Below are 72,089 nucleotides of genomic sequence, written 5' to 3' on the forward strand. Positions count from 1 at the left end.
GACTCGACGCCAGACACCTTATATCCGTTTCACTACAGTCATACGTTCAACACAACTGTACATGTACACAACAATGGATTCAACAAGTGGTCCTGAAGTCAATCTCGGTTGAATTCAAAGCAGAAAGCGCACGCTAGAAAATAAATGAGTTGAACGCTTACATAAACATTATTGGCATTTCTCTGTGGCGCTGCTTAACGATCACAGCTTACTCCGGATAATGTTTTGCTCAAGTGAAAGACAAATAGATTTCAACTTCAAATACCTCCATTACCTTCAACAGGAAATTAGAACACAATGTGTTACTAAAATAAAAATGTCGAAGCACTGACACTGTTGTCAGATATTGAACAATTATGGTTTAATTACAAATATTGATCTCTTGACTATTTATTTAAATGTAAAAAACATGTTGCAACTTGCATGATCAGAAGAATCAGTAAATATGACTTTATAAATCTCAATCGAATTAACATAAAGCCCATGGGACGATCAGTTTGACAATTGTTATCCTGCAGTGAATAAACCGATTCTGCTCTAAACACTCATTTCCCGGATACGAAATTATAAGTACGTAGGTCAAGGCAACTTTGGAAGGAAAAAAACATGCTAAACCAATAATCCTTCAGGATTGGGAAATATTGCACTAAAATGAAACATATTTATCTTTTCCGACTAGACAAATGTGAATGTGATTAAGTTACTCTTTCATTTTGGATGGGTTGGGAAACATCAGGTCCAAATGTTCTCCTACAAATCTGAGTTTACAATATGCTTGAAATGGTACACAATGTTATTTATTTGTTACTGTTTTTGTTCTTGCTTAATCTGTTAATAGGAAATGGAAAATGTGATAAAAGAGTTGGCTAATCTAAGTCAAACACATGTTTCAACTTAGGGCACGAAGCATGAAAACATCTGTACTGATGTTTTCATTTTATAATTTATAAGAATATATTTGTTATAACGTAGTGTTTTGGTACAACTGTTTCAACCATAAGTGGAACAGAGAATGGAAAATGTTAGAATCGTTTAAATCAAGAACCGCATTTCCAGTTTGCACCAGGTGCTCCTTAAGTCTTTAAGGGTTGTCTTACCTAATAATGATCATCTCTATGTCAAGTTGAATCTTGCTGAAGATGTATCATTAGAGATCACTGGTGAGGCTTGACTTTCAACTGGGATACCTGTATTTGGATAGTTACACAATCGTCGGCCCAGGTATCTGTGTAATACATCACGCTGTCAATAAAAGTTAAACATATCGTAACATTTAGGCTTTTAGCTGATGTTTTAGAAGTATAATTGTTTTTGTGCTCTGTGATAGGCAATCAGTGGGCATTGCTTTTGAATCTGAAGTCAAATAAACATTGGAAAATATTACAGAAACCTTTAAACGTGACAGACCACCAACAAGTGTTTAGATTACTGGAGGTTTACTACATGTATCAAACACTCAAGTGTGCGTTCATTCATAATATCGAAAAAGGTCTTTGTGCATAGCAAAGAAGTTTGAAATTCTAAATTAAATATCCGTACCTTGAATGTCGATGTCATTGTTTCACTGACAGGATTTGATGAATTGATAGCATTCGTAGTACAATCATGCATTTTATCTCAGGTTCAACCTGTTTGACGTTACAACCGAGATCCGGCTTTGGTTTCATCGAAATCAGAAACCAGGCTGCCATGTGCACATCTTCTAAGGACGGAATGTTCAAGATTCATCTTCGTCAAATTTATTATTATCTTTCGGACCTATCTACTGGCCTGTCGGAAGTCAATCAAACGACTACAGTCTGATGCTTGAGGTGTTTGGCAATAAAAGTGAAATTTGAACACTACGTCAGACACGCACATCTCAATCCATGGTGGATTGCAGATGACCTTTGCTACAAATGAGAATACGATCGTTAAGGTTGGATGAAACAGGATGTGGCTCTCCCCACCACATGTGATGATACAGACCGCCAGTGGTGAAAAACAGTCAACAAAAAAAGAACTATAAATGTCACTTATTGTTTATTCATGGTTTGCACTTTCACTATCGACGAGTTACATTTTTGTAGCATAGGATGGAATCTCAAAGACATGCTCCTAGAGTCTCGCTGGATAACAATGGTCAATTCTGTGATTTCTTAACTCTCTGAAAATAAGAGCAAGTAAAAACACTCAAACTCGTGCTTTATCAACCTTCCATATGTGCAAAGTATGCTGCGATGTAAATACACACATACGGTGTCACTACCATTTACTGCTGACAATAACTGTGAAGTCAGTGTCTTTCCCTGGCTTTAATACGAAAACAGTGTGTGAGGACACTATTGCGGTAATTATTGCTACCCCACGAGATAAGCCTAGGATATATCAGTTTCGATTATGTTGACTCACTTGAAAACTTGAAAACTAATGTAGGGATCAGTCTGCCAGGTGTCTACAAAAGATGTAGGTATTGTGTTTCAGATTAATACCACTATTTTGTAAGGACCCAATCGTGGATGCCGAGACAATTGTCGTTGTCTCATCAAGAACTAGTGTCGGTTTCAGGTAATGACATTGAAAAAGGTCAACAGAAGAGGACATATAAATGTTGCCACCTAAAAAGAGACGTTTCACCGGCATGATAGGCACATGACTACTTCAGGAACGGTTCCATCACAATAGTGTCTCTCAGGATTTCTGTCTCTGTACAGAGAGTATTGTTCGGTTTAAAGACTAGACTAGAAATGATGCTGTGAGTCGCTGACGGCTATCACATCCCATCTACCACGAAGCTGTTCTTTATGTCCTGTTGAGTGAGTTTTAGTTTTACGCCGCTTTTAGCAACATTCCAGCAATAACACGAATTTTCTGGGGACACCCGAAAATGGGCTTTACACATTGTACCCATGTGGGGAATCGAACCCGGCTCTTCTGCGTGACGAGCGAACGCTTTACCACTAGGCTACCCCTCCGCCCCTATTTCCTGGTGACGTATTTAAATGTGTTATTGTCTTTCCACAACATCAATTCTGTTGGAACGACCTTGTCTGTGAGAAAGTGTTATTATGCTGGGTGTTACTCTATACAGAAGACGTAAAACAAATTCAAGTTAGCGCTAGATCCAGAGGGTCTTAGCGCGTGTGTTTCATGTGTATATATTTCTGTGCATGAAATCAGCAGGCATTCTTGATCACTGCTTCATTTAGCGATCATTTCGACTTCAGCAAGTGTAGTGATAATTTCACTCAGGTAATTCGTTGTGACGTCGCCTTTTAAGACATCCTGATCACAATTTGATGACGTCAGAGCATCTACGACATGCGTGCGTCTCTAACATGACACCATATCTTACGCTCGAACACGACAGTAGTATTGCACGTTGTACTTCCAGCACGTGATACCGATAACTTTCCTATCATTATGACTCAATCATTATATGGATGTACCCCTGAACATGACCCTACAGTGCAAATTCCGAATTCCTGATCAAACTATTATTATCACTCATCTCTAGTTGTGCCAAAACACATAACGTTGTACACAACAAATATTTTTGCTTCATTGTACAAGATCTTTGTACAAAACATGCACTAATTTTGCAGGCATCATATTCATCCTCTTGAATATATATATGAACATTTGAATTTAAATACATCGGCATAAATGTAATGGTTTGTTGTGTGAGATGAAATACTTCTGCAAGTCAATGTTCCCGCCAAGTGTTTCAATAATGAAAGCAATCGAGTGTTATCGACATGATATGGTACGAGGTGTTACCTACTGTATCAGTCACTAGATGACTATACCGGCTCCGGTGCCGGGATGAAGCATGTGCTTGCACTGGTATATGGGCAGATGAATCAGGTTAAGTACGCCTCTCTAGTGAGAGGCCGCCATCTAATCTCATTTCATTTACACTGAGAGTGTTCGCAGGAACCTCGACAAAGATGCAATAGCACATCCTTTCTCTCTATGGAGACACTTGATATTAATTTCCCAGTGGCTATGTCTGACGGCCACTGTCGTTTGGTCATGATCCCCATATACAGACATATCTTCTGTCTGGAATAATTCATTGGTGTGTAAGAAGAGGTCTCTGCGTTCATGACACTTCAAGCCTAAGTGGCTGAAATTAATCGACCCAAGAGGACAATTCATTGCTGTCAAGCAAGTTGTTCACAAGGGGGAATTTAAGTTTTGATGTATTTCCAATAATACAATCGAACTGCACATTTACGTTATGCATAGGTTTATTGTGGAAATTATGATCATTTGTCCATATCAAAACTTTGCTTCAGAAATCATTTCAAAAGAATACAATTCATGGGAAGACGCTTTCACAATGAAATAAAAAAAATCAACACTACATTCCATGACAATTTACTTTAGGTACTTTTGTATAAAATGTCATTTGCCCTGATATACAAATAGTTTACATACATAGTACTTGTGCATTCCATGACAATATACTTTAGGTACTTTTGTATAAAATGTCATTTGCCCTGATATACAAATAGTTTACATACATGGTACTTGTGCATTCCATGACAATGTACTTTAGGTACTTTTGTATAAAATGTCATTTGCCCTGATATACAAATAGTTTACATACATGGTACTTGTGCATTCCATGACAGTGTACGTTAGGTACTTTTGTATAAAATGTCATTTGCCCTGATATACAAATAGTTTACATACATAGTACTTGTGCATTCCATGACAATATACTTTAGGTACTTTTGTATAAAATGTCATTTGCCCTGATATACAAATAGTTTACATACATAGTACTTGTGCATTCCATGACAATATACTTTAGGTACTTTTGTATAAAATGTCATTTGCCCTGATATACAAATAGTTTACATACATAGTACTTGTATGTAATCACGTTCATGTTAGTATCCATGTTTCTTTCCAGCTTTCGTCATTTCATCTGAGGTTCTGTTATGCCGAATGTAATTCTATCCTTTCTGAGTGACATTGACGAGATTGAGTGAGCGCTTGAGTTTGGGTTGACACCACTTGCAGCAATTTTCCAGGTATATCTCGGCGTGGACACCAGAAATGAGCGTCATACATTGTGCCCATGTGGAGAATTGAATCCAGGTCTTAGGCATGACGAGCGTACGATTTAACTTGTGGGCTACCTCATTGCCCCACATTGAAGAGAAGTCTACTTCAAACATACAGATGGTATAGACACATCTGTTTCAGACTCTTACAGACATACTTTCGGCTTCAACCCTCGATTACCTCCTGTCTAACAGTAATATGCATACACCTGAAGGATGCCTCAGAATTCCTTCAATGTTCACGCCAATCCCCTGATGCCACGCCAATCCCCTTATGCCACGCCAATCCCCTGATGCAGTTGCCAGCTTCACCTTCTCGTTGATGTAGCAAGCGCTATCGTTCGACTTTTGTTGATGACAAAAATAGCATGGTGAGCTCAGTGTAGGCTGAGTATTGTCACACTCAATCAAGATATCCAAATCGTATGCATCTCTTTCATATGGTGTTTGTGGATCATTGATAATTATGTCCTGGACTACTTTCAGATACCCGCGCCAAGCAGAAAACAGTAGTTCCTGTGTGTGAGGTTATATTTGATCAAATATTCTCCCTCATATTCTTCTTGGGGAAGTGTGGTAGACCAGTGGTTAAAGCTTTCGCTCGTCACGCCGAAGGTCAGGGTTCGTTTCCTTACATGGGTAGAATATAACAAGGGACTTGTCATCTGGATAAAATGACAAGTAGGACAGTATTTCAATGTATTAGTGATGTTATTTGAATACTTTCTTAGAAAAGATTTGTTTCTTCATGTCTTTACACTGTACATTCATGTGGCGTACGTGGCTGTGAATTAATTGGGTAAGCTGTCACGTTTTGTCACAGACTTTCATCTAGTTGAAATAGGCCTGATCTATGCGAAAGTGCAACGAGGAAATATGAACCAATCACAAAACATATCAGTTTATCTTCGAGCAAATGACTTCAAACGGAATGATATACTGAATGTATGTTTTTGCGATTTCAAATGGCCTACGGTCTAGATTTCAATCGTTCTCCTGGATTTTGTCTCTGGAAAAGACTACAATAGACTAATTCGTTTGATTAAGCCTGTCTATAGATGCATTGTACTGTGACTCTGGGCATGGATTTTCTAAGCCCTCTTAGCACTATGTCAGTCGTAAGTTAATGTTAATGTATGGCAGTTACGACTATCTTAGCACTAAGAGGGCTTCCAAAATCAAGGCCCTGGGTCGTATGGATGCTAGAACGGCGGGCTAGCGTCCGCTAGTCATGTTGTAAACCCGGGAACCGATTCCCCACATGTGTACAATGTTTGAAGCCCATTTCTTACTGGCGTCCACCGGCGTGTTAGAATATTGCGTAAAGCCATACATATGGATGCTAACACAATAAGCCCTCATAGCAACAACAAACCTGAGGTTATGACAAAGACCACTGATTTGATATGTAACTTTAATTCTAAACATCTGTCATATGTCAACAGTAAAATTATTACTCTCACAAAACTGGGCAATCGTATCTTCCTGAGTTGGACCTCTCATAGCGTCTTAACGTCTTTCGAAATCGTATCATGTCAACACTTGACATCCCTGCGGGCACATGCCAAAGCTACAATAATTAAATTTACCTTTCACAAAAATGTCCAAAGACATAATTCGCGGATGTTCAGCAAAAACAGATAGTTGGAAACTATTTTTAAATATTTTTCTTTCTAACTTGGGCGCAGGAGGAGGTACATGAAGAACACTCATACATAATATCATTATGATACATGCATCATTGAGTGGACTAAGTCTCCAAGAATCCTAGCTGTATCATCAAACGCTATGCCATGAAGACAAATGATGAGTTTCTTTTCCGAGTGTTTTAAGACAGACTAAAGTAACGAGTGAGTGAGTGAGTATGTTTTTACGCCGCCTTTAGCACTGAGGGGGCACCTGAAATGGGCTTCACACATTATACCCGTGTGGATAATTTAACTGGCGAACGCTTTAACTGCTAGGCTACACCATCGCCCCCATAAAGTAACGACGATGTTATCTTTTCGCTTAAACTATGTTGAGCGTGCGTGAGTGAGTTTAGATTCACGTATAAGTAACCAAAATTACAATTTCGTCTACAATTTGTCAGCCATTGTATTTCAGAGTAAATTGTAAATACCTGATTATCCGTCCGATGAAGTATTCAATAAGAATGTTGGTTGTTCAGACAGTTCTCATTTCCTGCTTTCTACTCCTCGTCTATAATTTATCAGCCATTGTATTTCTGAGTAAATTGTAAAAACTTGATTATTCGTCCGATAAAGTAACCAATAAGAATGCTGGTTGTTCAGACAGTTCTCATTTCCTGCTTTCCGCATCCTGTCATCATGACCTACTGGTAATCATTAAATTGCTATGTTACTTAATACTAAACTGGCAATGCGACACATAATGATGAATTTGGCAAATGCAAGGTTCCTCCTAAGGTTGAAAGAACACGTATATATGCTCATTTTGGAGCAGATGAAGCTGATAAATAACTTTCGTCTTCAGCAAATTCTCACCTCTCATTTACCAATATGTGGCAAATAAAGTTACATCTGCAAAAGAACCTTTTCCCTTATGTCCTTTGTCTAGTAGGTGCGATTAGGGATAAAACCATCGTAGAATACTTATTCCACATTTGGAATGTAGTTTACTGCTATGTACTATAAAGTACAACTAACGAATCTGGGAAAACTTTGCCAGTTGAAGCAATATCCTTGACATTATACTGGTCCAGCGGATCCAGATTCTGGACTTACTTGCTCACAGCAAGTTATGTTCAAAACAGATAATGTCTCTTTGAGACCCTTCGTCCTTGGAGAAATCCCCAGCAATGTTCGACAACAGCTTAAGGAAACAGCACTCGACATTCCTTCGAGAAAAACTGTACTGACATATACAGTCCACTATCTCATAGATCCAGGTCACAACTAGAGCAGGAAATAGAGATACGGTTTTTTTCAGCCAAGATATATCCAGATTTCAAACTTTTAGTTTTGATGCCAACAATGTGGAGTGTCCTGCCTGCTAAATGCAGAAAAGAAATACATTTTGCAGGACGGATAGCATGCAATAACGAAACAGTTGATCATTGTTATTTCAGGTGTTAAACCGTTTGATATGAATTTAATCGCAGCGGGATTGTAATAAATACACTATGTCAAACGTTTGTATGAGACATAATGATTATAAATTAATAATACGAAACTGGTCTTGACGAAGATGTATTTGCGACTCAATTATTTACTCCATTTGATATTCCCAGCTCCCTCACATGACTCGCCAAGCTATAGGTGAACCATTTGTCATAAATAAATTGAATAAAACCACCAGAGGGATAATTGAATAACACGTAATGAATCTAGATTGATTTCCGCTTAACCCCAAGAGACACATTTTGACCTGGGTAATCGCATTAAGATTCCGCACCAAGCGCTCATTCTCGACCCTGATTTCAGAGAAACTCGGCACAGGTCATGGAGACATACCATCATGTGAACAACACTCTGAGCACAATCAGCATTTCAATGTGTGTGACCCGTGAAGGTCCCGGGGTAAAATAAGAACCCATGCTTGCCATAAAAGGCTACTATGCTTGTAAGAGGCGACTAACGGGATCGGGTGGTCAAGCTCGCTGACTTGGCTGACACATGTCATCGGTTCCTAATTGAGCAGATCGATGCTCATGTTGTTGATCAACATGGTCCAGACTCGATTATTTACAGACCGCCGCCTTATAGCTGGAATATTGCTGAGGGCGCCGTAAAAATAAACTCACTCACTCACTTCATTGTATGTACTGATGGGAAACGATAGCAAAATTACAACAGCTAAACAGATAAAACGTAAGAACTAAACCAGCACAAACTCACCCTAGATTCATGATCGGTTCTGTTAGATAGGATTTTAATTCAAAACTAAATCCTTTCTTCTATAACGATTTATGTTTTCTGTTGTTCGGAACTACGATGTGTCCTTGTAGTTATTCCTCGTTATTTGTATCTGCTATTAGAGCTAACCAGCAAAGAGGAATTAGGTTAGGAACGTGGCACCACCAGTGAGTCCATTCGGACCAGGTGCATGATACCTCTGTAAGAGCCTTTTGGTCGTTCCTTCCATCAATCATCGTCTCAGAACTCTCTGTATCGGTGTATCCTTTACAGCAACGCGTGTCTTCTTCGCGTCAAGATTTCTTAGGTCACAATAGAAAAGTTTAAGAGACACTGTCGACAAGGATTCAGTACTGAAGTGTATAGTTAATGCGTTTAGTACAAGATGGGGCTGAGAAACTGCATGCACTAAGTCTGACATGGACATGTACACGGTGCCCGTTTATTGCAATTGTGTGATCTTCAATCTCTCTATGATGAACTTCCCAAACCATGTGTACTCATGGGCGATCTGAATGGCCACAACCCGCTCTGGGGGAGTGCGACCACAAACACTAAAGGTAAAATTATTGAAGATTTTATTTCAAATAATAATTTATGTATATACAATGATGGTGCAGATACATATTTACATCCTGGAACAGGAACATATTTAGCCCTTGACCTGTCAATAACTGAGTCCAGCTAACTTAATGAATTTGAATGGTCAGTCCACGATGACCTTTGTGGAAGTGACCATTTTCCTACTATACTTAAACGTGTGACCCCATCTTGTCCCGCCTCTAGGACACAGAATTAAACCCTTTCTTTCTTCGATCGGCATTGAGCTGGAAAACATTGCTCCCTCCCGTCTTCTTTCTTCTCCTCCTTGGCAGTTGGTCAGGCCCCAAGTGGACCTAACATTGACCACATATAAAAAATCAGAAACAAATGAATTACAAAATAAACAAGAATATCATCAATTAAACATAAATATAGCAATTATAAATCGTTATTTACAGACGGGCCCAAGGACGGTGGCGCAGTGGCTTGTGCCACTGTCATTGGATCCAGAACAATATCTTCTAGATTACCAGACAACAGTTCTATTTTTTACAGCTGAAGCTAACGCAATACTAACTGCTCTTAAATATATTCAAAGACACCCTCAACATAAACAGTATATAATCTATTCCGACTCTCTTTCTTGCCTTCAGGCTATTAAAAATCTTTCTTGTAAACATCCACTTTTAATTGAAATTATTGAATTGTATAATAATCTTGCTACTGGCCAATACGACGTCGTCTTCTGTTGGTTACCAAGCCATGTAGGAATCTCTGGTAACACATTGGCTGACCCTCCTGCTAAAGCAGCACTCAACAAATCTGTGACACCACTTCTTATTCCTTACAGTGATTACAAAGCCACCATTAGATCTTATACCCGTGGTCTGATGCAAAAGAAGTGGGACACCCAGGTGGGTATCAATAAATTACATGAGATAAAACCCTACATTGGTTATACCCACTTGGGTTGTCAGTCCAGGTTTGAAGAGGTCATATTACGACGATGTCGTATTGGTCATACGAGGTATACACATGCATACCTGTTGAAAGGTGAAGATCCTCCGTTTTGCATCCCTTGTGATGAGAGAACCACGGTCAAGCATATCCTGCTTGACTGTGTTGAATTCTCCATCATAAGGGATAAATATTTTAATGTAAAAACTCTTACGGATCTATTTAACACAGTAAATGCTCATTTAATTATTGGATTTTTAAAGGAAATTGATTTCCTTGTTGAATTATAATTGATATGTTCTGTAGATAGTTGTATTTTAAGGGACGGTAGTATAGCTTAGGAACATTGATCATTGGTGGCTGTACTCTCAAAGGGGGTTGAAGTGTTGTAAAATTATTGTTCTCCTGAGAGGGTACGTAAGTCGAAAACTTTTCAAAGTAAATTCATACTTTCTAGGATTTTTAAGCATAGTATTTGTGTTCTTTTAATTTTGGCTAAAATTTCTTACTCTCGCCAGCAGCTGAAGGGATGGTGTAAATCCAGCTTGGGTCCATGCAGGTAGCAAAGGTACTGTAAGTCCCTATGGTCCCTAGTATGGTGATCTACCTTCAGTTGCTGGCGATCTATAGCCCGTATTTTATATTGTATTGTCCAAATAGTGATGTTTGTTTTAACTCTCCACACTATTTTAATTATAACTGTGATGGTCTAGTTGTTTTACTGTCCTTTGACGATAGGTGTTTATAATGTATGCATGTTTCATTTTAGTATCAAAATGTTCTCGTCACGATATGGCTGAAATATTGCCGATGTGACGTTAAATATTAACTCATTCACTCACTTATTGCAATTGTGTTGACAGAGCACACTTTGGCTATTTGAATACGTATTTGAATAATTTTTATGTCTTCTGGTCCTTTTTGATGGTGGACATAAGAGGTAACCAAATGAATCCCTTTGGCCGTCTGTGTGACAAGCTAGGTTTGTTGGTTTTAAATATCAATTAAATTTCTTCGATCCTGAATATTTACATACCCAAGGTGATATGCCGAATGAAGGTGATTGCGTCATAGTTATGTGTAAATGAACGTTAAGAATTAGTGCGTAATTTTATTATGATCTATCATAATTCTTTGATCTTTAACCTTGTCAGTGACCAATGTCGAAATGGACACCGAACATGCAGCCCTGAAAGAAGATGTGCTTATCATTGTACTGAACTTTGATCGTATGAATAAAACAAGAGACATGAAAACCTGTAGGAGATAAAAAAATCAGTTGATTTGTTTATGATTGTTGCGTTCGAAGGACTAACGTTTTACTAAATTACTTAAAGGGTAAACGTGTTAATCTGATTGGTGGCTTTTTGAGGAACTGTCTGACAGGAACGTCATATATTCGGGGCAACCTTCAACTGCTGAAACAATGGATGGAACACGTTTACACAAGAACAATGACAAGTGTTTGACATTTTTCCTCAAGTTGATTGATACGAAAAGTGTCATTTACATCTGCTTTCAGGAACATATGTGATTTTACGAGCGCTACTAGTAACTGACGAACCATGACAATGAACGTACAAGCGATAGATTTGCGTCTGTAGTCCAACAAAAAGAGTCCATTTGCAAGAGTTCAATACAGAGTCCAGTGTGTAAGGAAGCGCCGTTTATTATCATTCTTTTGATAGGTAGGTCAAAAGTGTGGATGGATTTCACTTATTGTCATTTGCATGGCACTTTCCATGTTATTGTTCGTCTTCATGTGTACAATGTTCATGTTCCAATGCATTGAACATAGAGTTGTAAAACAATATATGTTTATATAGGTGCTTGCAGAATGTCAGGAGTGTCATCTTGAGATGCACTATGCATGTGTTGCGTTAAGATCAGGGGCCCATATGGACTATTTGCTGATCATGGGAAGTTGGGGAATTCAATCCCTTTCCTCGACAAGATCATCAAAGATTAACCTCAATTGTGCTTTTTCAGGTTTCTGTACACTATGTCACATACCTGAAAGCACATGTTCACTGTAGCACATGCCACAACGCGTCATTACAATCACGTCCATTTCTCAAAACTGAGGCCAATATTTGACAAATTTGAAAAAAAGTCACATTGAACACTTTCTGTTTTGACACAGCCTATAACGCCCTATCAACAACGTCTTAAATGGCAGATCAAATGTATCATAAAAATATGAGGACATGTTCGTTTGAGATCCATCACGAACACAAACAATATTGTAAAATATCAATATTGATTAGCCTAATCCATGATGCTCTTCAAGCTTCAAGGGTATTGCCAACACACTATCTCGTCTGGACGGTAAATGGCTTTAAGACCAAAGTTCTTCCTAATCTCAAAGATACAGAGCGCAATGTACTGTATAGAGGTACAAGCATGTGCAGTGATAGAGAGGCTTTATTGTTATCGTGTGGGTTAGGTTTAGCTTATCAGAAGCGTAAATCAACCTCCCTTATCTACGGAAGCCTTTTCATGCCAAAAGATTGTCGGCCTATCACAAAAAGTAACGCGTCATGTGAAATTTTTCTTATCTACGACATGGCTATCTAACCGGATCCTGACATGGCTGAGACGCCTGTCTCAACACTTGGGGTTGCCGATGTCTGGGTATGTCCAGAAATATACGAGATTGCAAATAATGAGAGACTGTGTAATAAACAGGGAGGTTCACTATCTTCCCAATGATTCTCAGCTCCATTTAGGTCATGTGTGGGTCTTCCAGCCATCTAGCTCGTGATGATTAACTGTGCAGAGTTGCGACCCTTAGGCATGTAGGGAACCTACTATTTTCCTAGTGAGTTCTCACTCCCCCTTTAGGGTTGCTCGTTCGATTCAGAAAACTGTCCATGGGCCATTACTAACAATGAACTCACACACACTCTCTCTCACACACAGTCACTCGCTCAATCACTTACTGCTCCAAACGTATGGTATATAATATATACGATACCGAAATTCAGTCGGTGAATATTCTCCAATGATGTCCCCATAGGGTATTCGTACATTTAGACAATGCAGCTCGTATGAAAGGCCTTTAAAGTACCAACCACAACCAGCGTGTTGCTGTGTACGACAACGCTTTAAGCAAACATACCTGACACTAAGGAAATTTACTGTTTCAATTTAAGTTAGACACTATTTTAAATAAATACTGAAAGGTAACGCTGCACGAGTTAGAATAAAAATCCAACTGCTCTAGATCGTCATGGCCGACAAATTCATAGACGATTTAAAGAAAGCCAACTTGGATTTCACAAACATAGTATTCGAAGGAGGCGGGGCCAAAGGAGTGGCTTATTGTGGTGTCGCGCAGGTCTGTATACGTCTAGAAACACACATGTTTATTTAAACAATTATCTGTGTGAGCTGGTTTTAGATTAGTTTCTATTTGCCATTTATTGATAAATCGGTGACTCAGTCGGTGGCTAAAGCGATGGTTGATACTTCAGGGACTATTTTTAACCAAGTCTTTGAGTTGCTTAGGTAGATACATAGGGAGCGCGGTGGGCGAGCTGTCCAAGGCGCCAGGCTACATGCAATGATCGAGGGAAAAACAAAGGCCCCTTGAGCAGTTGAACCAACTGGACATCGAAGCTATACAAATATCTAGTGGTATAGTAAAGTATAGTATACATAATCTGCACATTGGCTGGCATAATCAACTGAGTGTCACATATGTTACATCTAAAGATCCTTTAAGTTCAGTTCTGGAAAAATTATAGCATTTATTAAACTCCTCTATGTGCACGAAACATCTTCAGATGTAAAAAAAAACAAAGAGTGCATGTTTGCGAAAACAGCTTCCTTTCTTGTCCAAATCAATGTATTAACACCTTTAACCTGAGGTCCCCCCACCCCCGTATAGACACATTTGACTGAGTCATGCCATCGTATAGACAAATTTGGCTCAGACTTACCACCCGTGTAGACACATTAGGCCCAGAAATACCACATTTTGCTGAGACATGCCACACATATAGACACAAATGACTGAGACATGCTACCGTATGAACACACATCGTTGAGACATGCCACCTTGTAGACACATTTGACTGAGACACGCCACCGTATAAGCACATTTGGCTGAGACATGCCACCATACAGACACATTTGGCTGAGATATTCCACCGTATAGACACATTTGGCTGAGGCATGACACAGTATGTACACATTAGCCTGAGACATGCCACCAAATGTAGTCATTAACCTGAGACATGCCACCAGATAGACACACTTGGCTAATAAATATCACTCGTATAGATGGATTTGCAACGTACAAAGTCTTTGATATGTATGCTTAAAGTCATGTAAGCTGTATACACCCTACTCCTATATTTAATGATTCAGAACACACACCTTTTAACACCACGCCCTGTTTGCCTATAATTCACCGTGGTGTACTGATCAGAATAATGAATGCGCTTGGCAGAATTTGTGATTATTCGGCAAAATGGCGATGGATGCAGGTGATCTGTGGATACTGAAACAAGCTTCTTTCGATTTTGATAATATAGTTTTCGAAGGAGGGGGAGCCAAAGGGATAGCGTATATGGGAACGCTTGAGGTATTTGTATATCTGTCTGTCTGTCTGTACATTATCTCTATGTGTGTTTTGTTCAACGCGGCACTCGGCACCATTCCATCTATTTGACCGCGGTCTGTAAATATCCGTGTCTAGACCAGACAATTGAGTAATTAACATCATGAGCATCGATCTACGCAACTGGGAAACGATCACACGTGCCAACCAAGTCAGCGGGCCATTCCACTCTATAGCTTTTAGTCACCTCTTACGACAAGCATGACGTACTGAAGACCAATTAATTCCAGGTATTCATAACTAGATTATAAAGTGAGTGTGCCAGGTTTATTTGATACTATGTAATTACAGTGTCGCGACTTGCACAAGCAAATCAGTTTTATATCGATCATCCGAGAGTAGAAATCCATTACGAATCAGTTCAAAGCTTTGACAAGCAAGATAAAAGAATAAGGAGATGTTTCAGTCCAATAAGTTGATTACCTGCATGTTCAATAAAAGTTACATTAAGAGTCAGATTCGTACATGTATACAACAGTGGACTAAAGCACTAAATATCAGTTTTGGGAAAAGAGTATTTACACTCCTTCTGGATCCTTCATGCGCATCAATGACCTTGACATTCCGACATCAAGGACATCTTTTGACGTTATTAGCCCATAAGACGTCATTCAAATCCACAGCATGATTGTTCACTGTTTACAGGTTCTCCACGAAGTCGGGATCTATGATAAGCTTCATCGCTTCGCTGGGGTCAGTATGGGAGCAGTGTTCGCCACCCTGATGGCTTTGGGCTTCACCCCGCGGGAAGTAAAGGAATTTTCTCGGACGTTAGATGCTTCAGCTTTCCTTGGCAAGTATATCATAGCTGCTTAAATGTGATTGCCAATGAGGCGTCAAAAGCCTAGTTATGAAAGAGTGAATGGGGATGATTTTACGCCGCGCTTAGCACTATTTTAATAATGATCATGGGGAAATCATAAATTGGTACATTGATGGTCACTTTGACTAAAGTGCAATCTTATTTATCCTTTATTCAGACGCGACATGTGGCTACCTTGCCTTCCTGCCGAACCTGGCTTGGAGCTACGGATGGCATCCTGCCAAAAAATTCTACAACGCCGTGTCCGAAAAGATCCGCGAAAAGCATGGCGACAGCCTGTTGACGTTTGGAAAGGTGAGCTTCAGAACATTATTACATCACCATCAAAACAACGTCTTTAACTGAGTGATTTTCATTTTTGCGCAGCTTTTAGCACTATCCCAGTAATATCAAGTCAGGACACACCAGAAATGGGCTTCACATATTTCACCATATGCGATACTCCACCGCCCCATGGGTAAACAAGTCGAGTCAATATAACATATCAAGATTAGTTAGTCGAACAGTGATAGCAGGTAAAATATCCCAGCTGAAATTTGTTAAAGGAATGTAGAATCTTTGACTTCGAACATATGGTATGACTGAAAAATATGGATATTACTGCTTGAAACTTTTGAAGCATTTTCCTGGGTATTACGACTTAAGGCGTTGTCAATGATTTTTTAAAAAATACATCAGGGTATATAGATGTCTGATGAAGTTCTGATTTTATTAAAGCAGTTTTAAGTGGGATTGGGTGGGGATGTTTGGGGTTTTTTGTTGTTGTTGTTGTTGTTGTTGTTGATGATGATGGTGTTGTTTTGTTTTGTGTTTGTTTGGGGGGCGGTGGGCCTTTTCGGTATTTGCCTTGCATATGTAAAAGGATCTTTCATCAGGACCAGTTATGACCCGTTTATAAATGCAATACCTGAAATAGGTACCTTAATCACTATTTTCGACCACACCCAGTGGCCACATGTTGGAATATTCACACAGTAATAAAACGGAGTCATTATAACCTAAAAATAACCCCGACATTTTGTACAGAAGTTCATTTTAGATTCGCTGAATCAGCTTTTTAATGCTGCGACATCTGGGTCACGTCCGACGTGATGTGTGAGCGTGGTGCGTGTGCGTTGCATACGGACGATTCATTACAGTTATCCACACGTACAACTGGTATCTTTGTCTGTCACTTTATTACAGGGTACATACAATTAAGAATAAGTATGAAGGATCAATCTGACTTGATTAGTGCCCATGTTTATTGTTTCACGTTAACAGCGTACGTGGGGTATCAATGTTAAAACTGAATGAGTATGATTTTATGCCGTCTTTTGCAATACTCCATCAAGATCGGGGACAACAGAAATATGGGAATCGAACCTGGGTCTTTAATGTAACAAATGGACGCTCTAGACTTTATCACTTCCCGTGCGATCGTAACTTCGTGTGAGTAAGAAAATATTATGGAACATAATACTATAAATCTAATCATAATGTCGTCACTGATGTATGATGAAATAAAATTCATATTGTTGTCATAGTCCGTGTACGTCGAACTGTCTCGGAGATAGATTGTCGGCTACATGCATTATAGCCGGTACAATTCCCAGAGAAATCTGCTTTGATAAAGTTCTGCATTAAGTTTGGCTGCGGAAATAGTGAGTACCATCAGCCAGGGCAACAATAAATACCACCTTTAACGTGTTTTGGAATGAGGGGCCGGCCATCGGACCTCCACAGCAGGGCACCTCATAAACTGTGACCACGTCATGAGCAAATACGGACAATGAGTCAGTGAAATAAAACTAAGGTATTTATTATATGCCCAGTCCAAGTCCCTTATCGCGAAGTACACACGGCGTGTATTGGTCGTCTTATCTACGGTTGTATTTCAATACCGTGATGACAGGGGAATCGAGAATGTCATCCCACTTTACATGATCAAGGTTCAAGTTGTAAAATATAAGACATCAATTCTTGTTAAGTTCTGGTGAGTGAATGAGTTTAGGTTTACGCCCCTGTCAGTAATATTACAGCAATATCATGCGGGAGACACCAGAAAGTGGCTTCATGCAATGTACCTATCTGGATAATCGAACCCGGGCCTTCGGCGTTACCAGCGAACACTTTAACCACTAGGCTACCCTGTCGTCCTAGGTCAGGTGAAAAAAACGGATATTTTACGGTACAGGTGGTGCAGGGGGACACGTTTAGGTTAATATTTCTGATGATTTTTTTACTACAATGTTGCTCTCCCGGGTGCGGGGCAATGGTACGGAATGATTAGTACATACAGAGTTTTGTCCCTTGGCTTTAGTCTATTAATGTACACTGACACCCACGACTCATAAGTATCATGTTACATAGCTTCGTTATCCGATGCCGTATCCATTATGACCCAGCTATATGAGGGAGGTCAGTAAGCAATCAGACGTTTGCCAGACAATCCAGTGATTGATATGCATCAATCAGGTCAGGGAGCATAGGTTAGTGAAGATCAACCGTGACGTCACGGGTCAGTACATTATGCATTATAAAAATAGTGTATATTTAAATTATCATAATATTGTACAGTATATATTCATTCGGTTGAATTCGTTTCAACTAGATCATTGCATGATATGTTTGAATAGTTACAATTAAATCGTATTAAGTTAAATCTAAATATTCCAAGAATTTTAATGATCTGTTTTACGAATACGGTGATTCAATGAGTGACAGGGCACATACGTCTTACCTGTAATCCTCTAACCCTTTTCACTTTTCTTAACATTATTACATGTGACTTTGCACAGCTTCTCTTACACAATTGTAAATGGCTAACTGCAGTAATCTACATTTATAACGCACACCCATATATGACGAACTGTTTAGTTGAATTCTGACCCTAACTTGAAATGCATATCACGGACTGTAGTTGCAAGGAACTAAAATGATTGTTCCCGTTGAGTTCGTTAAACCGCTGTTTACTGTTTAAATGTTTAGTTTACATTCTGCTGCTTCATTATGTAATTACTCGGTAGTTCCTCGTTATTTCCGTTCGTTAGTAGAAGGTGATGAGTTCTACCTGTTAAAGGCGGTGGGGTAGTTCAGAGGTGAGAGCGTTCTCTCCTTACTATATTCCAAACATATTTCGTGTGTTCGCTGGTATGATACTGCTGGTATAATGCTTGAAGCAGTGTAAAACTTCATTCATTCATCCATTCATTCATTCGTTCGATCTTTCTTTTTCTTTCATTCATTCATTCATTCATTGCAGCTGTACCATGACCACGGGAAGGAGCTCTGTATTGTAGCTTCCAACATGTCCACCTCCAGCGTTGAATACTTCCATCCCAAGACAACACCCGACTTCCCCATCATGGAAGCGCTCGCCATGTCCATCAGCATCCCAGGTGAATGACTGCCTCCTCGTCTCTCCCATCCTGAGAAGTGTTTTGGATGTGGTCTAACGCCACCCACAGCAATATTCCTGCCATATGGCGGCGGTTAAAAATCGAATCTGGGCCAGACATTCACATGACCGACAGCATTTGGGATACGAATACATGTGTCAGTCAGTTATTATGTGTCAAGGATGACCATCCATTCCCTTTAACTCCTCTTACCACAAGCATTGCTTGATAAAGACCAATTCTATCCCCGAGGTCAGAGACTACTGAGAAGTGAGTGAGAACTTGAATGAGTGGCTGAGTGATTAGGTTGATGGATGGATGCACGCGTCGATGGGTAAGTGACCGTTACAATTTTCATTTAAATATGCAAAACCAGAAATATATCTTAAACAACATATCATTAAAACAAGCTATGTCACTTTCCATGAACGCTCGTTATTCATAAATACATGCTTAAATACATGGCCGGAATGTAACAAAGTCTAGTTATGAAACATGTTGTGGGATAAATTCAACATTAAGCTATTACATGTACCTTAATTTTCCTGTATGCGATAAAAACGTCCTTGCTGTCAGTAGAACTTCACGAGCCGGCCACCCGGTGTGAGTGAAAAGTGCAAAAAAAATGCAGATATAAATGTCCACTAGACTATTCGTCAGCTGCGACACCTTAACATTTTACCTCCAGATGGCGTATAAAGAATAAATAAGTGATAATTATAGTAAGCTATAATTCAAATATGCCTGGACTTTCTTCAGTGTAAGTGTTAATATACTCTGTTTTTCATTACAAGTTGTTCACTGGTCACGGATAGAACGTGGATTCATGGTGTTTGGTATTTATCTTACCAAACACCTCAATGTTAATGTTGAACTGTCTGCAGCACGAGGCATCGGATAAGGAGTGCCAGAGTTAGGCAAATACCCAAACACTCCTAACAGAATCTACCAAACGAATTCCCACAGTTCGGCATTTACAGAGGGAAACATTAAAAATGTCACTGGCTTGTAAGTTGTTCAATGGTCACGAGGGGTATATAGCGTAATGTACCCTCTATAGCCCCGAATGGGCTCAGAGAACATAAACAAACATAAAGGGTGCATCAACCTATTTATCCTACCGAACATTCCAAAGTCAATTTTGAACTGTTTGGATATAAATTGTATTTGATCACAATAAGGAGTACCGGAGTTAGGCAAAACAGCCCAAACACAGCTAACACGAAGTAACAAAGGAATTCGGCATTTTGAGTGGCTAAAATTGAAAATGGTACTCGCTTTTATGTCGGGTTCATTGATTCGCTCAGTCAATCAGAACACTACCTCTATGTGAGAGGTATGATAAATAACAATGTCTGATTTCAGTGGTGATGAAGCCCAAGTATTCGTTTGTGAATGGAAGAGGGGAATACTTCGTTGATGGTGGAGTCCTGAACAACTACCCCATCAACACTTTTGACGGTACGGAGTTAGACATTGTTTCCTCGTTAATTAAATGACGTTTAAATAACATTGGAATGAAGAAGAGGAATACTTTTTCACCTATTGCGATAAAGGCGTTGTCCATCCACAAACATTGTTATTCTTCAAAGATACCGTTCTAGATGGTCATCGTATTGCTGTGATCAAATATCATCTAAGGATGATTCAACTAAAGCATCGGGCACATATTTGACACCACAGTAATGACACCTTTGAAAAAGGTTTAGTACTATGAATATCATACACTTTAAATCAAATTAACATTTCTCTCGACAAAAATGACTGTTAGGTTAAGCCAGATATGTCACTTCCCTGGATTGGCCTGTATCTTGCTGAGGTGGCGTATACTATGTTGTTCACTGGTCACAAGGGGGCCATGAGCTGATGTACCCTCGAGGTTTGTTTATGTTCCCCGCACCCACAGGGCGAGGTGAACATGAACAAACTTCGAGGGTACATGAGCCCATGGACCACGAGGGACCAGTGAACAACGTATCTATCTTACCGAGCACCTGAATTTTAACTTTGAACTGTTTGAAGCACTTCTGTTGAATGCGAGGCGAATCGCCATTTTGCAGACGACACAATGTAAACAGATTTAGAGTTATCTCCCTTCCATCGATTTTCAATCGCAAAACATCCGTAATTTCCGTTCTTCGTGCGTGATTCAATGGTATTCGAGACACCACGTACTACCACGAAGCACCAGAAGAGTTCGGAATTCATAATAATACATCGCCTGTGAGCGTGGCACATTCAAAATAATAGAATAGCGCTCAGCCAATCATGAAGCGACATTCATGTGTGAGATAAGATAAGTATTTTTGTAGGATGGTATCTTTCCATGGACCCCAAGCATTCCTTCTTACACCATGCCAACGTCGAGGAGGAACAGAGCAGCTGGTTCGATGGCTTCAGTGAGAAGACGCTGGGAGCTATGGTGGTGAGCAGCTGTTCAGTGCATAAAGACAAACGCGTTTTCACGTTCTCTTTCGCTGATCTATACTGTATATAAAATCAAAGAAAATCACATGGACTAACAGTTTACTTTTCTTGTTTTAGTTTTCGACAGACGAAAGGGAGGTTTTCAAACGGGAATTTGGTGAACGTATGAAGGATTATCCTCCAGACAGACCAAACACGTCATTGATGAGGTAGATGTGCGTGAGTGAGTGAGATTCACACAAAAATGGGTGTTACATTTGCTCCATGAATTCGTGAATTCGCGATGCGTGTCCGATTCAGCATGTGAATTGTACTATATCGACCAGCTGGTAACCCCATCAGCAGAAACAGCCATATGAGTACTCACAGTATCTGTCCTTCGCGGTGTGGTCTTAGACGGCTTTAAATACCGACAACAAAAGGCAAAAGATAGAACGCAATTACTCCGCAATTCGCGACGTATTCGCGTCCGATTATCTGGCTTTTATTTTATCGCAAAGTGGAAACGGCAATGTAAGTGCTCTAAGCACCTGTCCTTTGTTTCCCCTTCCAGGAAACGCCTTCCTCACATGACAAAGATAGACGAGGATAACAGGAAGCAGGATACGGTAAAGGCGATAGCCCACAAACTCATGGCGTGTCTGCGGGAGAGGAACCTCGACCAGAGCATGCACATCACGAAGATAGAGCTCACTGACGCGCTTAAGGTGTTTACTAAAGGGGACTGAGCATACACTTCTTGACAGTGTGCGAAATACTTTCCACATTTTGCTCGCTAGTCAGGACAAGATATGCCTGAAAGTTCACAAAATAATTTGCTCACCTGAAATCTGAATATAGATACAGTTTCATCATTAAGTCACTAAAACGGTGAGCATCGTCATCAGTACATAATCTTGGATGATTTAAAAGCGTCTTTTATTTTAACACGTGAGAGGGTGATATATTTAAAAAAATGACCCCATGTGAATTCACTAGCCAGTTAGGCAAGAGTGTGTGAAGATTTACGTTCACAACTGGATTTTTACTGGCCTGTGGCTATTTCGTACACTGCTTCTCAACGCCGTCCGTCTGAGCGGGTTATGCGGTTGACTTTGTATGCTGACGTGCCTGAATCTGAGAATGTGGGGTCGAATCCCGGACGAGACACAACCCAACGAAAGTACTAGTTTTGTACTATGGAAGTGTAATCAAAATACAATGTATTGCATATGTTCCATCGTGTTTGATCTGAATATCAACAACATCGTATTTGTGTTCTAGAATTCACCCATGAATAAATTCGTTAATGTAACTTCAACACTGTTCAAAATAGCAAATATTGTGAATATGAGAAATATAACCCTATACGTCACTAGCTCGAGGTTTGGTGACTTTAATGCACACAACAATTCATTAAACCGTCGGTGTTGTGAGTATAAAAAATATCATTATTAATCCTGTTTATGTCCCCTTGCAGAGCAGCAACATAAGCCCAGAGGAATACAAACTTCTTTTCGGAAACACGAAACCGGATAAAGTCTTCGATGAGATTGATAGATATGATGACGATTTTGTGAGTGTTAGCTTTCTCGTTACTTTTCAATGTACCGAACGTGTTTCAAGAGTTTATGGAATTGTAGGAACGATTTCTTTGATATTTAATCTTGGAAATAACCCGAGGTTTTCTACACTACCTGTGCACTGATTTCAAGACACCAAGAAACTTGAACTTAAAATTGTGCAGTTTCATTTTCATTTTTGTAAGCGCAATAAGTTAATATAATTAGGTTGTTCAGTTTCATTTGTGGAGTAATATCTGAGTTCTTATTTTTATTTACTTGGATTAATTACCGACGTCATCTCTTTGCACAATATTGAAGTTCATCGAATAAATACGGGTTCCTCGGTTTGCACATGTCAAGTATTTTTCTATTTCTGCATGAACTTATAGCGAAATACATTCCTCACTTGTCATGCCCGAATGAGTTTAATTTTGCGCCGCTTTTAACAATATTCCAGCAATATGAAGACTGGGGACACCAGACATGTGCTTCCCATGTTGTACCAATGAGGGAAATCGAACCCTGGCTTTCAGTGTGATGAGCTAACGCTTTAACCAATAGGCTAGCCCTCGCTCCTATAATGTCCAAGGATGAATGATGACCTGTCATGGGCCTGTTTCATTATTGTAACTTTTCATCTTCTTGTTATTTGTATATTGATGAACATTCAAAGATATATTTCCACGAGATGTCAATGCAGGTTCTGAGGTAATTGTGTGTGTGTATATATATCCACGAGATGTCCATGCAGGTTCTGAGGTAATTGTGTGTGTGTATGGTGATGGTTTCATTATTCGTGATTGTCAAAGGTGAAATATACCATTCCACTTATGTACCACAGACCAATTCACCGATATAATCATGAGGGATACACACACACACACACACACACACACACACACACACACACACACACACACACACACACACACACACACACACACACACACACACAATTACCTCAGAACCTGCATGGGCATCTCGTGGAAATATATCTTTATATATATATATATATATATATATATATATATATATATATATATATATATATATATATATATATATATATATATATATATATATATATATATATATATATATATATATCCTCATGATTATATCGGTGAATTGGTCTGTGGTACATAAGTGGAATGGTATATTTCACCTTTGACAATCACGTATAATGAAACCATCTCTTTTCAACTGCTACAGGTGTCTGTACACGCTCTGGTGTCATATTTTGCCAAGAGAGGTGTCCCAATCCATCACGGCGCCCACAGTCGCCCATCGCATGTGATAGACAGTCTGACGACGTATATGATAGCTATAATTGACTCCATCACAGCAAGGCACAAAGAGGTGGTCGTCAAGGTAATAACCTGCAGGAGTTCCTTTTTTTAAAAAAAAAAAAAAGAAAAGAAAAACGCCATTTGCCACAGGGCAAGAGACTTTAAGAAAGTAACTTGCCCTGACTAATTTTCTACTTTGCTCTGATCGTTAATCATGATGTTGTAATTATTAAAAAAAATCATCATGGTACTCGATGTTCATGTTTAGTGGGCTATGTGTTCAGAAGTGATAAACAGCAAAGAAAGAAACCTCTAATTTATTATCATTGTGAAATTTAATATCTACATTTTGAGCAGATATGAAATGAAATCCATGTTTATTTGCAGTTTTAAACCGTAAGCAGAAATTGCCTAGTAACCCACGGACAAGTAAAATGCCGTTATTTGATTGCCCGAAAAGAAAACTGACTTGTCCCGGGGGTTGGATGATGAGACTTTTGAACCCCTACTACGGTTTCTTCAACCATATCGTATTTTTTTTAAAATACTTTAAATTAAAGATTCAGTGAAAGTATATTAGTTTACACTATTACAAAACGAGACGTTTCTGATAATTCCACATACATATATATAGATCTGTTTTTAACAGCGACGTGACCTTGACCGTTCTATCGGCATTGACTGTGACTACGTCACCACGATGGACGACTTGGAGGAAGAGGACATTGAATTTCTCATCACGGTGCAGATCAGAAACACATTAAAACATTAATAATTTTTTCCGTGCATTTAAAGAAATTGTCGAAATCATGTTTAATAAAGACACAAGAAATGTACCACTTTTTTCATATACTGCCCATCAAAGGTTTAGCCTCACGTAAAGCAATTTATATGTAATACGTGAAATTCTCCACTAACTTTGGGGAACGACTGCAAAATTTATGAAGGTGAATTGCACGTATCATGCATCAAATTGCTGAGAGCCAAGTTGAAATAGTGTGCATGTGAACAGCTGCGTTTCAGTGTAAAGTTTTGTTAAGAATTCGCCAGTTTTCACTGAATTTCATCAATTATTGAACTCATGACAGTAATCTTTTCAAAGCTACGAATTCGTTTTCAAATACACCAGTTCATGTGTAAACAGTACCTTAAAGCAGAATGGAATATTTTGCAAATTTAGTTCAGAACAGTTGACTGGAGTAAGTGGGTCTGAACTTTCGATTGGTAATATGACATGTTAGATGTTGTTATGTCGTATACACGTGTGTAGTACTGGCGTTTCTTTAGTGTGCTCAATCACATGTCCGAAACACTTCTTAAACCTGCTAAACACGTATATCTGTATTTGCAGCAAGGGCGCAACGCAGCTATAGCGTTCCTCAAGATCTACGTGGAGAAGAAGGGAAAGAGCTCTAAATCACAGACTGATTGATACTCCAAATGTCAATCACATTTAGGAACGTACTGGGTCCGTACACCTTCTACCGTGTTCACCTGATGTAATAGCGACATGGCTGCATTATATTTCAAAATTTGGAATGAACGTATTTTCCGGATTTGAAATATAGACGATGTAAATTGTGAAGAAATTGTAACTTTATCAGATTCAACCTTTTCTTGTGTATTATGAATGTTGATTTCCTGGTGATGATGTTTGTGGTGGGTCTTTGCGCGGGAGTGGGGTTGGGGATCATATAGCAAGGACACTGAGTTTTCAAAAATGTGGAAACTTGAAAAAGGAAATTCATGCTGGATCATAGACCTGTGGTGGGATGCAAACGGACGTCTCTCGAATTTGAAAATAAGTATCAGGTTTTGTTTACATGTCTACAGTTTTTAAGCCTTAATACAAACAAGAAGAAATGCAATATGGTGAAAAAAGACTTATTGTTATTAGAACATACGTTTCATCATAAGAAGGCCAAGTGGTTAAAGCACTGGCTCGTCACACGGAATACCCGGGTTCGATTCGCCATGGGTGGTATTTGTGGAGCCCACTTCGGGATTCCCCCGCAATCATGTTGTTGGAATATTACTAAAAGCGACTTAAAACTACACTCAATTACTAGTACCTGTTCCGTAGCGTTCAAATCTGTCATATTCCCAGTGAATCCAACGGACAATTATCATCCATGGAATTAGTCGTTTGAGAAAAGCCCCATTTGATTTATGAATTGTCATTGTAGTCCATCTACTCATAGGCTGTTATATTTAAAGAGGACGTGATTGGTAGCAGAAGGGGTTAGCTATCCCTCATCCTTACGACTTCAAGGATTCCTCGCATGGAAGAAATGTCAATTTATCGTGTCTCCAGGCGTGGCATTGGCCAGTACAGTAGATATAACTGTCACTGTCTTTTGACCTGTGTGGCGAGCATTACCACATGCTGCAGAAATTAATGTTGATAATACTATCTTGACTAAAGCATATCCGATATCGTCTACACGTTCTGCTGTCTTGTGTTATTTTCTCAATAAAGACATCTGACAACATTCCTCTGATTTGAGGACTGATTATAAGAGTTAGTAGGGTACAACATCATTTTTAAAAGCTAAAAATAGGTGCTCTGAAAGAGGCGCTTGGATCCAGTTATTTTGAGGTTCGGGTGAGAATATTGACCTTCAGTAGCCCATGCTCGCCGTAAGAGGCGACTAACGGGATCGAGTGGTCAGGCTCGTAGGCTTTGTTGACACATGTCATCGGTTTCCAAGTGCGCGGATCGATGCTCATGCTGTTGATCACCGGACTGTCTGGTCCAGAGCCGATTATTTACAGACCGCAGCCATATAGCTGGAATATTGCTGAGTAAATTTAAACTCACTCATTATTGAGGCGCCTCACTGAACGTCTGAACACTGTCACCTGTTTCATTGATTATGACAGATGATTCATTATATGCCACTATACAGTTAACACACTACGGGTGATTATTGCGACAGCTCTCGTATACCCTTTAGGGGTGACTATTGAGATAACGACTGTCTATTACAAATTACTATAGCGACCAACTATTGCAGTACTATGTCAATAGTTATTTTTTTCTACTTGAACCTATATCCCAAATGGATGTATACTTCATTTGCGATAAAAACAAACTGAAGTTTCAGTCTCGTTTGATAACAGTTACTGACAAGAAACCTGAAACACAAATCAAGCTAACACTTAAAACATTCTCTCAATGAAGCTGCAAGTCTGCACCCAAACATCTCGTATATTGCGCTGCCCATTTAACAACGGAAGTCATTTACTAAACCATCGATAGTCACACACACTACTATCGATGCATCGATAGTTTCTGCCAATTGCTGTCGGAGACTCAACAATTGCAATCCCTCGATAGTCCGATGCATCATTACATTCCCATAACGTACTGTGAGAGATATACCCAGTGCACAAAAGCAGACGTAAAGGACTAAAGGATAACTACACTCTTGCCGCATGATATCTGATGACAATGTTGTTTCTTTGTTTGGCATTCTAGAAGTTGTGGAGATGACAAATGACTACAACTGTTATGGACATACAACTTCGGTATCCAGTAAATGTCATCAAGCAAGTGTCATCGTGGAAAAGACGTGTTATCAAATTTCACGAGGTCATATACATCTAAATGGACGTCAAGTGCAAAGTTTGGATGACGTCAAGTTGAGAGTGAATCTCAATTACTAAAATATCACTTTGCATGCACATAATATAGACAATGCAATGTTCAAAACCACATAAGTCATCCAGATCAGGACGTGTTGTTCAAAGACATTTAATGAACCATTTAACATTTTCAAAAAAGAAACAGCGTCGTCGAGGGCACGGTCTGTTACAACATAACAATGGTTCCGCTGTTATGACTTGGTTACAGTGTCTGCCGTTGGACCCTGCGTAATCGGAGGAATTGTCTGACCCTTAGTCGTTTTTCCGGTACTTGTCTGCCCCTGAGTGGCCGTGGTGGTCTTTGACGGATATTCAAGTTCATACAAGTTGTTCCCAACACAGCTTGATGTAGCGGCGGCATCATTGTAAGTTATGTCAGTTTGCACAAGGCTTGTCTTTACTATGTGACGGTTGTCTTGAATGAATCCAATCAGTTCATCCTGAAAAATGCAGGGTCATGTAATAAAACGATTCTATTTTCATTGTCTATTGTCGCCGCACATAGTAATATCCGTGATGCAGGAAGACGGTTTGTACATGATCATATCTGGACGGGCATCTCGGTAAACGTTGAACCGTACTGCGTCCAAATCTCATTCCAATGAAATCATGATGTTATGAGTGTTGCCTAGCTGTCTAAGTGTTTGCTAGACACGTCGAAGACACTACTCGGTTCGACATTTCTGGTATCTCTTTCAGTGATGTTGCTGAAACCCAACTCACTCAGTCATTAATATCAGTCATATCCTGTGGGACACAACGAACCATCTATTTTTTATCTACAAAAACACTGCACAGAGGCCCCGTTGCTTGAGAAAAGCGATACATTCTCCATTGTTGCAACAATGGGCCCCAAAATCCTACGCGTTTCAATCGAAAAGGTTGTTTTACAGTGCTTTACTGCATCGGGCAAATGTGAGACAATCTAAGCACATGTCCCAATAGAAACATTAAAGCAAATCTATTTTAAATTATTGCTCGTAACTCGTTCAAACATTTCTTTTTCAGTTTGATCTTCTGCTTTTATTGAAAGAGCACCATATTGTATGTGTTTTTTATTTGTTAATATTTTTCCAAAACAAACAATGTTGACTGATGTTTTAATACATATTAGCAGAAGATCCTGTTATTTCATCAAAATATTTACTTGGTGAATGCATGGTAGATATAACCATTTACAGTATGTCTACTTATATTTATTATCGTTCATGTCAATTAACGTGCTGCAAATAGACCTTACTTCGGGTCCAAGTTACATCACCACCACCACCACCATCCCGTTTCAAATGTCAAGATTACCTGTAGTTTTGTTCTGAGATTTTTATCTCGGATCCTGGTCCTGAGGCTCTCGTCCGTTCCCACAAAGTAACAGCTGAAGATGTTCTTTACCATCAAGAGTTTCTGAAAGAAATGTGTATGCTTACATAAGTCAGATAGATGGATAATGGCCACACTAGTGTCTTCGCCACTTAGAGGAGCAAATTTAACTCCCGACAATGTAGAACAAACATGTTCTCTTGCCTGTTGCAAACGTACGACACTGTCAGTGTGGCTACACTACTTCAAGATCGATATGAGTACTCCGTAATACTGCGACAGTATGATGCTTTCCACAGTATTAATATCCTCGTCCTCAAATACATGCTCCCTGTACTCGCATCTGGTATTAAAAAGCAAAATACAACATTCTGGCTCTTTTAAAACAGTAAATTAAACTAAACATCAAATATAACTGTACAGTACTGAGCGATAGAAAAGATTATATTGAGGCCGATATCATCTACACGAAAGTACACATAAAGCTATCTGACATATTTGAGGCGACAATAATTTGCACTAATTTTAGATAAAAACTCAGACATCCCTGAACCCACCCGACAATCAAGTCTTACCTTTCTGAATCAGGGTAATATTTAGTGATGTATTGAAACTGTCAAATCACAGTGTTGCCCGTGGCAATACACCAATAAAAACTTGAACTAGCTGATATTAGATTTCTTTAAAATTCCAATTGTATCATTAAACGAAAAACGGACATTAGTACGAAAGCAAAGCATTGCATTTTCTATTTGTGGTTGCCACAAAGTATAGTACAGTGCGCACATAATCACTTCTCGCACTGTCACGAAAGACGAATCAAATCTGGACCAGAAAATCCATTGCTTGACATCGTGGACATTGATCTACGCTATTGCAATAAGATGGCATACACCAAGTCAACTCATATCATTCGGGTTCTCACTTCTTTGACTCGGTTTAAATCGTTCAAAACACAATGAATTTATCAAACGTCCAGAACGTTTTTTTCCATGATACACACTGTTCGTCTTCTGATTACTTACCGTGTCCGGATGGTACTCAAACAGATACCCATTCCGATGGGAAATTTCAGCATTGGAAGTAAACAGGAACTGCCCCTGCAATACAAAGTCAGAAATGCGTGAGTTATACACTGCTTTGGACCTTTCACTTCATAGGTCTTGTATACACTGTGTTCATGCATCTTTACATAAAAATAACAGCAGCAGTATCATGTCAATAAACACGGAGTACCGACGATGTGCGTTGTGAAAGTAAAGAATTTACTATTAACGCCCATCATCCAATCCCAGTATAATTTTGAACAGCGCACCGCTCCATGCATGCATAGCTGTAAATACACATGGATGTAAAGGCGAGATTCTATGGATGTTAACTTACGTTAACGTGATGTTTGAGACTAAATCGTTACTCCTTTCCCGATGTCAACGTCTTTGGTTTGATGGACACGACGTTTTGGGGTATGTTATCATACTTATAAATGTCAACGACACATGCTATTTGCATGGCAGGTGTAGGAAATTATCTGGAAATAATGAAGTTTCATTGTAGTTAGATTTATTTCCCTTCCAAAGAACAATGGGGTATCAGGGTCTTTCAAGCCCTCACAATTCGTTCAAGCCCTCACAAGGTTAGTGTTCTTCATGCACATCAGAACCCGCAATCGGTTCAAATCACAGATCTGCCTTATCATGTTTCTGAGTTTGTCAGCGCCAAACCCTAGGTTGTAGGGTCACCCAATTGATAAAGGTCATCGATAGTCCCTCCCACATCCAGGTGACACAACAGACTCAGATAACTGTTGTCAAAGAAAGATGGAGACACTGACCAGGAACAATTCTAAATAACATTATAAAGAATGTCACCCAATGGAAAACTATCCTTGTTTCACGAGGCCTTAGCTACCTTAAAAGTACCTTTCATATGTGGCTCGATTCACTTTAAACCTTTTTTCTGGTTTTGTCTCATTGTCTCATTGTAACTATTCAAAAATATGTCCGTACAAAACGGTATCCTCTTCGTATACCCTTACACTCAGTTTCTTTCATGGGGATCCTGGATAGGAATTATTAACCAGCAATGTAACGGTCTTTGGTCATTGCCACAAGCAAGCTATGGATTTTTGGTCGAAGTCACTAGCAATCTAATGATATTTGGTTGAAGTCACCAGGAATCTAATGATATTTGGTCGAAGTCACCAGGAATCTAATGATATTTGGTCGAAGTCACCAGTAATCTGATGATATTTGGTCGAGGTCACCAGCAACCTTATTATTTTGGGTCGAAGTCACCATCAGTCTAATGATCGTTGGTCGTAATCTCAAGCAATCTAATCCCCTTGGGTCGTAGTCACCATCAGCCAGATGATCTTTGAGCGTACTCACCAACAACCAGGATATCCATTTCGTGGGAATGCTGGATAGAACGTAGCTAAAGTAATGATCTTTGCTCGTTATCACAAGCAGCCTAATAATCGTTGGTCGTATTCACCAGCAACTTAATGATCTTTGGTCGTACTCACAAGCTCAGGGAACATAAACAAACATCGAGGGTAGATGATCCCATGCCACCACTCGTGGTCTGTGAACAACTTATAGACTTTAGACAGGGAGAGCGAGCGAATAAGGTATTCTCCGCTCTATCAATATCCGTGCAATATTAAGGTGAGGAAGAACAGAATCGCGTATCAGCGTATCACGCATAGCAGACCTTTATCATGACATCGATTACAAACACTTCACAAACAGCATTTGGATAAGGTAGTGTTTGTTGTAAAAGACGTTCACAGATGCTTGTGTCAGCCCTCAAATTTAACACAACGGACAAGGGTTGTTTTATCAAGCCCCATGATCCAATATAACGGACTCTTACAATATCTTAATATGATCTCTTTGGCTTGAGTCTGTGCACTTTGCATTCAAAGGGATTCAAACTGCCAAGCAGAAAACCTTATCGATCGGCTGGCATCTCATAAAGCTTACAAGACATGTTTGAATATTTTACCGTAAATATAAATTTGCGTAAGCAACTGCTTGTTTGTAAGCATGTTGCATAAATAATATTGTTACAGCCCATGTTTAATTGTAAATAATATGGTAATGTTAAAATATGCATATAGAAGTTTGTTTTCAGATGTGTATGTAATGGACTGCACATCGAACGTGTTTTCGTCGATAAATGGTTGGAAAAGGACAATACTACATTAACGTGTTAGTCACTCAGTCTAGTATAGTCATAACAATAGGTGTTTTTAAAAAAATAGTTAAACTTACCAGTGCCAGGGAAACACTAGAGAGAAGAATCGGCAGCAACATGGAGATTATGGTTGTTTGTACTGAGGCTTAAATGACGACCTGAAACTGTGAACTCTTTGATCGCTGATAAACGGAAATAGTTGTGGACGTGGGAATTAACATGTGCCAAGATTCCAGAAGAATTCTTGTCAACAACACAACTACACCTAGCTGTATGGTGGAAATACAGTCATGACAGGAGTATTTCTCAGAGTTAGTTATTTTCTGGGTAACCGTATTCTTTGTTACTGATTACAAAATGGGTCTGTAAAGCAAACAAAAGCAGCTACTAGATACATGTACATATATGTATATACTTCTTACGAGTGTGCATTTTCTGAAATTTGTCTTATAACTGATTAAGTGATCGTTATTTTTGGTTACAATGCTTGGAGTTTTGAGCGATGAGTAGTATGCTTCACATTTCGTAACAAGATAATAGTGTTTTAGTGGCACGCCTTTGAGTTACTGCTTTAGTGTTGCCTCCGTTTGGTGTGTATTGACGTGGTAAATACGAGTCGATCGCGAAGGTTCAGTGCTTTGCTTTAATGCTCAAGAATCAGTGACTGTGTATATATAAGTCCGTTTGTTGTGTTGACGACACACACACGGAGTTACACACAGAGTTTTCCTGGAGTCGTGCCATCATTGGCCTACATCCAACACAGTGGTGCAACATTCGGTGCAACTGTTTCTTACTCTCAAACCATGACGTTGGTGTGTTGATTTTATATTTGTGACCCATTGCTTTAGGTTTGACTTAGCTGCATTGTACTAGAAATCTCTGTTGTGAATCTTTGTATGTTGCTCTTTGGTCAGTACATAATATTGGATATTTTAGATTTGTTTGTGTTATATTTTGCTGGTTCTGAGGTGATTTCTTACACCTTTTGTCACGGCAGATTATCAACCGTAGCATACTGCATATGAATTGTTGACTGATGTTTGTACAGCTTATTATTTATTATTATTCAGCTTATACAAAACAACTTTTTAAAAGAAGGGCTGACTGTACTTTGTTATGTTCATTGATGTATTGCCGAGACAACAAAAACACAGCAAGTTAGGATGAAAGCTGACTGGTCACTCTCACTCTACACCTCCTCAGTTCAACACGACTAGTAGTTACAATGGTCTAATCGGGACAACTTGAACTGTATGTCATAATTATGTCCATTCATAACAGGTATGAATGAAAAACAACGCATTCATTGCTCTTCATTATCCTTAAAAAGCAATAAGACAACGAAAAGGTTTTGTCACCAATTGTAAATTGATCATATGAATGTCAGCAGAGAAAACGACGAGAAGCGCAATGGAATGGCATGATTGGAATCAGGTGACTGGTTCATAATAGGTACCACAATCCACCCACAAGGTCAGGTGCTACTCCACGAAGTTAAAATGACGCAGACCACGCCAGTGAAGACAAGATGGGGAGAAGGGCCACTGACACGTTCCAGAAAATATGTCAGGGAGGAGTTCGAATTTTCACAGGACATGGCCTGCATCCTCCAGGTGCTAAAATCAGTTCAATGAGAAACGGAATTAATAGACAGACAGTTTATTTCGGTTCTTTCGGAAGCCAGTAACGGAGAAACGGAAACCACGTTTGAAAACACGCGAGTTTGACAATAATGCAACCTGAACACATCGCAACTTGGGAATCCAGACATGTACATCATGTTTCTGGGTTCATTCCTTTTCTGCCATCCGTGATAAAGAAAAGAAAGTTTCGGTAACTTAAATATCAGTTTTTAAGTTTTGGGTTTGGTTGTTCCGCCGAAACAGTATTCCAGCTTTATGGCGGCGGTCTGTAAATAATCGAGTCTGGAGCCGACATGCCAGCATGATGATTGATCGACGCAGTTGAGATAGCATGTAGCATCAGCGAACCGGATCAGCCGATCCCGTTTGTCGCCTCTCACGACAAGTATTGGTTGCTGAAGACCAATTCTAGTCCGCATCTTCAAGAGGAAGTGAATGGAGCCTTCAGAATGCAGGAATTGCGCATGCATAATTGTTTATATTTGACCTCTTGATAAATATGTGCCATTAATTTCACTACACATGAACCACATCAGCAACAAAAGACATAGAGTACCTACCTACATAAAATGTGAAGACGTTTGCAGTGAACTGGCGTCAACGTCAGGTAGTCTAATCATGATGGCCCGGTAGATTACTTTGATAAGAACAGCTACTGTAGGTGCTCCATAAGTACAGGACTGTCCAGTATTTGGCACATGCCTTTTTCTGTGAACCAGTCAAAGATTTTGCGCCTCTGTTTTGCCTGTTACGTCCTGGGGAGTCTATATAATTGAGACTTGTTGCTCTGTGGCATTGATGTGTCATATCTTATTTGACGTTTTCTACAATTCTTACGTTACATTGTGATGTCTCTAATAATTAGCCCTTATTTCTCACGGTGTCAGCTTGTTAACCATTGCTACAGCTACCGCATCAGAAAAAAAGAAATTGCAACGCGCAGTTCTACGAAGTGAATGAAATTCCTGTTTAAAATTGCCGAACAGGATGTTAGATAAAAGACTTCCAAATATATTTTCTTCGGCGACAATGCCGTTTCCATACGTCATATCAGTCAGGCTGAAGCGAGTGAGTGAGTGAGTGCAGATTTACTCCACTTTAGCAATATATCAGGAATGACAAGGGCTAGGGACACCTGTCATAGGCTTCACAAATTATACCCATGTGGAGATTACACACGGCTTGATGAGAGAACACTTTAGGCCCATCAGGCTAATTCTTAATTATCATGGTACAACACATGCGTTAACAATGAACATCGTACTGTCATACTGTCTTTAATCAGTACCAAACATTATCGTTCTGGCATATACATAGGACTTTGTTCATACATTCGTTATTATGTCCACTGAGATTTGGTTGCAGTTTCAGCAGTTGTCTGCCCCTGCGTGTAGGCAGCGCCATTTGCTGGGTATTTCATCTCGTAGAAGTCTCTGCCGACGCAGGCAGAGGTGGCAGCGATGTCTCGGTGTGTGATATCTGCCTGCACGAAACTGATCCGTGTTAAATGTACGTCACTGCGGATGAAACCCAAGAGCTCGATCTGAAAATACGCGATAGAGATGAATCGACGAACCATGCATCACAAAGGGGCGTTTGTGGATGAAAACATTCTGAACCTACCACTAAATCCCACAGGCTCAATCAGAAAATAACTGAGTTCCATCGATTACTCATACGTCATAACGGGACCACCGTGGATCACATATCTCTAAAATAACCGGGGTCAGTTGAATCCAAAAAGGAGAAAAATGGCTTCAGTGTTACGCTACTTTTTGCAAAATTCCAGCAATACCAAGGCGGGGGACACCAGGATTAGGCTTGAATCATTGTACCCATCTAGGGGATCGAACTCTGATCTTCGGTGTGACGAGTGAACGCTTCAACCAAAAAAATAACTTCAAGGTCAGCTAGAGAACTGCTAACAAGTATACCTCTAACGTCTTCAAATGCGCTCAAAGAAGATTCAACATTGATATTCTGGTTTGATTCTTGCATGTAAATTCACCTTCTCATATCCATAATTCCAGTTCCAAATTTCAAGTCCATACCGTACTGTCATCAGGGTATTTGATATGAAGATATGAAGATAGCCATCAACCGGGGGTTTAATGATGTGATTTACTGTTACAAAGGCTACCCTTAACTGAGACATTAGAATAATCGGTGACTGTCATATCAGGATAATCATTAATTGATATTGGGGTAATCTTCAAGTGTGATATTATAAACTGTGATAATAGGAAAATCATGACCCCAGCCGTTACGATCATTAACTATGCTATTATGATCACTACTATAGCATTACTATGCTATTAAAGTTATCAGTAACTGTTCTACTACGATATTCATTAATTGTGGTACCGCTAGCTGTACTAATCATAGACTGCCGTAAAGCGTTGAGACATCATAATGTACGACAACGCAGAAGACTGTTAGACGGTACTTTTGGACCCCGGCGTTCGGAAAGCTTCATTTAGATGAAATCAAGAAATTGTGTATGGCATATGGTGCTGTCGAAACCATTAGCACAGCCGGGCGAATCTGGCTTCGAACCCACGAACAACACAGCGACATAGGCGCATCTCACGGCCAGAGTATACACGATACGGAAACAGCAAATGGATTTCAGTTTCCAGACGAACTTTTGACAATTACAGTCAACATATTTTGGTCGGAATGTATGTGCTGCACAACTATGCAATGCAACGCTGTACATGAACCTGCAGTTTGCTGCGTCTCTGCTTGTCAGTGATGATCTTCGAGAGGGTGTCGTCAGTTGTCATGAAGTAACAACATTGAAGATCTTTCACGATAAGGAGATCCTGAAACAAAGAAATAGATAAACGTATCCTCTTTACAAATAGTTCAGCCAATATCCGCGTAGTTTGAAAAACATAAACACACCGCATCAACCTTTCGCCTTTATGGTTAGACCTGTGACATTCCGGGTTATAATTTGACATCAGTAATCTCTGCTTGTCATAAGAGGCGACTGAAGGGGTCGAGTGGTCAGACTGACCGACTTGGCTGACACACGTCATCATATTCCAGTTACGTGCATGCTGTTGACTGGATTGTCCGATCCAGATTTATTACTTCCATATCGCCGCTAATGGTGCACCGTGCCGTTTATTAACACGCCACCCAACCAGGTGTTGAAAGCACGACAAGAAGAAATATTGCCAGTCAAGTTGGCTTTGACTACATGGTTGCGGCTTTTCGTCCAAAACATGTTACGACAAGGATTAACTCACCAGCACTGACCATTGTTGTGTCCAGCCACCGGATCAACGCAGCTTAGATCGGACATTGCGAGTATGCGCTCTCGCCCTACATCCAGTCAAAGCGAGTAATTTTCCTGCAACGTCAACTATACCTTTCCAGGCTTGGGTAATCTTTAGCTTAATGCGGTCGCTTGTTATGCCCAAGTCCAGGGTTCTATACCCAACATGAATACAATGTGCGAAGCTCATTTCTGGGGTCCGCCGCCGTGCTTTTGAAGGAACATTGCTGAAAGCGGCGAAAAACCATACTCCCTCCCTGCCTTTTCAGACCACATTACTGGACTTACAACACACTGCATTTTGAAAATTTGGACCCTGTCTGGTTAGTACATACATGCTCAGAGGGTCATTTGGCCTGTCTATCTATCTCTGTGTGTGTCTGTGTGTGTGTGTCTGTGTATCTGTGTGTCTGTGTGTCTGTCTCTGTGTGTGTGTGTGTGTGTGTGTGTGTGTGTGTGTGTGTTGGAGGGGGGGACGATTGTTCTGTTTTATTCTGGATATGTATTGCACTCACACTGTAGCTGTGATACTCAAACGTGTAGCCTCCGTAGGTGGAGACATCAGCGTTGTTACCCATCAGGAACTGACCCTGAAACATCAAATGCCATATTTGCAATACATTACCTTACAAGTGTAATCGCAAACTTCAGAATGGTTGCTGAAGCGTTTAAACGTCACGATGGAAGTCCGGCTTCACTTCCCCACATGGGTACAATATGTGAAGCCCATTTCTGTTGTCCATTGCTCGAATATTACTAAAAACAAGTAAAACTCACTCAATCACTCACGCAACAAAGCGTTAGCGTTCCATCATTTTGGTTAGCTTGGGAGGGAACATTACATAACAAGAGTATCCTGTCTTAAAATCCTATTTATGAATGGTATCAATGATTAGATCTGAGATCAATATCATCATATACTAACCAGTCCTAAACAACAAAATGAGAATAGTGTAGTTACAGACAGCGTAAAACAACTTTAGGAATCACAGGAGCGGAGTAACAGATGCATTATGAGTTCAAACTGATACATTTGCAGCGATATCAAAATAGCATTATGCGCACAAAAATAACAAACGATGTTTTTATTAAGGATATTATAATGAACGCATCATTTCAAACAAGCAATTGGAACATGTGATATGGACTATATACAGGCGTGAGTACCTATATCAACCAAATACGAGCATTCCAGACTTCACTTATAACATTATATCATTTTAGATATTCATACTTAACACCATTACACGAGGGTGGTGGGTGCATCATATTGTCACTACGGGCAAAGGTTGGTCTTCAGACATGGCTTCCTTCATGAAAGAAGTCAGACAGAGTCTTCGAGAAGCTTGAGAAGGTACTAAGTGAGACCTACACACGAGTAAGTACCCCGCTTAAAAATAAGACTTTGTGATAAGGAAAAGGCGGTAGAATTAGTTGGGTAAATGGGAGCAGAATGAGACTTCAACCTTGTGAAACGGATTTGATTTAGATTATTGACAGGGACGGGATAGACACTTCTGTGAGGTACCTGCAATGTATCAAGTGAGGGAAAGTTAATAGAATTAGATGCACAATGTTTGGGATTAGCGCAAATGGCCATACGAACACCTCGAGATTGTGAAGGAACCGACAAGTGTTTTCCAAATACCTGAACCAAAATGGACATTCGTCGTTTAGGTGGGTGCATTACATCAGAAGCCCAGATCAGGCTGGCAGTGGAGGATGGATATCAGGAATCTACTTTGACATTGTGAGTAACAGAAACCGACATGCGTAAAGCCCAGCCTCTAGACATCGTTGACGGCTTAGAACAGCATGACTGGCCATGTACCTTGCCCAACATGGCTGACATAAATGGCGCCGACGCGTATCTCTTGTAATACTAAAGTTTGCAAAATATTTAAAATCTGACAATCCCAACTTACAGAGGCTAAACAGAGGCAATAGAGAAGACAGATCTTCTGCATGGCGGTGACAGGAGGTGGCAGGTAATGTCTTCAGCTCAAACACGTTTGGACATCGGTGCGCTGGGGAGACCAGGAATGGACTTCAAACATTGTACACACATGGTGAATCCATCCCTGGTCTTCGAGCGGGCGATTAATCAACAGGCTAACCCATGGCCCCCAAGCTTATTTGAAGGTCGGTCCGTATGCTTCATGGTACGGAATTTTACAGTGCTATTCATAGCCTCTTTTAAAATGCTACAAGACAGTGCTGAATGTTCCGCACATGTTCGATGAAATCTCTCTATACGGACTTCTTCAAATGGCGATTAGATGAAAGTGGTCTTTCAATATCATAGCATTTGTAAAGCGATGACCACATAAACGCGTGTGTGTTATACTGACAGACTACGACGATACCCAGCATGCGGTCGAGATCAATCCTATTTATGATATTAATACCTATTATCAGGTGTGCACACTTAGTACATGTTCTTGACGTGTTTTGACAACACGGAGGCACCCAACCGAGGATGCGTTGTTTACGGCTAGTACGGTACCGTTCATAAGTTATGGCTTGGCTGTGTGATGTTGAATTTTGTGGAGAAAAGTATACATTGTGCACCACCTCCCCCTCACAAAGGAAGTGACCAGCTTGCATATCATGTAAAGGCTCACAGACCCCCTTACCACCACCTTATCATAACCCCTCTAACACACACACACAAACTTTAAGCGCAATCTTTATCAATATACATTGATTTCGCACCCAACAACATACTATAACAAGCACAGCAATATTTTGAGATATATGGTCTGTATATAATCATGTCGGCACGAGTACGCCTTAACAGGTTATAAGCGACCTATTTATGAAAACACGCACTGTGTCTGACCACACGAGTGAGTCTAGCAGTATCAGGTCGGGGAACACCAGGAATGGGCTTCATTCATTGTATCCATGTGGGGAGTCGAACCTGGATCAGTTGCGTGACGAGCTTTAACCACTAGGCTACCTCACCGCACCTCAACTCTAGGAGTGACACCAGGCTGTTTTATTACCTATGAGTTGGACAGGCAATAGCTGGACCTGCTAAACAGGCATATATAAACATGTAATATGAGCTACTGTTCCAACCTCATGGCCCACAATCATTATCAGATAAAGGAGGGCAACATGCACGATGTTGGGTCCACTGGCCTATAAGTCACTAAGTTCTACACGGCCTCAAGTCATTGCCGCATATTGTGCGGGACTTATACAATAGCTGCACCTAAATGAGGTATATCTTCACAGGTGAAACAGAGACGTAGAATCTACCAAATCGTTGGGAACATCCAAATTGTGTTTGGTACGAACAAGTGAGTTGTATGCCGCGAACTCACATTCGAATCCTGACCAGGAATTTCACAGGGATATACCAACAACAACGTGCAACGCTGCCGTGGTACGACGCTGATGCAAACGGATCGAATGCCACTCCCTTCCAACACAGCTGAACAAACATATCCATGACGGTATTACATCAAAAACAATTCTTTACTTACAGGTATGTTAAGACGAACTGTTTCGGTGTAGATGGAGGGATAGAAGTACTACTTGAGAAATGACCATACGTCAACGCCAGTTAAAACTGACCCGTGAAGGTTCGGGTTAGAAATGGTCTTCACTAACCCATGTTTGCCGTAAGAGGCTACTAACGGGATCGGGTGGTTAGGTGTTCATGATGTTGATCATTGGGTTGACTGACCCAGACTCGATGTTTTACAGACCGTTACCATATTGCTGAGCGCGGCTTAAAACTAAACTCATTCACTCACTCACTCATTCACTCACTCCAACTTAAAACGTTACCACTGGTTTTGAACACATGCTATTGTGATGCGACCATGGAATCGAACTACCGACCTTCCACTTTCCTGACAGGGACTCCATCCACTGTACCAGCAGTCTGTTATTTAATGGATGGTGTCATCAATACACACATATTCACCACACTGACAGAGACAATATGCAAATACTTATGGCTATTTATTTATGCACCAGCGTTAGCAAGTGTGCACATTTGGTGTATGCTGAATGACCCCTTATGCTTCAACTACGTACAAGTCTACTTGATGAAACGTCATTTACATACATATGCAGTATCGTGTTACAATAATAGATTTATGTTTCGAACGGCAAGTGATCAATATTGTTCTGAAGTCTTTGTTCTTAAATTGGCTGGTGTAGTTGTAAAGAGGGTTGCCTCTTCTTTCTGAAATGTTGCTGTTGATGTTTTTTTAAATGTCACAAGTTGCGTGAACGAGGCGAAAAAGAAACGAAAATGACGAATAAATCAGTATGTGTGCTAGTGCCGTACGAGGTACCGTTCAGATGGTTGATATATGTTAGACGGGCTAATGCAGCCAAGTCACGACCAACCTGGATCTATTTATATAAATAGTGTTTGTGCATTGTTCTTTAAGATCATCTCCTTAAAACAGCTTATTTTTCAGAACGTCACTCTGTAGGGAGAAACACAGAATGCCCACGCCAAAGATTAATCATTCTTAAAACCTACCGAGACAGATTCCATTGTTGGAAAATGTCAAATAGCGGTTAAATTCATATCAATTGACGACTGACTATAAGTGGAGCTGGTGTTTGCGAAATGTTGAGCATATCTTGTAAAATAGCAAATCAAGCTGAATGCATGGGACTTTCCTATGGATAACACCATTTAGTCTAGGTCATGACATTTCAGAGCTACTTCTTGCTCTTACATCAGGTGGATGGACGATGAAAAAGCGGGATTTCCTGGCTACATCTTGCTATCTCATCAGGTGATACACGATGAAGAAGCGGTATTTCATCATGTGGTTTCAAGATGAAGAAGGAGGATTTCAGAACTACTCTTCTTAGTATTTCATCAGGCGGATACACGATGAAGAAGCAGGAAGCTCTGAAACGTCGTGACCAAGAAGGAAAGAATACATGGCATACAAGGTGTCATATATTCACGTTCTACCAACTTCAAGATGCCTCTAAAAGACACGGAAGTGACCCTCTTTCCTGTCTTATTCATTTTTTCAAGTTAAGTTGTTCATTGTATGTTGTACATGGTTCTGAAAAAGTCGTAGTTTTAAGCATGTGTTCTTTTTCATATTCTTCACGAAGCGTAGGATATCTGTTTAAGTGAGGTGATTTGGAATTCTCTTTATCGGTATAGGCTTCAGAGACAAGCCATTGATTTAATGCACATTTTCCACAAGAATGAGTGGTCAACGACTCAAATAAGAGACACATGCACATACAGGTAAATCTGTGATTGATGTTGTGAACAACCAGCCGCCTGAGTATGATGACACGCAATCAAACAGATCACTGACCCCCGCTACCCGATCCCACCTGATTATTACTTGGTATTAATTATTGAGGTGCAGATTTAATTGCTGGAACCCGTTCGAAGGAAGAAATCAATCTCATTTCTCAATCTGCTGCCAGGATAGCATCGTGGAGATGCCGCATCGGGTGGAGGAAGGTGATGTAGTGGATGTCCTCTTGAATCATTTTCAAAACCTGGTCCTGCAAGCGTTCAAGAAAAGGAATATACAGTATTTCATTATGCACACATTCATCCGTCACAGACCGCGGAGACGGTGTGAGTTTAGGTTTGCACTGCACTTAACGATATTATAGCTCTATGGTAGTGGTCTGTTAATAATCGAGTCTGAACCAGATACATGAAATCAACAGCACGAGTATCGATCCACGTAATGGAGATACAATGACACCGCCATGACTACAATTTTAGTATAGTGATGAATCGTATCGTTTGTTGTATACCAATACCAGCACTCCTAGCTGGCACTCCACAAAGGTATACCGCTGAACCTGCGATACAAGGGGAGATTACTCACTGTTGATGTCAAAGTACAAAGCGGAATAACTAACGCTTCCGGTAACAATGCAATGGGAGTTTATTGATTGATGATGTGAGTGAGTATAGGTTTACGCCGTTTTTAGCAATATTCTAGCAATATCACGGATGGGGTCACCAGATGTGGGCTTCACATAGTGAACCCATTTGGTAATCGCTACCCCGCCGCATCTGACTGCTGAAACAAAACAATGACTGTTTATAAAGGCAACAATACATTACATATGTCTGACCACTGATAAAACAGTAGTATTTCAGAAGAGTACGCTGAGAGCGGGGTTTATGTCTTCCATTTAAAAACTTGAGAAAAACAGTTGCGTTTCTTTTGTTGTATGGTATATTATTGCTAGATATACTGTGGAACATATTTTCCTCTATGTCAGCGTGATTGACGCATACACCATTTGGACACACTCGTAACTCACACTCTCTGCCCTCATACAACACGCTGTTTTATGAAATTTACGTTAAGTGTTTGATGTAGTATTCAAAACTGAAGCTATCGCATTTGTCATCCACGTATCAGTGTGGTCTGAAAGGGGAAAGGCTATGTTGAGAGCGAAGCGGATGTAAAATCACTGTAGAAGTTCACCGTCGTAATATTCAATTCTTCCCATTGTTTAAACGGTTAATGTCATAATGAACTAAGAGTTATCTTCGCGCCTAATCTTCTTACACAGGCTTATGGCGACATGCACTGGTGTGATACCACGCCTCATTTCAGTATGGATTAATTACACAGACATGTTCTGACTCTTAGCAATTTTATCAATTTTACAATGGAGTGAGTATAGAGTAAAGAATTTTCCACCAACATCACATTGGAGAACACAAGAACATGGGCTCCACACATTGTACCCGATTGGGAAATCGAACATAGGCCTTTAGGGTGTGCTCAGGTGCGTAGAAAGCGAGCTTTTCCGTGTAAGACCAGCAGGTTGAAAAGCTTTATATATACATAGCATTAAGAATTTGCCCAACTTTCACTTTTAGAATTATTTGTATCATACATGTAATATAGTTTCCAACAGTTCTTGTGAAGTTTTATCTGCTAATGTTCACTTCGGCCATTACTAAAATAATCCTTTTGTTCACGCGTGATCACACCAGCTTGTCTCTTATGAATACCAAGTCCTCTAAGAGCCAACTGCCTCATTTCCCCATCCAATATCTTCCGTAGATTGGCAAAAACAAAATCAATTCTTTTAAGTAACCGTTTCTGCAGTTTTCCCGAAGGTACTGTTAAACTGGCGTGAGGATTTTAAGAATAGTGTTTCCATAGTATTCACCCCTCTTTGGTCCTTGACTTCTGTCACAAACAATGCCAGTTATTTCCATAAATTATCATCATAGAATCCCAGTAGTGTCTCTCCAAAGCTTGAATCTATCCCGTTCATCACGAAGTCATGGGGAGGTACCGCCAGCCCGACAGTCGGGTTAATTTGCTCACTTTAGCTCTTTCTAGCAAGTCTGCTTGTCGCAACATTTTTACCCTTGTCTATTTAAAATGGATAAGCGAAACAACGGAAGTGAGGGATTATATCTGGGGAACGTGTCAAGAAATAGTTTTGCAAAACGTATTTACGCCTGGCAAGATGATTCGCGTATTTCCAGCTGGATATTCATGACTTCATAACACACAAATGTACATTTTATACATTTGTTCGTGCATTTATTCCCACAATGTATCATTCACAATTCATACATATTTGGGGCAGGTTATGTATGAAACATACTTTAAGCGCTTTCCATTAAGGATGAGAAGCACGTCTCATGCATATATTAAATACATTCAGACATTCCAATTGATATATCAGATTGATACATTATTTCATTCACATCTCATACACCTTTCTTCACGCAAAGTGCCAGCATGCCGCAACTTACTCCACGAACTTGATTGGAGTGATGTGGTTGGCCTCAAGTCTGGCCTTGAAAATCAAGAACCGGGTGTTCAAATTTCCTCTTGTTTGCAGGCCTCTTCCCTCCACTGTGGTATCCCTTTCTTTATGTTTTCTGTGGAAAGTGTTCGCAAATAAGCTGACACTGCCCCCGTACTATCAAAGAAATGATATTTGGCACTAATTACATCAAAGGACACTGGTAAGGCGCCCGGCGCACATGTCTGTGTACCTATTTGACGGATGCCCCCCAAAATCATATTACCACTGACATTTTATTTCTATATCCATTTTCCGTCACATAGTCTTCATGCATGACTGACTTGTCTGTCAAAGTTTTTTTCCCAAGAAAACATGTGTGTATTGCAGATTAGCCTAAATTACTATACGTGGGTGTATTTAATACTAAACATGAATGACATCTAACATTATATATGAATTATATACTCACAAGGAAAAGGAAGTACACAGGTTGTTTCTTCCAGTAAGATATAAATAACAAAACCTTTTGATGAAATGGGAAATGTATGGTGAAGCACACTACTGTAAACAGTTATACATCAGCAAAATGACATTGTAACAATGAACAGTGAGGCAGTGTTGACCATTGCAGACGGTACGTACGATGCTGGGAGGTCAGTCGGGTGGACCATACCCCCGTAGCACGAAGAAGATTACGCAGTAACATATGCATCAAACGTCTTAAAGGTAATATTATAGATGGATGGATGGATGGATGGATGGATGATGGTTGGATTGATGGATGAAAGAGAATGTGAGTTACTACCACCACCGCCGACACTTCAAGAGTCACAACCATGAAACTCATTCACACCACTACGGGGAACCCAGCACCATGACAGAGTCTACCACAGCTACCATTACCACAACTACATAGGACACAACCACTACAGGTAACGCCACCACAACATGGAACACTGCAACCACTACATGGGACACCACCACCGCATCTTCCAGTACATGGTACAACGTTACCACTACAGAGGACACAACCGCAACATAACACCTCAACCACGACATGTTACACGACATGTTGCATGAGAACCACAAACACCACGTCCACATTAATCACTACATGGGACACCTCCTTTAGCACCACTACAAGGGACACCACAACCATTACCACCACTACTTAGAACACCACCACTATCACCAAATAGGACACCACCACCACGATCACCACTAGATGGGACACCACCACTACATCCATGACTGCATGGTGTTACGAGAGTGTGTTTTTTATTGTAGTTTGTATTATTGATTAAGTAATAATTATTATTGGGTCACAATGTATAGAGTTTTGAGTGATAGTTATCTCAAACCAAAACTTTGGTAAGTTGATATCATATTTGTGACCTATTACTTTAGATTTGACTCAGTAGCATTGTACATAAAACCTCTCTTGTGAATTTTTGTATCTTGCTCTTGTTTGCTCAATGCATATTAGATTTGTCAGTGTTATATTTTGCTGGTTTTGAGGGGATTTCTTATACGTTTTGTCACGGCAAATGATTCACCGTAACAATACATATTTTCTTAAAGTAATTATGTAATTTAACGTGTACCGCATGCGGTGAAATTCATCTTAGTCTAACGCATATGTGTCGAAATTACGGTTGGTCTGTGAGTGAGTGAGTGAGAGAGTTTAGTTTTAGGCCGCTTTTTAGTAATATTCCAACGATATCGCAGCTGGCGAAACAGAAAATGGGCATTACACATTGTACCCATGTAGGGAATCGAACTCTGGTCTTCGGAGTGGCAAGACAGCATCTTAACCACTAGGCTACTCCACCGCCTCTATCAATCAATGTGAAACTGTTAACGGATGGTGGGTTGGTTAGTAGCTAAAGCGTTCGCTCGCCACGCCAAAGACACCGGATTCGATTTCCCATATGGGTGTAATGTGTGGAGCCCATTTCTGGTGTTCCCCGTCGTGATTGCTGGAATATCAACAGTTATGTCAAATGCAAGCAAAGAATCTGATGTCTTGTGAATGTCCACACATTACTTGAGAGATAAGAAGACGTCTATTACTTCATCACTAAGACAAGTATGCTTTGTGAAAGACATTTCCAGATCCAATAAGCAAACAATCTACATTGGCACCAAACAACACATGACAGATCTATCTGCAGGAGAGAAGAAATTACATTCTATTGCGTTTAGTGTTTTGGGGCGGGGACTACTTAGTGCTTGTTGACTCTTGCTCCCACGTCAGGTTTCAGAGTCTTGTCTCTCTTCTACCAGCAGGGATGTGACGATTGTTGATGGTGCTGGCGTGATGATGCAGACTAGTCGCTGGTCGCCGTAGGACATTGCTGCACAGCATGGTGGCGGTCACATGGAGACAACATGGTCACGTCAACGTCAACAGTCAGCAGCCGCCATGGGCGGTATACACACGTTTACTTCCGCGCAGTCTGGTATGTATATTACACATATATATTCTCAACAATCCTTTCTGAGTCCGGGCAAAATTGTTCTAAATTTATCATTAAAACTTGCTTTATAATCCGGACTGTCTCAATAACGGACTAAAATAGCAGTCCCGACAACCAAATTGCTATGAGAATATTACTTTGATATCCAAACGTATACAATGTTGAGTATATGATGAGTAATGGCTTTTAGAAATTAACATGACAACGAGTGATATGTATATAAATTTTTTGAAAGATTAACTATTTAGGAAGTTGTAAATCCATTCGTTGTCAAATTCTGCTGCTAGGTTATGAGACTGTGGGGCGGTGCGAGTCTGATCGGGCATGGGGATTAAGTATCCTGCTCATCGAGAGGAACAAGACTGACTCCCAAAAAAACCCGAAAACTACTTGAAGCTGTCCACTTAACCCGTCCAGCAACAGAGATGAAGGATATTTCGTCCCCAAGCTCTGTCATCACTTGCTCACTTAATTTTCATGAAACCCCACCCACTTGTTGTGCATTTACCCTTGTGTCCATCAAAAGCTTCCCAACAGTACATTATTGAGTATGTAAACACGTATTTACATCACTCCCTACTGGCTGCCAATCAACGTCCTTAATCCCTTGTGTATACAGCCACCCTTGTGTATATATACCTCCCTTATCCTGTATACTGTCAGCGTTATCAACCTCTTCTATTGTATATATATCATGTACTTGACAACGACAGTACAATCGAAGTCGAAACGTCGTCTATACAGGATAAAGAACATGCTTGACAACGGTACAAGAATCTGCATCGAAACGTCGCTATCACGCAATAAAGAAGTTGTATATCCATAAAAAATCGTCCTCATCCTTCAAGTGACCCATGCCAACGTAGTATGTAGTTCCATACGTGGATGATGGTTTCGAGTTCTGCTTACACCAGAGTTTCTGTTCCAATACCTATATCCACTACTTTCCCCACATTCCTATATTTGATACTATTCCCAGCTATCATGCCACGTACGACTGCCTGACTGTAACTGCGAAATGGCCGGGAGAACTTCAGAACAAACGTAAGTCCACTTTGTCATTACAAAACACTATACTCTTATACAATAACTGTATATTTACGGAAAACGAAGTATATGCAGAGCTGCTTTCTTCTCAAGACCTGAAACAAACAAAAAAACCAATCTGGACCCTTCGCAGTGAACGTAAAAGGATCGAACGTAGAATACGGAGATCACTATTTTGAAAAAATGTTTTTGGATTAAAAGTGACACAGTCTTTTCACGTCCATACGAAATCTTTATCATACAGAATGTGAGGGAGTGAATGAGTGAGTGAGTGAGTTCAGTTTCACGCCGCACTGAGCAGTATTCCAGTTACTTGGCCGTGGTCTGTAAAGACTGTGGGAAATAAATTTCAAATTTGACTAGCTGTGCGTGAAAGGTACTAGCACTTAAATAGTTCAGTAGTCCGAAATTTGAGGATAGACACGAATTTCATCATTAGCTACTCATAGGATGAACATTCTTTTCAGTCCATAATCATGCATGATGTAAACATGTTATAACTAAATAAGTCAGAAAGAGTAATACATTTACAAATTGTATCCATGAAAATTCACTCTCCGACTGGGACAGTCACTGTAGAAATTTACTGGATTTTTACTACGCATGGGCTAGCGGACCAGTGGTTACTTCACACACTGTCTGTAAATAATCGAGACAATCCGGTGATCAACCAAGTCAGACCATTGGACCGCGTTAGTCGCCTCTTACGACAAACATTGCCATATTACATGTAAAATATGTACCCTAAACTGACAACTGACAACATAACAAATATCATATACATGGTTTTTCACATTTATGAAAATAAATAGGTACATCGTGAAAAGTCACAATTATATTTCTACACATTCACACTTCAGTCTTTGAGGTTCTCACCGAAGTAGGTATTTTATTTTGAGAACAAACTTTCAACCATTTCGCATGGAAGGTAGAATATAGCTTTAACCTTGGCCTGTCCCATTCAGCGTGTGTAGCGATAAGTCAACCATGGTGTCGATGACGATGGTAACGTCTGTGACGATGGCGACGACATCGGCGGTGACGATGAGCGCCTGTCAGGTCAAATGCAAGCAGAGACCCTGAAAGAAAAGTAAATGAACCTTCATGAGTAAAACTTGTAATTTCGTCAATTACTTACATGCAGCCTAAGTTGGATCAAACTTGACTGATTTGAATGTTCTTTCGGGAAAGAGACACCCAGTGAAAAGAAGCATTAATCACCAAACATGTTCCTATGTGTTAAAGATGATAGATTAAGAAATTTCGACTACCGGAATTTCACATCTTTATGTCTGATCTTAGTATTGGAACTACTCACCCAACAAAAGCACAACAACCAGATAAGAGATCTTCATGATGGTCAGAGCACACAAAGTATGTTAAACTGGAGACCCCGATTGTGTCGTTTTCATAATCAGAGGGCTTTTTATACATAACTGAACTCGGAAGTGTATCAGTGATAGTTCGTAAAAGACATGAGTGTCAGGTTCATAGTGTTCTATATATGTAAACACGCAAACACGCCATTTAAGAGACGTGCATATCATCTAAAACGCCTGCCGCCAACCACCTTTACTAAACACGTCCTGTCCGAGCAACCACACTCACACTATGGATCAGTGACACCAACGGCGTCCAGCGTCTGGTCACAGCATAACCATCAACCGTGTAATGGTTGGAGGGAGGCACGTCTGTGGAGCTGGACGTGGTTGTCAAAATCAACAAACAGCAAGCAGCACCTACTTAGCAGAAACAAAATGGCATCGATTGAACTATTTTCCTGATAAACTTCCGAGTTCATTTATATATAAATCGTTGTGTTACTCCGACGGACACAGTCAGATCTTTCAGTCAAAGATAAACGAATCGTTTTGTCCATCATGAAGATCTCATATCTCCTTGTTGTGCTTTTGTTGGGTGAGTAGATCCTGAAGTTAAGTTTACGCAGAGCAGTATGCTATCCCGTAGACGAAACTTATCTTATGTTAAAGGTTACCTTCATCACTATTTAGAGGTGAGGTGGAGTAGCCTAGTTGTTAAAGCCGAGGTTCGTCACACTCGTGACCTGGGTTGGGCTCCCATATGCATTTCTTCAACTTGGGTCATTTTTCTTCCAGGATCTTTACTTGCATTTGACATGACAGGCGCACATCGTCATCGTCGATGTCGCCGTCATCGCCATAGACGTCGACATCGTCATCGACACCATGGTTAACTTGCAGGTGCCTACGTAAGGGGTAACTCGCCATGGTAAGCTTGCAAACCCTAAATCGATGATTGAGAAGTTTTAGTATAATTTCTTATAGTTTAATAGCGTATAACAGAATGAGCAAAAACTGTATCCCCCAATGCAGCAAAACTGTATACTGGAAATACGCATCATGTTCTATACGTCATATGTTGTTGACTTTCTTGTAATGTTATTTTTCATGATGGCTTTGTTTCAGGTCAGACAAACATACCTCTGCCTACAGATCGAATTAACGCTGATGTACATATTGGTCAATAAACACAATGAAACATAAATATCTCATGTTTTGTCGGGACAATGAAGACACAGGTTCTACACTGACACAGATACATTACTTTTGTTTGTTTGTTTCTTTAATGTCGGGTTTATCATCAGATGTTGGGGTGAAAAAATCACGCACGCCTTTTCGACCTGAAGAATAGTGAAATATAATGAGTTCGTTTCCCCGTTCAAACACACAAGCATATGCTTTCGCAGTAAAACCGCCATATAGCTGGAATATTGCTGAGTGCGGCGTAAAACTAAACTCACTCACTCAATTCGCAGCAAAAGACCACGACCGAGACTAAAGGGTCAAACACTGTCATCGACCGTTTGATTTGTTAAATTTTGTGGAATTTGGGGAGGGAGTTATTTTGTTTTGGGATGTTTTATGACGCGAGGATGTGATGTTCATTTCAATCTGAATCAGAATACATGTAGATTTATCGCTAAAAACAAACATGGCCTAGAAATGGCCGCTTTACACGTTTGTACTTTTCCCGAGAAAATTATGTTACTACCTTTAACGGTTTCCAAATGGACCAATATGTGAGTGCGTGAGTGAGTGAGTGAGTGAGTGAAGGTTTTACGCCGCACTTGCATCAACTTGCATAATGCCGATCATTATTCCCCACCTACAATAAAAATAACGCTGTCGTCATCAACTCTTACTTTGTCCTCTGTCAACCACCCTGAACCAAGGACAGAGGGCATCATAAGGAACACAGTGACACCTTCAGGATATTACCGACTGCCCATTGACCACTAATTAGTCCTGCGTAGGACGGACTTCACAATAAGATATTACTGAACCAATATGTTTTACCTAATGTGTAATGGAAATAATTTCTCAACACGTTTTAGTTTAGCATTAGCCGCCATATAGCTGGAATACTGCGGCGTAAAACTAAACTCACTCACTCAGTTAGCCAACATCAGCATGCAAATGCAAGTTGCTGACGTTTACACCATGTCAACAATTTTGTCCCATGCTTAGACATGGAAAATATCCATGGCGACCCTCTTTGGTCGCAATGTTGTTACTTTATGTAAGGGCGACAGCAAGACAATGAGATTCCATGGATATTACTTGTTGTTGGGTATTTCAGTATTCCGTACATTGCGACTTAATAAAACCCTTTCATAAATTGAACTTACTCTTGTTTACGTTTAAGTCGCATACTTTCCAGAAATCCATTGGGCAAGGCATAAGGGCATCATAATAAGGGGGTTCCTTCCAATCACCATATATGCACCTGTATAGTATCTCGGGGTGTCTGTCAACGTCACATCCCGAATTATACCAGCTGGGTGTAAGAGTGCCAGCGTTTTGAAAAACCATACACCACGACATATCTGCAATATTGCATAGCTCTTCAGATTAAGACATTATTTAAAACCCTTTATACTTAAACATGACCTTTTCAATAAAGAAGTACAAATGACTTATGCCAACCGAATATGTAGTTCAATACGTGGATGACGGGTTACACCGATTCCTCTTACACTAGAATTTCTGCTCCAATACCTATGCCCCTCTGTTAGCCATAGAGGTTATGTCTACTATCTCCACTCACTCCTATGTTTGATACTATGCCCAGCTTTCATGTCACGTACGACTGCCTAACTGTAACAGCGACATTGTCTTGAGAACTTTTCAACCAGGTCCACGCTGTCACGACGAAACATTTAGCTTTCATACAGTAACTCTTTATTTACGCTAAATATGTACATTTTACGAAATATATGCAGAACTGCTCTCTGATCAAGACCTGAAACAAACAAAAAATAATCTCGTATTTTATCCCTTGGCTGTGCAGGTGAAATAAACAAACGTACGATAGGGAGGTCCATATTTTCAAAAAGAAACAGTTTGGGAATAAATGTGACACAGTCCTTTTCACGTCCAAACGAAATCTATATCAGACAGAGAGTGGGAGAGTGAGTGAGTTTAGTTTAAGGCCGCACACAGCAGTATTCCAGTTACTTGGCTGTAGTCTTTAAAGACTGTGGCAAATAAATTCTAGCACTAAAATGAACTAGCACTTAAATAGTTCAGTAGTCCGAAATTTGAGGATAGACACGAATTTCATCATTAGCTACTCATAGGATGAACATTTGTTTTAATCCATAATCATGCATGATGTAAAAATGTTATAACTGAATAAGTCGGAAAGAGTAATACATTTACAAAATGTATCCATGGAAATTCACTCTCCGATTTAGACAGTCACTGCAGTGGTTACTTCACTGACAACATAACAAATTTCATATACATGGTTTTTCACATTTATGAAAATAAATAGGTACATCATGAAAAGTCACAATTATATTTCTACACATTCACACTTCAGTCTTTGAGGTTCTCACCGAAGTAGGTATTTTATATTGAGAACAAACTTTCAACCATTTCGCATGGAAGGTAGAATATAGCTTTAACCTTGGCCTGTCCCATTCAGCGTGTGTAGCGATAAGTCAACCATGGTGTCGATGACGATGGTAACGTCTGTGACGATGGCGACGACATCGGCGGTGACGATGAGCGCCAGTCAGGTCAAATGCAAGCAGAGACCCTGAAAGAAAAGTAAATGAACCTTCATGAGTAAAACTTGTAATTTCGTCAATTACTTACATGCAGCCTAAGTTGGATCAAACTTGACTGATTTGAAGGTTCTTTCGGGAAAGAGACACCCAGTGAAAAGAAGCACTAATCACCAAACATGTTCCTATGTGTTAAAGATGATAGATTAAGAAATTTCGACTACCGGAATTTCACATCTTTATGTCTGATCTTAGTATTGGAACTACTCACCCAACAAAAGCACAACAACCAGATAAGAGATCTTCATGATGGTCAGAGCACACAAAGTATGTTAAACTGGAGACCCCGATTGTGTCGTTTTCATAATCAGAGGGCTTTTTATACATAACTGAACTCGGAAGTGTATCAGTGATAGTTCGTAAAAGACATGAGTGTCAGGTTCATAGTGTTCTATATATGTAAACACGCAAACACGCCATTTAAGAGACGTGCATATCATCTAAAACGCCTGCCGCCAACCACCTTTACTAAACACGTCCTGTCCGAGCAACCACACTCACACTATGGATCAGTGACACCAACGGCGTCCAGCGTCTGGTCACAGCATAACCATCAACCGTGTAATGGTTGGAGGGAGGCACGTCTGTGGAGCTGGACGTGGTTGTCAAAATCAACAAACAGCAAGCAGCACCTACTTAGCAGAAACAAAATGGCATCGATTAAACTATTTTCCTGATAAACTTCCGAGTTCATTTATATATAAATCGTTGTGTTACTCCGACGGACACAGTCAGATCTTTCAGTCAAAGATAAACGAATCGTTTTGTCCATCATGAAGATCTCATATCTCCTTGTTGTGCTTTTGTTGGGTGAGTAGATCCTGAAGTTAAGTTTACGCAGAGCAGTATGCTATCCCGTAGACGAAACTTATCTTATGTTAAAGGTTACCTTCATCACTATTTAGAGGTGAGGTGGAGTAGCCTAGTTGTTAAAGCCGAGGTTCGTCACACTCGTGACCTGGGTTGGGCTCCCATATGCATTTCTTCAACTTGGGTCATTTTTCTTCCAGGATCTTTACTTGCATTTGACATGACAGGCGCACATCGTCATCGTCGATGTCGCCGTCATCGCCATAGACGTCGACATCGTCATCGACACCATGGTTAACTTGCAGGTGCCTACGTAAGGGGTAACTCGCCATGGTAAGCTTGCAAACCCTAAATCGATGATTGAGAAGTTTTAGTATAATTTCTTATAGTTTAATAGCGTATAACAGAATGAGCAAAAACTGTATCCCCCAATGCAGCAAAACTGTATACTGGAAATACGCATCATGTTCTATACGTCATATGTTGTTGACTTTCTTGTAATGTTATTTTTCATGATGGCTTTGTTTCAGGTCAGACAAACATACCTCTGCCTACAGATCGAATTAACGCTGATGTACATATTGGTCAATAAACACAATGAAACATAAATATCTCATGTTTTGTCGGGACAATGAAGACACAGGTTCTACACTGACACAGATACATTACTTTTGTTTGTTTGTTTCTTTAATGTCGGGTTTATCATCAGATGTTGGGGTGAAAAAATCACGCACGCCTTTTCGACCTGAAGAATAGTGAAATATAATGAGTTCGTTTCCCCGTTCAAACACACAAGCATATGCTTTCGCAGTAAAACCGCCATATAGCTGGAATATTGCTGAGTGCGGCGTAAAACTAAACTCACTCACTCAATTCGCAGCAAAAGACCACGACCGAGACTAAAGGGTCAAACACTGTCATCGACCGTTTGATTTGTTAAATTTTGTGGAATTTGGGGAGGGAGTTATTTTGTTTTGGGATGTTTTATGACGCGAGGATGTGATGTTCATTTCAATCTGAATCAGAATACATGTAGATTTATCGCTAAAAACAAACATGGCCTAGAAATGGCCGCTTTACACGTTTGTACTTTTCCCGAGAAAATTATGTTACTACCTTTAACGGTTTCCAAATGGACCAATATGTGAGTGCGTGAGTGAGTGAGTGAGTGAGTGAAGGTTTTACGCCGCACTTGCATCAACTTGCATAATGCCGATCATTATTCCCCACCTACAATAAAAATAACGCTGTCGTCATCAACTCTTACTTTGTCCTCTGTCAACCACCCTGAACCAAGGACAGAGGGCATCATAAGGAACACAGTGACACCTTCAGGATATTACCGACTGCCCATTGACCACTAATTAGTCCTGCGTAGGACGGACTTCACAATAAGATATTACTGAACCAATATGTTTTACCTAATGTGTAATGGAAATAATTTCTCAACACGTTTTAGTTTAGCATTAGCCGCCATATAGCTGGAATACTGCGGCGTAAAACTAAACTCACTCACTCAGTTAGCCAACATCAGCATGCAAATGCAAGTTGCTGACGTTTACACCATGTCAACAATTTTGTCCCATGCTTAGACATGGAAAATATCCATGGCGACCCTCTTTGGTCGCAATGTTGTTACTTTATGTAAGGGCGACAGCAAGACAATGAGATTCCATGGATATTACTTGTTGTTGGGTATTTCAGTATTCCGTACATTGCGACTTAATAAAACCCTTTCATAAATTGAACTTACTCTTGTTTACGTTTAAGTCGCATACTTTCCAGAAATCCATTGGGCAAGGCATAAGGGCATCATAATAAGGGGGTTCCTTCCAATCACCATATATGCACCTGTATAGTATCTCGGGGTGTCTGTCAACGTCACATCCCGAATTATACCAGCTGGGTGTAAGAGTGCCAGCGTTTTGAAAAACCATACACCACGACATATCTGCAATATTGCATAGCTCTTCAGATTAAGACATTATTTAAAACCCTTTATACTTAAACATGACCTTTTCAATAAAGAAGTACAAATGACTTATGCCAACCGAATATGTAGTTCAATACGTGGATGACGGGTTACACCGATTCCTCTTACACTAGAATTTCTGCTCCAATACCTATGCCCCTCTGTTAGCCATAGAGGTTATGTCTACTATCTCCACTCACTCCTATGTTTGATACTATGCCCAGCTTTCATGTCACGTACGACTGCCTAACTGTAACAGCGACATTGTCTTGAGAACTTTTCAACCAGGTCCACGCTGTCACGACGAAACATTTAGCTTTCATACAGTAACTCTTTATTTACGCTAAATATGTACATTTTACGAAATATATGCAGAACTGCTCTCTGATCAAGACCTGAAACAAACAAAAAATAATCTCGTATTTTATCCCTTGGCTGTGCAGGTGAAATAAACAAACGTACGATAGGGAGGTCCATATTTTCAAAAAGAAACAGTTTGGGAATAAATGTGACACAGTCCTTTTCACGTCCAAACGAAATCTATATCAGACAGAGAGTGGGAGAGTGAGTGAGTTTAGTTTAAGGCCGCACACAGCAGTATTCCAGTTACTTGGCTGTAGTCTTTAAAGACTGTGGCAAATAAATTCTAGCACTAAAATGAACTAGCACTTAAATAGTTCAGTAGTCCGAAATTTGAGGATAGACACGAATTTCATCATTAGCTACTCATAGGATGAACATTTGTTTTAATCCATAATCATGCATGATGTAAAAATGTTATAACTGAATAAGTCGGAAAGAGTAATACATTTACAAAATGTATCCATGGAAATTCACTCTCCGATTTAGACAGTCACTGCAGTGGTTACTTCACTGACAACATAACAAATTTCATATACATGGTTTTTCACATTTATGAAAATAAATAGGTACATCATGAAAAGTCACAATTATATTTCTACACATTCACACTTCAGTCTTTGAGGTTCTCACCGAAGTAGGTATTTTATATTGAGAACAAACTTTCAACCATTTCGCATGGAAGGTAGAATATAGCTTTAACCTTGGCCTGTCCCATTCAGCGTGTGTAGCGATAAGTCAACCATGGTGTCGATGACGATGGTAACGTCTGTGACGATGGCGACGACATCGGCGGTGACGATGAGCGCCAGTCAGGTCAAATGCAAGCAGAGACCCTGAAAGAAAAGTAAATGAACCTTCATGAGTAAAACTTGTAATTTCGTCAATTACTTACATGCAGCCTAAGTTGGATCAAACTTGACTGATTTGAAGGTTCTTTCGGGAAAGAGACACCCAGTGAAAAGAAGCACTAATCACCAAACATGTTCCTATGTGTTAAAGATGATAGATTAAGAAATTTCGACTACCGGAATTTCACATCTTTATGTCTGATCTTAGTATTGGAACTACTCACCCAACAAAAGCACAACAACCAGATAAGAGATCTTCATGATGGTCAGAGCACACAAAGTATGTTAAACTGGAGACCCCGATTGTGTCGTTTTCATAATCAGAGGGCTTTTTATACATAACTGAACTCGGAAGTGTATCAGTGATAGTTCGTAAAAGACATGAGTGTCAGGTTCATAGTGTTCTATATATGTAAACACGCAAACACGCCATTTAAGAGACGTGCATATCATCTAAAACGCCTGCCGCCAACCACCTTTACTAAACACGTCCTGTCCGAGCAACCACACTCACACTATGGATCAGTGACACCAACGGCGTCCAGCGTCTGGTCACAGCATAACCATCAACCGTGTAATGGTTGGAGGGAGGCACGTCTGTGGAGCTGGACGTGGTTGTCAAAATCAACAAACAGCAAGCAGCACCTACTTAGCAGAAACAAAATGGCATCGATTAAACTATTTTCCTGATAAACTTCCGAGTTCATTTATATATAAATCGTTGTGTTACTCCGACGGACACAGTCAGATCTTTCAGTCAAAGATAAACGAATCGTTTTGTCCATCATGAAGATCTCATATCTCCTTGTTGTGCTTTTGTTGGGTGAGTAGATCCTGAAGTTAAGTTTACGCAGAGCAGTATGCTATCCCGTAGACGAAACTTATCTTATGTTAAAGGTTACCTTCATCACTATTTAGAGGTGAGGTGGAGTAGCCTAGTTGTTAAAGCCGAGGTTCGTCACACTCGTGACCTGGGTTGGGCTCCCATATGCATTTCTTCAACTTGGGTCATTTTTCTTCCAGGATCTTTACTTGCATTTGACATGACAGGCGCACATCGTCATCGTCGATGTCGCCGTCATCGCCATAGACGTCGACATCGTCATCGACACCATGGTTAACTTGCAGGTGCCTACGTAAGGGGTAACTCGCCATGGTAAGCTTGCAAACCCTAAATCGATGATTGAGAAGTTTTAGTATAATTTCTTATAGTTTAATAGCGTATAACAGAATGAGCAAAAACTGTATCCCCCAATGCAGCAAAACTGTATACTGGAAATACGCATCATGTTCTATACGTCATATGTTGTTGACTTTCTTGTAATGTTATTTTTCATGATGGCTTTGTTTCAGGTCAGACAAACATACCTCTGCCTACAGATCGAATTAACGCTGATGTACATATTGGTCAATAAACACAATGAAACATAAATATCTCATGTTTTGTCGGGACAATGAAGACACAGGTTCTACACTGACACAGATACATTACTTTTGTTTGTTTGTTTCTTTAATGTCGGGTTTATCATCAGATGTTGGGGTGAAAAAATCACGCACGCCTTTTCGACCTGAAGAATAGTGAAATATAATGAGTTCGTTTCCCCGTTCAAACACACAAGCATATGCTTTCGCAGTAAAACCGCCATATAGCTGGAATATTGCTGAGTGCGGCGTAAAACTAAACTCACTCACTCAATTCGCAGCAAAAGACCACGACCGAGACTAAAGGGTCAAACACTGTCATCGACCGTTTGATTTGTTAAATTTTGTGGAATTTGGGGAGGGAGTTATTTTGTTTTGGGATGTTTTATGACGCGAGGATGTGATGTTCATTTCAATCTGAATCAGAATACATGTAGATTTATCGCTAAAAACAAACATGGCCTAGAAATGGCCGCTTTACACGTTTGTACTTTTCCCGAGAAAATTATGTTACTACCTTTAACGGTTTCCAAATGGACCAATATGTGAGTGCGTGAGTGAGTGAGTGAGTGAGTGAAGGTTTTACGCCGCACTTGCATCAACTTGCATAATGCCGATCATTATTCCCCACCTACAATAAAAATAACGCTGTCGTCATCAACTCTTACTTTGTCCTCTGTCAACCACCCTGAACCAAGGACAGAGGGCATCATAAGGAACACAGTGACACCTTCAGGATATTACCGACTGCCCATTGACCACTAATTAGTCCTGCGTAGGACGGACTTCACAATAAGATATTACTGAACCAATATGTTTTACCTAATGTGTAATGGAAATAATTTCTCAACACGTTTTAGTTTAGCATTAGCCGCCATATAGCTGGAATACTGCGGCGTAAAACTAAACTCACTCACTCAGTTAGCCAACATCAGCATGCAAATGCAAGTTGCTGACGTTTACACCATGTCAACAATTTTGTCCCATGCTTAGACATGGAAAATATCCATGGCGACCCTCTTTGGTCGCAATGTTGTTACTTTATGTAAGGGCGACAGCAAGACAATGAGATTCCATGGATATTACTTGTTGTTGGGTATTTCAGTATTCCGTACATTGCGACTTAATAAAACCCTTTCATAAATTGAACTTACTCTTGTTTACGTTTAAGTCGCATACTTTCCAGAAATCCATTGGGCAAGGCATAAGGGCATCATAATAAGGGGGTTCCTTCCAATCACCATATATGCACCTGTATAGTATCTCGGGGTGTCTGTCAACGTCACATCCCGAATTATACCAGCTGGGTGTAAGAGTGCCAGCGTTTTGAAAAACCATACACCACGACATATCTGCAATATTGCATAGCTCTTCAGATTAAGACATTATTTAAAACCCTTTATACTTAAACATGACCTTTTCAATAAAGAAGTACAAATGACTTATGCCAACCGAATATGTAGTTCAATACGTGGATGACGGGTTACACCGATTCCTCTTACACTAGAATTTCTGCTCCAATACCTATGCCCCTCTGTTAGCCATAGAGGTTATGTCTACTATCTCCACTCACTCCTATGTTTGATACTATGCCCAGCTTTCATGTCACGTACGACTGCCTAACTGTAACAGCGACATTGTCTTGAGAACTTTTCAACCAGGTCCACGCTGTCACGACGAAACATTTAGCTTTCATACAGTAACTCTTTATTTACGCTAAATATGTACATTTTACGAAATATATGCAGAACTGCTCTCTGATCAAGACCTGAAACAAACAAAAAATAATCTCGTATTTTATCCCTTGGCTGTGCAGGTGAAATAAACAAACGTACGATAGGGAGGTCCATATTTTCAAAAAGAAACAGTTTGGGAATAAATGTGACACAGTCCTTTTCACGTCCAAACGAAATCTATATCAGACAGAGAGTGGGAGAGTGAGTGAGTTTAGTTTAAGGCCGCACACAGCAGTATTCCAGTTACTTGGCTGTAGTCTTTAAAGACTGTGGCAAATAAATTCTAGCACTAAAATGAACTAGCACTTAAATAGTTCAGTAGTCCGAAATTTGAGGATAGACACGAATTTCATCATTAGCTACTCATAGGATGAACATTTGTTTTAATCCATAATCATGCATGATGTAAAAATGTTATAACTGAATAAGTCGGAAAGAGTAATACATTTACAAAATGTATCCATGGAAATTCACTCTCCGATTTAGACAGTCACTGCAGTGGTTACTTCACTGACAATATAACAAATTTCATATACATGGTTTTTCACATTTATGAAAATAAATAGGTACATCATGAAAAGTCACAATTATATTTCTACACATTCACACTTCAGTCTTTGAGGTTCTCACCGAAGTAGGTATTTTATATTGAGAACAAACTTTCAACCATTTCGCATGGAAGGTAGAATATAGCTTTAACCTTGGCCTGTCCCATTCAGCGTGTGTAGCGATAAGTCAACCATGGTGTCGATGACGATGGTAACGTCTGTGACGATGGCGACGACATCGGCGGTGACGATGAGCGCCAGTCAGGTCAAATGCAAGCAGAGACCCTGAAAGAAAAGTAAATGAACCTTCATGAGTAAAACTTGTAATTTCGTCAATTACTTACATGCAGCCTAAGTTGGATCAAACTTGACTGATTTGAAGGTTCTTTCGGGAAAGAGACACCCAGTGAAAAGAAGCACTAATCACCAAACATGTTCCTATGTGTTAAAGATGATAGATTAAGAAATTTCGACTACCGGAATTTCACATCTTTATGTCTGATCTTAGTATTGGAACTACTCACCCAACAAAAGCACAACAACCAGATAAGAGATCTTCATGATGGTCAGAGCACACAAAGTATGTTAAACTGGAGACCCCGATTGTGTCGTTTTCATAATCAGAGGGCTTTTTATACATAACTGAACTCGGAAGTGTATCAGTGATAGTTCGTAAAAGACATGAGTGTCAGGTTCATAGTGTTCTATATATGTAAACACGCAAACACGCCATTTAAGAGACGTGCATATCATCTAAAACGCCTGCCGCCAACCACCTTTACTAAACACGTCCTGTCCGAGCAACCACACTCACACTATGGATCAGTGACACCAACGGCGTCCAGCGTCTGGTCACAGCATAACCATCAACCGTGTAATGGTTGGAGGGAGGCACGTCTGTGGAGCTGGACGTGGTTGTCAAAATCAACAAACAGCAAGCAGCACCTACTTAGCAGAAACAAAATGGCATCGATTAAACTATTTTCCTGATAAACTTCCGAGTTCATTTATATATAAATCGTTGTGTTACTCCGACGGACACAGTCAGATCTTTCAGTCAAAGATAAACGAATCGTTTTGTCCATCATGAAGATCTCATATCTCCTTGTTGTGCTTTTGTTGGGTGAGTAGATCCTGAAGTTAAGTTTACGCAGAGCAGTATGCTATCCCGTAGACGAAACTTATCTTATGTTAAAGGTTACCTTCATCACTATTTAGAGGTGAGGTGGAGTAGCCTAGTTGTTAAAGCCGAGGTTCGTCACACTCGTGACCTGGGTTGGGCTCCCATATGCATTTCTTCAACTTGGGTCATTTTTCTTCCAGGATCTTTACTTGCATTTGACATGACAGGCGCACATCGTCATCGTCGATGTCGCCGTCATCGCCATAGACGTCGACATCGTCATCGACACCATGGTTAACTTGCAGGTGCCTACGTAAGGGGTAACTCGCCATGGTAAGCTTGCAAACCCTAAATCGATGATTGAGAAGTTTTAGTATAATTTCTTATAGTTTAATAGCGTATAACAGAATGAGCAAAAACTGTATCCCCCAATGCAGCAAAACTGTATACTGGAAATACGCATCATGTTCTATACGTCATATGTTGTTGACTTTCTTGTAATGTTATTTTTCATGATGGCTTTGTTTCAGGTCAGACAAACATACCTCTGCCTACAGATCGAATTAACGCTGATGTACATATTGGTCAATAAACACAATGAAACATAAATATCTCATGTTTTGTCGGGACAATGAAGACACAGGTTCTACACTGACACAGATACATTACTTTTGTTTGTTTGTTTCTTTAATGTCGGGTTTATCATCAGATGTTGGGGTGAAAAAATCACGCACGCCTTTTCGACCTGAAGAATAGTGAAATATAATGAGTTCGTTTCCCCGTTCAAACACACAAGCATATGCTTTCGCAGTAAAACCGCCATATAGCTGGAATATTGCTGAGTGCGGCGTAAAACTAAACTCACTCACTCAATTCGCAGCAAAAGACCACGACCGAGACTAAAGGGTCAAACACTGTCATCGACCGTTTGATTTGTTAAATTTTGTGGAATTTGGGGAGGGAGTTATTTTGTTTTGGGATGTTTTATGACGCGAGGATGTGATGTTCATTTCAATCTGAATCAGAATACATGTAGGTTTATCGCTAAAAACAAACATGGCCTAGAAATGGCCGCTTTACACGTTTGTACTTTTCCCGAGAAAATTATGTTACTACCTTTAACGGTTTCCAAATGGACCAATATGTGAGTGCGTGAGTGAGTGAGTGAGTGAGTGAGTGAAGGTTTTACGCCGCACTTGCATCAACTTGCATAATGCCGATCATTATTCCCCACCTACAATAAAAATAACGCTGTCGTCATCAACTCTTACTTTGTCCTCTGTCAACCACCCTGAACCAAGGACAGAGGGCATCATAAGGAACACAGTGACACCTTCAGGATATTACCGACTGCCCATTGACCACTAATTAGTCCTGCGTAGGACGGACTTCACAATAAGATATTACTGAACCTGTCAAACATGTTTTACCTAATGTGTAATGGAAATAATTTCTCAACACGTTTTAGTTTAGCATTAGCCGCCATATAGCTGGAATACTGCGGCGTAAAACTAAACTCACTCACTCAGTTAGCCAACATCAGCATGCAAATGCAAGTTGCTGACGTTTACACCAGGTCAACAATTTTGTCCCATGCTTAGACATGGAAAATATCCATGGCGGCCCTCTTTGGTCGCAATGTTGTTACTTTATGTAAGGGCGACAGCAAGACAATGAGATTCCATGGATATTACTTGTTGTTGGGTATTTCAGTATTCCGTACATTGCGACTTAATAAAACCCTTTCATAAATTGAACTTACTCTTGTTTACGTTTAAGTCGCATACTTTCCAGAAATCCATTGGGCAAGGCATAAGGGCATCATAATAAGGGGGTTCCTTCCAATCACCATATATGCACCTGTATAGTATCTCGGGGTGTCTGTCAACGTCACATCCCGAATTATACCAGCTGGGTGTAAGAGTGCCAGCGTTTTGAAAAACCATACACCACGACATATCTGCAATATTGCATAGCTCTTCAGATTAAGACATTATTTAAAACCCTTTATACTTAAACATGACCTTTTCAATAAAGAAGTACAAATGACTTATGCCAACCGAATATGTAGTTCAATACGTGGATGACGGGTTACACCGATTCCTCTTACACCAGAATTTCTGCTCCAATACCTATGCCCCTCTGTTAGCCATAGAGGTTATGTCTACTATCTCCACTCACTCCTATGTTTGATACTATGCCCAGCTTTCATGTCACGTACGACTGCCTAACTGTAACAGCGACATTGTCTTGAGAACTTTTCAACCAGGTCCACGCTGTCACGACGAAACATTTAGCTTTCATACAGTAACTCTTTATTTACGCTAAATATGTACATTTTACGAAATATATGCAGAACTGCTCTCTGATCAAGACCTGAAACAAACAAAAAATAATCTCGTATTTTATCCCTTGGCTGTGCAGGTAAAATAAACAAACGTACGATAGGGAGGTCCATATTTTCAAAAAGAAACAGTTTGGGAATAAATGTGACACAGTCCTTTTCACGTCCATACGAAATCTATATCAGACAGAGAGTGGGAGAGTGAGTGAGTTTAGTTTAAGGCCGCACACAGCAGTATTCCAGTTACTTGGCTGTAGTCTTTAAAGACTGTGGCAAATAAATTCTAGCACTAAAATGAACTAGCACTTAAATAGTTCAGTAGTCCGAAATTTGAGGATAGACACGAATTTCATCATTAGCTACTCATAGGATGAACATTTGTTTTAATCCATAATCATGCATGATGTAAAAATGTTATAACTGAATAAGTCGGAAAGAGTAATACATTTACAAAATGTATCCATGGAAATTCACTCTCCGATTTAGACAGTCACTGCAGTGGTTACTTCACTGACAACATAACAAATTTCATATACATGGTTTTTCACATTTATGAAAATAAATAGGTACATCATGAAAAGTCACAATTATATTTCTACACATTCACACTTCAGTCTTTGAGGTTCTCACCGAAGTAGGTATTTTATATTGAGAACAAACTTTCAACCATTTCGCATGGAAGGTAGAATATAGCTTTAACCTTGGCCTGTCCCATTCAGCGTGTGTAGCGATAAGTCAACCATGGTGTCGATGACGATGGTAACGTCTGTGACGATGGCGACGACATCGGCGGTGACGATGAGCGCCAGTCAGGTCAAATGCAAGCAGAGACCCTGAAAGAAAAGTAAATGAACCTTCATGAGTAAAACTTGTAATTTCGTCAATTACTTACATGCAGCCTAAGTTGGATCAAACTTGACTGATTTGAATGTTCTTTCGGGAAAGAGACACCCAGTGAAAAGAAGCACTAATCACCAAACATGTTCCTATGTGTTAAAGATGATAGATTAAGAAATTTCGACTACCGGAATTTCACATCTTTATGTCTGATCTTAGTATTGGAACTACTCACCCAACAAAAGCACAACAACCAGATAAGAGATCTTCATGATGGTCAGAGCACACAAAGTATGTTAAACTGGAGACCCCGATTGTGTCGTTTTCATAATCAGAGGGCTTTTTATACATAACTGAACTCGGAAGTGTATCAGTGATAGTTCGTAAAAGACATGAGTGTCAGGTTCATAGTGTTCTATATATGTAAACACGCAAACACGCCATTTAAGAGACGTGCATATCATCTAAAACGCCTGCCGCCAACCACCTTTACTAAACACGTCCTGTCCGAGCAACCACACTCACACTATGGATCAGTGACACCAACGGCGTCCAGCGTCTGGTCACAGCATAACCATCAACCGTGTAATGGTTGGAGGGAGGCACGTCTGTGGAGCTGGACGTGGTTGTCAAAATCAACAAACAGCAAGCAGCACCTACTTAGCAGAAACAAAATGGCATCGATTGAACTATTTTCCTGATAAACTTCCGAGTTCATTTATATATAAATCGTTGTGTTACTCCGACGGACACAGTCAGATCTTTCAGTCAAAGATAAACGAATCGTTTTGTCCATCATGAAGATCTCATATCTCCTTGTTGTGCTTTTGTTGGGTGAGTAGATCCTGAAGTTAAGTTTACGCAGAGCAGTATGCTATCCCGTAGACGAAACTTATCTTATGTTAAAGGTTACCTTCATCACTATTTAGAGGTGAGGTGGAGTAGCCTAGTTGTTAAAGCCGAGGTTCGTCACACTCGTGACCTGGGTTGGGCTCCCATATGCATTTCTTCAACTTGGGTCATTTTTCTTCCAGGATCTTTACTTGCATTTGACATGACAGGCGCACATCGTCATCGTCGATGTCGCCGTCATCGCCATAGACGTCGACATCGTCATCGACACCATGGTTAACTTGCAGGTGCCTACGTAAGGGGTAACTCGCCATGGTAAGCTTGCAAACCCTAAATCGATGATTGAGAAGTTTTAGTATAATTTCTTATAGTTTAATAGCGTATAACAGAATGAGCAAAAACTGTATCCCCCAATGCAGCAAAACTGTATACTGGAAATACGCATCATGTTCTATACGTCATATGTTGTTGACTTTCTTGTAATGTTATTTTTCATGATGGCTTTGTTTCAGGTCAGACAAACATACCTCTGCCTACAGATCGAATTAACGCTGATGTACATATTGGTCAATAAACACAATGAAACATAAATATCTCATGTTTTGTCGGGACAATGAAGACACAGGTTCTACACTGACACAGATACATTACTTTTGTTTGTTTGTTTCTTTAATGTCGGGTTTATCATCAGATGTTGGGGTGAAAAAATCACGCACGCCTTTTCGACCTGAAGAATAGTGAAATATAATGAGTTCGTTTCCCCGTTCAAACACACAAGCATATGCTTTCGCAGTAAAACCGCCATATAGCTGGAATATTGCTGAGTGCGGCGTAAAACTAAACTCACTCACTCAATTCGCAGCAAAAGACCACGACCGAGACTAAAGGGTCAAACACTGTCATCGACCGTTTGATTTGTTAAATTTTGTGGAATTTGGGGAGGGAGTTATTTTGTTTTGGGATGTTTTATGACGCGAGGATGTGATGTTCATTTCAATCTGAATCAGAATACATGTAGGTTTATCGCTAAAAACAAACATGGCCTAGAAATGGCCGCTTTACACGTTTGTACTTTTCCCGAGAAAATTATGTTACTACCTTTAACGGTTTCCAAATGGACCAATATGTGAGTGCGTGAGTGAGTGAGTGAGTGAGTGAGTGAAGGTTTTACGCCGCACTTGCATCAACTTGCATAATGCCGATCATTATTCCCCACCTACAATAAAAATAACGCTGTCGTCATCAACTCTTACTTTGTTCTCTGTCAACCACCCTGAACCAAGGACAGAGGGCATCATAAGGAACACAGTGACACCTTCAGGATATTACCGACTGCCCATTGACCACTAATTAGTCCTGCGTAGGACGGACTTCACAATAAGATATTACTGAACCAATATGTTTTACCTAATGTGTAATGGAAATAATTTCTCAACACGTTTTAGTTTAGCATTAGCCGCCATATAGCTGGAATACTGCGGCGTAAAACTAAACTCACTCACTCAGTTAGCCAACATAAGCATGCAAATGCAAGTTGCTGACGTTTACACCATGTCAACAATTTTGTCCCATGCTTAGACATGGAAAATATCCATGGCGACCCTCTTTGGTCGCAATGTTGTTACTTTATGTAAGGGCGACAGCAAGACAATGAGATTCCATGGATATTACTTGTTGTTGGGTATTTCAGTATTCCGTACATTGCGACTTAATAAAACCCTTTCATAAATTGAACTTACTCTTGTTTACGTTTAAGTCGCATACTTTCCAGAAATCCATTGGGCAAGGCATAAGGGCATCATAATAAGGGGGTTCCTTCCAATCACCATATATGCACCTGTATAGTATCTCGGGGTGTCTGTCAACGTCACATCCCGAATTATACCAGCTGGGTGTAAGAGTGCCAGCGTTTTGAAAAACCATACACCACGACATATCTGCAATATTGCATAGCTCTTCAGATTAAGACATTATTTAAAACCCTTTATACTTAAACATGACCTTTTCAATAAAGAAGTACAAATGACTTATGCCAACCGAATATGTAGTTCAATACGTGGATGACGGGTTACACCGATTCCTCTTACACCAGAATTTCTGCTCCAATACCTATGCCCCTCTGTTAGCCATAGAGGTTATGTCTACTATCTCCACTCACTCCTATGTTTGATACTATGCCCAGCTTTCATGTCACGTACGACTGCCTAACTGTAACAGCGACATTGTCTTGAGAACTTTTCAACCAGGTCCACGTTGTCACGACGAAACATTTAGCTTTCATACAGTAACTCTTTATTTACGCTAAATATGTACATTTTACGAAATATATGCAGAACTGCTCTCTGATCAAGACCTGAAACAAACAAAAAATAATCTCGTATTTTATCCCTTGGCTGTGCAGGTGAAATAAACAAACGTACGATAGGGAGGTCCATATTTTCAAAAAGAAACAGTTTGGGAATAAATGTGACACAGTCCTTTTCACGTCCATACGAAATCTATATCAGACAGAGAGTGGGAGAGTGAGTGAGTTTAGTTTAAGGCCGCACACAGCAGTATTCCAGTTACTTGGCTGTAGTCTTTAAAGACTGTGGCAAATAAATTCTAGCACTAAAATGAACTAGCACTTAAATAGTTCAGTAGTCCGAAATTTGAGGATAGACACGAATTTCATCATTAGCTACTCATAGGATGAACATTTGTTTTAATCCATAATCATGCATGATGTAAAAATGTTATAACTGAATAAGTCGGAAAGAGTAATACATTTACAAAATGTATCCATGGAAATTCACTCTCCGATTTAGACAGTCACTGCAGTGGTTACTTCACTGACAACATAACAAATTTCATATACATGGTTTTTCACATTTATGAAAATAAATAGGTACATCATGAAAAGTCACAATTATATTTCTACACATTCACACTTCAGTCTTTGAGGTTCTCACCGAAGTAGGTATTTTATATTGAGAACAAACTTTCAACCATTTCGCATGGAAGGTAGAATATAGCTTTAACCTTGGCCTGTCCCATTCAGCGTGTGTAGCGATAAGTCAACCATGGTGTCGATGACGATGGTAACGTCTGTGACGATGGCGACGACATCGGCGGTGACGATGAGCGCCAGTCAGGTCAAATGCAAGCAGAGACCCTGAAAGAAAAGTAAATGAACCTTCATGAGTAAAACTTGTAATTTCGTCAATTACTTACATGCAGCCTAAGTTGGATCAAACTTGACTGATTTGAATGTTCTTTCGGGAAAGAGACACCCAGTGAAAAGAAGCACAAAGCACCAAACATGTTCCTGTGTGTTAAAGATGATAGATTAAGAAATTTCGACTACCGGAATTTCACATCTTTATGTCTGATCTTAGTATTGGAACTACTCACCCAACAAAAGCACAACAACCAGATAAGAGATCTTCATGATGGTCAGAGCACACAAAGTATGTTAAACTGGAGACCCCGATTGTGTCGTTTTCATATTCAGAGGGCTTTTTATACATAACTGAACTCGGAAGTGTATCAGTGATAGTTCGTAAAAGACATGAGTGTCAGGTTCATAGTGTTCTTATATATGTAAACACGCAAACACGCCATTTAAGAGACGTGCATATCATCTAAAACGCCTGCCGCCAACCACCTTTACTAAACACGTCCTGTCCGAGCAACCACACTCACACTATGGATCAGTGACACCAACGGCGTCCAGCGTCTGGTCACAGCATAACCATCAACCGTGTAATGGTTGGAGGGAGGCACGTCTGTGGAGCTGGACGTGGTTGTCAAAATCAACAAACAGCAAGCAGCACCTACTTAGCAGAAACAAAATGGCATCGATTGAACTATTTTCCTGATAAACATCCGAGTTCATTTATATATAAATCGTTGTGTTACTCCGACGGACACAGTCAGATCTTTCAGTCAAAGATAAACGAATCGTTTTGTCCATCATGAAGATCTCATATCTCCTTGTTGTGCTTTTGTTGGGTGAGTAGATCCTGAAGTTAAGTTTACGCAGAGCAGTATGCTATCCCGAAGACGAAACTTATCTTATGTTAAAGGTTACCTTCATCACTATTTAGAGGTGAGGTGGAGTAGCCTAGTTGTTAAAGCCGAGGTTCGTCACACTCGTGACCTGGGTTGGGCTCCCATATGCATTTCTTCAACTTGGGTCATTTTTCTTCCAGGATCTTTACTTGCATTTGACATGACAGGCGCACATCGTCATCGTCGATGTCGCCGTCATCGCCATAGACGTCGACATCGTCATCGACACCATGGTTAACTTGCAGGTGCCTACGTAAGGGGTAACTCGCCATGGTAAGCTTGCAAACCCTAAATCGATGATTGAGAAGTTTTAGTATAATTTCTTATAGTTTAATAGCGTATAACAGAATGAGCAAAAACTGTATCCCCCAATGCAGCAAAACTGTATACTGGAAATACGCATCATGTTCTATACGTCATATGTTGTTGACTTTCTTGTAATGTTATTTTTCATGATGGCTTTGTTTCAGGTCAGACAAACATACCTCTGCCTACAGATCGAATTAACGCTGATGTACATATTGGTCAATAAACACAATGAAACATAAATATCTCATGTTTTGTCGGGACAATGAAGACACAGGTTCTACACTGACACAGATACATTACTTTTGTTTGTTTGTTTCTTTAATGTCGGGTTTATCATCAGATGTTGGGGTGAAAAAATCACGCACGCCTTTTCGACCTGAAGAATAGTGAAATATAATGAGTTCGTTTCCCCGTTCAAACACACAAGCATATGCTTTCGCAGTAAAACCGCCATATAGCTGGAATATTGCTGAGTGCGGCGTAAAACTAAACTCACTCACTCAATTCGCAGCAAAAGACCACGACCGAGACTAAAGGGTCAAACACTGTCATCGACCGTTTGATTTGTTAAATTTTGTGGAATTTGGGGAGGGAGTTATTTTGTTTTGGGATGTTTTATGACGCGAGGATGTGATGTTCATTTCAATCTGAATCAGAATACATGTAGGTTTATCGCTAAAAACAAACATGGCCTAGAAATGGCCGCTTTACACGTTTGTACTTTTCCCGAGAAAATTATGTTACTACCTTTAACGGTTTCCAAATGGACCAATATGTGAGTGCGTGAGTGAGTGAGTGAGTGAGTGAGTGAAGGTTTTACGCCGCACTTGCATCAACTTGCATAATGCCGATCATTATTC

General features: G+C 40.0%; 3 protein-coding genes across 3 annotated transcripts; 1 reads left to right on the plus strand and 2 right to left on the minus strand.

Moving 5' to 3' along the window:
• The first annotated feature begins 14,918 nt into the window (after positions 1-14,918).
• LOC137268954 (uncharacterized) lies at positions 14,919-25,957 on the plus strand. Its single transcript, XM_067803579.1, has 12 exons — positions 14,919-15,026; positions 15,708-15,855; positions 16,043-16,179; positions 19,130-19,265; positions 20,631-20,726; positions 21,578-21,690; positions 21,810-21,901; positions 22,246-22,399; positions 23,152-23,247; positions 24,449-24,607; positions 25,175-25,267; positions 25,877-25,957. Exons 1-12 carry the CDS (start codon positions 14,919-14,921, stop codon positions 25,955-25,957), a joined length of 1,413 nt encoding a protein of 470 aa, XP_067659680.1.
• A 2,304-nt stretch (positions 25,958-28,261) lies between these two features.
• On the minus strand, positions 28,262-32,875 carry LOC137267908 (uncharacterized). The gene is made up of 4 exons (XM_067802351.1): positions 32,766-32,875; positions 30,516-30,590; positions 29,473-29,574; positions 28,262-28,613 (listed from the first exon to the last, which is right to left on the minus strand). Exons 1-4 carry the CDS (start codon positions 32,805-32,807, stop codon positions 28,365-28,367), a joined length of 468 nt encoding a protein of 155 aa, XP_067658452.1. The 5' UTR covers positions 32,808-32,875; the 3' UTR covers positions 28,262-28,364.
• Positions 32,876-35,673: 2,798 nt separating this feature from the next.
• LOC137267742 (uncharacterized) lies at positions 35,674-39,587 on the minus strand. Its single transcript, XM_067802191.1, has 4 exons — positions 39,546-39,587; positions 38,136-38,210; positions 37,058-37,159; positions 35,674-35,877 (listed from the first exon to the last, which is right to left on the minus strand). The coding sequence occupies exons 1-4, from the start codon at positions 39,585-39,587 to the stop codon at positions 35,674-35,676; spliced, it is 423 nt and encodes a 140-aa protein (XP_067658292.1).
• Between the last annotated feature and the right edge of the window lie 32,502 nt (positions 39,588-72,089).

This window comes from Haliotis asinina, chromosome 16 (genome assembly GCF_037392515.1).
Source record: "Haliotis asinina isolate JCU_RB_2024 chromosome 16, JCU_Hal_asi_v2, whole genome shotgun sequence".
In the NCBI taxonomy this organism is placed as follows: Eukaryota; Metazoa; Mollusca; class Gastropoda; order Lepetellida; family Haliotidae; genus Haliotis; species Haliotis asinina.

Excerpts from the sequence above, each read along its gene's own strand:
- LOC137268954 (XM_067803579.1), top strand. The coding sequence starts at position 14,919 with ATGGATGCAGGTGATCTGTGGATACTGAAACAAGCTTCTTTCGATTTT. Across the intron at positions 21,902-22,245 it reads CCAAACACGTCATTGATGAG|GAAACGCCTTCCTCACATGA; the intron begins GTAGATGTGCGT and ends TTCCCCTTCCAG. Across the intron at positions 24,608-25,174 it reads ACAAAGAGGTGGTCGTCAAG|CGACGTGACCTTGACCGTTC; the intron begins GTAATAACCTGC and ends TGTTTTTAACAG.
- LOC137267908 (XM_067802351.1), bottom strand. The coding sequence starts at position 32,807 with ATGTTGCTGCCGATTCTTCTCTCTAGTGTTTCCCTGGCACTG. Across the intron at positions 30,591-32,765 it reads CTAGTGTTTCCCTGGCACTG|GGGCAGTTCCTGTTTACTTC; the intron begins GTAAGTTTAACT and ends TTTGTATTGCAG. Across the intron at positions 28,614-29,472 it reads ATCTCAGAACAAAACTACAG|GATGAACTGATTGGATTCAT; the intron begins GTAATCTTGACA and ends TGCATTTTTCAG.
- LOC137267742 (XM_067802191.1), bottom strand. The coding sequence starts at position 39,587 with ATGCAGAAGATCTGTCTTCTCTATTGCCTCTGTTTAGCCTCT. Across the intron at positions 38,211-39,545 it reads ATTGCCTCTGTTTAGCCTCT|GGTCAGTTCCTGATGGGTAA; the intron begins GTAAGTTGGGAT and ends TTGATGTTTCAG. Across the intron at positions 35,878-37,057 it reads AGAGACGCAGCAAACTGCAG|ATCGAGCTCTTGGGTTTCAT; the intron begins GTTCATGTACAG and ends GCGTATTTTCAG.